The sequence below is a fragment of the Myxine glutinosa genome, chromosome 13, assembly GCF_964187855.1.
Source record: "Myxine glutinosa chromosome 13, kmMyxGlut1.1, whole genome shotgun sequence".
In the NCBI taxonomy this organism is placed as follows: domain Eukaryota; kingdom Metazoa; phylum Chordata; class Myxini; order Myxiniformes; family Myxinidae; genus Myxine; species Myxine glutinosa.
The window spans coordinates 27832992-27905080 of record NC_136273.1 but is presented as its reverse complement, the minus strand read 5'-3'; the positions used below and the strand labels follow the sequence as shown (position 1 = coordinate 27905080).

At 47.3% G+C, this 72089-nt stretch overlaps 1 protein-coding gene across 3 annotated transcripts; it reads left to right on the top strand.

The window, feature by feature from the left end:
* Positions 1 to 23569: 23569 nt before the first annotated feature.
* LOC137438746 (CDK5 and ABL1 enzyme substrate 1) lies at positions 23570 to 67957 on the top strand. 3 transcript variants are annotated; one of them, XM_068134064.2, is made up of 11 exons: positions 23570 to 23786; positions 23933 to 24144; positions 27332 to 27412; positions 28590 to 28682; positions 31199 to 31276; positions 41427 to 41535; positions 41868 to 42033; positions 54914 to 55047; positions 55316 to 55422; positions 65474 to 65681; positions 65918 to 67957. In XM_068134064.2, exons 1-11 carry the CDS (start codon positions 23583 to 23585, stop codon positions 66056 to 66058), a joined length of 1533 nt encoding a protein of 510 aa, XP_067990165.2. In that variant the 5' UTR covers positions 23570 to 23582; the 3' UTR covers positions 66059 to 67957. The 3 variants fall into 3 exon arrangements, with proteins under 3 accessions (XP_067990165.2, XP_067990164.2, XP_078623334.1); XM_068134063.2 differs by having other exon boundaries at positions 23915 to 24144; positions 65918 to 66588; XM_078767208.1 differs by lacking the exons at positions 23570 to 23786; positions 41427 to 41535; positions 41868 to 42033; ... (2 more) ...; positions 65474 to 65681; positions 65918 to 67957 and adding an exon at positions 33231 to 35772 and having other exon boundaries at positions 23915 to 24144.
* Positions 67958 to 72089: the final 4132 nt, after the last annotated feature.

Sequence of the window (72089 nt, the reverse complement as noted above, 5' to 3'; positions counted from 1 at the left end):
CAAAGGGGCGTAAGGCGGCATAAGGCAATGGAAGCGGCATAAGGCAATGGAAGTATGAAAAGGACCTACTCTCATTATTCTACTCAATGCAAAACTAACACAGGAAAAGGACTATTCTCACACATACCATGAAATAACTGAACTATCGCGAGGCTACCTGTTGTTTGTGTGACTAACTATGAGGGGGAAATTTAACCTTTATTGTACAAAACTCAAAACCACAACAATATATATATATATATATATATATATATATATATATATATATATATATATATATATACAGTATATATATACAGTATATATATATATATATACAGTATATATATACAGTATATATATATATATATATATATATATATATATATATATATATATATATATATATATATATATTGTTACAGATCTGGGACGACGGCTCTCCCGTTAGCAAGGGGGATTAACCCCTTGTCCGTTATACTGGCCGTCGCCGATCCTGGGGGTCTGTGACGTCACTGGTGGTCAGCCACGACCAGGGTAATCGGGCCAGAGACCCCAAAAAAGACCCCCTGAATACCTGCTTACCATGACCTCCCAACCAGCAAGGAGACAGCCCCGCCCGAGTCGCGACGGTAATGGACACGCCGAGCGAAGCGAGTCACGACCCAGGCCGTTAACAATTACTAACCCGATTGTAGCGGTTTTAATCGTGCCACGTAGACCAATGGAAAGAAAAGACGAAAGCAACTGGATGAAGACGAAACCAAAGCTTGGAGAAAGAGCACACATTTATTATAACAACCACCAGAGGAAAAGAAAGATTAAAGCTGTACAAAGATAGATGGATGTAAAAAGAACACAGGGCAGCTTTATCTATACAGTCTTACTTATACCCAGGACAGAACAAACAAAGACAGACTCACACGGGGATGATGACAGGAATGGCAGGAGAAGGTCCGTTCAGCTGGCAAAGGTGGCCGGTTCGGCTCGTTCAGCCGTCGAGGTTCCGTTCCGACCTCGCGCCGTTGGTTTAAAGCGAACCCGACAACCGCTGGAACAGATATTGCTGCGTCGACGCCACGACCTTCTCTCTCTCTGTGTCAGTAATAATGGGATTTCCTCTCTCAGGCAAGGCACGATCTCTCACGTCAGGCAACCCTCTTTTGCTGCACACTCTTCGCCTCTGCTGGTCTCAACGGCTCGTCTCCTCCCATCTCTTTTCGCGCGATCCTCGAACGCATATATTAAGCGGGGTCGTGACACGCCCTCGGCCGTTTGGGTCCCGCCCCATGCTCTGTTTGTAGCCTTATTTGGTAACGGAGCTGAACAGCTCCGCCCTTGTGGCGAGCCACGGTCACGCCTCTTCTCGGCGATCCCGCCTTCTTGTCCAATACAGAGCACGGAGCATATGTTCAAAATGGCGGCAAACACAGCTTTCAAACCAAGGCCAGTTGAGAGGGCGTGCACCCCACGCTTGTCGAGCTGCTTTGCAGAGAGATAGTTTGCTGGGGTATGGAGTTATTGAAGGGGAGCTATCCTTATTTGTTAATGCAACGTGGTGTCAATCTAGTGGATACAGAGCCTTAATTAAACATAGAATAGGAAATAATTAGCAAGATGATTCTAAGATTGGCTGCGTGTTGCGTGGCCTAGGGTGCGATATTTAATAATTAATAAAAGGGGATTATATTACAAAGGAGGATATTTACAAGTGAAGGGGGTGGTTCCCAAATCTGTAACAATATATATATATATATATACTGTCGGACCCAGCTATTCACGGGTTCTGCATATTCGCGGGCGATAAAATGCGACCTGTTTCTCTATTCGCGGAAAAGTGTCCCGCAAATTTGCGGGATTTTATTTTCTATTCGCTGCCGTGTTCCGTGAAATCGTCGGGTTTTTTTTTCCTATTTGCGGCCGTGTTCCGTGAAATCATGGTTTTTCAGGGGCATTGAAACAATGCAGCGGCATACCTTCGTGGGATTTGCCTCATCATTTGTGGGACTTTCATCGACCTTCACGGATATTATCGTCGACATTCATGGGATTTGCCTCACCATTCGCGGATTTTGCCTTGCCATTCGTGGATTTTCGCAACTCGGGAACCTATCCCCCCTTTTTCCATTGAAACAATGCCCTGCTATTTGCAGTTTCGCTATTCGCAGATTTTCGAGGAACGTATGCCCTGCGAATAGTGGGGTCCGAGGGTATATATATATATATATATATATATATATATATATATATATTGTTACAGACGCGGTTTTGGATGTTAGTTTACCGAGCGGTTTGGTATGACCGCGTCTGCACAGTTTACCCGATTCCACTCGAACGTTGGCCGAATCGCGCTACGCTAGATCAATGAAGGAAAGGACACAACGGCTGGGTTAAATGACACGACACCAGGGGTACAGTTCTCAAGACCTCCGGAGGAGGTTATAATATGGGTTTGCAGAACGTTTAGATTACACGCACAAGAGGTACAGCATAGAAAGGTGGGCACTTAAACACGGTCTTATCTTAGCCCCGACAGACCACAGATAAACGGGACAAGACTGACTCACACAGGGATTGATGGCAAGGAACGGCAGAATCGATGGCTCAAGGTGCACCTTGGCTCAGGGACAGGATCCACATGGTCCGGTCCAGATATGCGGGGAGGTATCGTCGCGCTGGAGGTGGCGTCTGTTTCTCCTCAAGCTGGGGGCGCATCTGACGTCACCTCCGGTAAGTGGCTGCGTATATCCAGCGGGGAGTGACACGCCCTCGGCTCGTTAGCTCCGCCCCAGATGGAATCGGTCCACCGCTTCTTATTGGGTGCGGGGGGGCTACCGGGCTCCGCCCTTGACGAGGAGCTGACAGTCAGCCCCTGTGTGGTAACCCCGTCGGAGCACATGGGCAATGGCGGCTAACGAAGCCGGAGTGAGGACGCACACTCCCCGCGCCGCCGCCGCGCCGCCCCCGCTGTTGTTGTAGTTGTTGTTGTTGTTGTTGTTTCATGAGGAAGATGGGAGGATGCGGAGATGAGATTGTGGGGAGGTATTGGGAGGTCCTAAACTTACTACTGGTGCCATACAATCACATTCTGGTGCAACGAAGAGTCAGAATTAATGGAAACGAGTCCTTAACTGACATAGACTAAGAATAACTAGCAAGATGTCCTATAGTTGTCTACGTGAGATGCGGTGAACCTGGGTACGACATTTAATGGGGGAAAAAGGGGAAGGTCGGTTCTACAGAGTGTTGTTTACAGACAATGGGACTAGGGAATGGGGGATTCGGGATAGTTGGGGAGTATTGGGGAAATAGGGGAATATTTACAAGCGGATATGGATGGAGGCCAAATCCCATATCCGCAACATTGCACCCTTCTCTACCTCGGGGCGTCCCGACCCGATAAATTTTTACCTACTTTAGTGTGGCACTCAGATGTAGTTCCCTCTACTATTAACTCTACCCTGAGTGCGACAGTTTTACAGATGTTCACAAATGAGTAAATATGTCCCCCTGCGACGTTGCACCCTTCTCCTCACAGAAACACACCCACAGGATAACCGAATCGCGGAAAGAATCCTCAAACTAAACATACAACCGGTAGGGAGCATTATTTACACAAGACTACACTGATATTTACACTACGATCCAGGACCTGTTTTTGGAGGAACACATGCAGATGTTATGCATAGAGAGAGCACGCATGCCAGCATCGATACACCAACCCACGAGTGCTCTGTGGCCTTACGGCCTTTAATAATGTGCAGAGCACCCCGTTCAAGCACCAAAAGCACCACCCCATCACACAGTCAGCACCATCCGGTGCACCAATAAAGTGTTTATAGTCACCGGTGGTGTCGCAGCCGGCCGATGTTCTGCCGCTGGTCTTGCCTTGGAGCCCACTTGGTGTTCTGGCTTCCTTCAAAAATAAAGAAAGGCGCCAACCGCGTCCATTTCTGTATTGTGGCCGTCAGGGGGCCAACTAAAAGTGGTTCACCTGTATGGCGTAGGTGCCACGTTGACCCATAGGTCCATCAACGGGTGGTGCTTGCCCGCAAGAGAACTGCGGTCCATGGTGGGCGGCCACAAAAATTGCGGTCCATATGGTGTATCGATCCAGGCAGCAAGCAGCGAAAGTGCAGGCCCACAACTGCGGAGCCAGCACCTCTCTCTCCTCTCTCTCTGCCCCAAAGCCAGATCCTCGGAGGTGGGAGACAAAAGAAAAGACAAGTGAGTAAGGTGGTAAGGGCGCAAAAGTGCACGCAATACAAGGTGATGCACACTGGGGGCACATGGGAACCAGGTGAGACAGGTACGTTCCTACCGTATGCCCCCCCCCCCCCACCAGGCAACCTACATTGCCCCTCCCTTACCCCTTACTGTATCCACAAAACACAACACTACCCATAAACATCTACTTTACAAATCAACAAACGTCCCTACTGTCTTCCCCGTTCCTCCCATAAACCAAATTCGTCTTCTCTACCTCCTAACCAATCAAATTTGCCATTTCCAACTCTCATCACAATTTGCCATCTCCAACTCAACATCAAAATTTGCCATCACCAATTCATCATCAGTCCCTCCTAGGGAGGGAGAGATGGAATCACCCCAATGTCTCATCCATGTCGTGATGCGTCTCACCAATCCACACAGCAAGTCTCATTTCCTGCACACAGAACAAAGAAAACACAGGTGTGGAGTCATCATCACCACAGGTAAGTGGCTGCATATGGTGCGACAGGTTCATCAATCCTAACTATTTCCTAAATGACTTTAACAACTTTACATTACCCGGGGTCTTTCTCCTGCCAAACCATTGGCCCTCTTACACTATGGGTTCTAAAAACCAATTCCCATTGACCAAACTGTGGTGCTTTTCAATTTGGGGTCTCACTCCCCCGATCCATCTCCCGGTGCCCTCGCACAATTTCTGGGCCGCGACGTGTAGCTCTCCCAGCAGGTCTAACCACCTGCACACCTCCACCACTGCAGTTGCCTCCGAGCTTACCTGCTCCTTACCCTAACCTATCTACCTGGGGAAGGCCCTCTGGCGCTCTCCCCACTCGGTGCCCTCTCTGGCACTGGGCTACCCGGGTCCGTCCTCCGGATCCTCGGGCCCCACTGACCTACCGGCTCCCAGAGCCCACCTGCGGCCTCACCTGGCCGACATCCTCACAGTGGTGGAGTGCCTAACCAACTACACACACTAACAGGCTACACGCCCAGCCATTTCCACAACACTAATGCACCCATCCACAATACCATTCTGCAACCGCACCACAAATGCCAATATCCAACCACAATTTACCTATACCCTCTACCTAACACTTACACTACCCGCCCCGGGTACTCGTGAAAGGGGTCCACTCTTCCCCCATCCACACCTTCGCACCATGCACACCACTCCGTACCACTTACTCCAACTCTCTCCACACCACTCATTCTCTGCTCCATATATTCCACACACCTGCACTTGCAACCTGTGCTCTCACACTTGGTGCCGACTGCACCCTTCTCTCCCCAAGCGCATTCGCGCTGATCCACACCACTCACTACTCATACACTGCTCCACACACCTGTCCAGTTCTCACACAGCATCATCTCATCTAACTACTCCCCTCTGAAACTTGCGCTTCCCAGTCGTCCCTTTAAACTATTGCGCTCCCTCGTCATTATAACCCACACTAAACTACCTGCGTCCCCACTACAGGTATCAGTCACTAACTAACCTTAACGTTGCCTAATGTCATCTTCTAGGGCCCTAACAATCTATCCTAACCCACCCGGGCTAGTTTTCACTGCCATACACCCCATAAACTATTGCGCATTTGCCCCACATGGGAAGGGTGGCAGGGATGCCACCCTTACCCACCGGGCCCATCGCTCACTACCAATTTTGCACATCAAATTTCAACAAATCAAAAATTTGCCAATCACTTCTGTTACGTGGTCCCCTCGGTGAATACCTGGTCTCGGTGACCCCCGGACCGTGAGAGGAACTTCGCCAGAAAGCTGTATTATATATGCGCTTTCGCCACGCAATCCATATGAATTTCACCCAAGAGACAACTGATGTTCAAGGATATATTTCAATGGTAATGATACCATACAATTTCAATGACACAACCACGGAGATTTTCCCCGAGCAATCAACAATACACAACCATCAACAATTCTCAATCCACAATCAATTCCCTATGATTAAGATGGCCATCTTATCTATGTGTGTCCCGGTGAGTACTCACGACCCCCTTTTGGTCTCGGTCCCGCACAATGTCTCTGGGCCCCTCCTGACCAAGATGATGGTCGGCGTCGCCGCACTCGGGCGGTTGAACGAACCCCGGGTGGACGTGTTTCCACCGGGCAGGTATCGTACCGCTACCAGGCACCCCGGCTGCAGCCCCTCGTGGCCACGCGAAGCGGGTACGGGAAAGCAAGCCAAAAGCCCCACGCCGCTTGCAAGGCGTGTTAGGCCCCAACGGGCGACCCGTACGCGTCTTTTTAGACGGTGGCGCGAACGGCGCCAAACGCTGGGTCGGTGCACGGCCACACGACAGTTTGACGTCCACCGGGCAGGTATCCGTCCCGGTAACTCCTCTCGCCAGACAGGCTCGGGAACGCCGCTTTTCCACACGGCTCAATCAATCCCCCCTTTCGTCGGAGCGGGGCGAGGAAGAAGAATACCCGTCCTTTTTCCTCGTGTCTTTTCCTCTTCCGTTTCCGGTCACTTCCGTTTCCGGCCACTATTTCAGAAGGGCTCCTGACCCTCCAACCACAACAACCCTTAATATACTACACACGGATAAGCAAAGACCTGAATGGTAATTCACATACATTCACATAAATATGTAACACTCCCCCCCTTCAAGAAAGAAAGTTTGAACCCAGCGAAAACTTTCTTTGCCGGCCAATTTGGGGAAACAAACCAGATAACTCAACCCCCCCATATTATCAGTTCCCCCCGGGCACAGTTATTACTTAAAAATAAAGCAACCAAATTTTCACCACCACCCCTCCAGATTACTCACTCTGGACTAAGCACCAGCAACGACATTGTCCCTGCCAAATCAAACTCCATCTCATGACCCTCTGACTTTGACCGTCAGTTTCTTGTGAATGAAGGTTAAGGGGTTGATCAAAGATCCAAAGTTAAGCCACTCGATAGCACTTTTTCCGGGAGGCCAAGCCGAGTATTCACTACATGGATGCCTTTAGGAACGGAGAGTTCACGGTTAGTCCGTGCAGGAAAGTTCTCTACATGGGCGCCTTGAGGAACGTGGAGTTCACGGTTAGTCCGTGCATGAAAGTTCACTACATGGACGCCTTTAGGAACGGCGTTCACGGTTAATCCGTGTAGGAATCTTGGCTCGGCGGCTCCGCCGCATTCAGTGCTTCAACTTCTCAGAACTTCCCTAATACTTAGGGTGGGACCACTTGTCCCTGTAGTCCCCTGAATAGCGGTCTCCTTCTCGGCCACTACTTTGCCAATCCTTCCTTCGGGAGCGGCCGTAACTCAGGGAGCCTCCATAATAAGATTGATTGCGGCCACCACCAAAACTACCGCCCAGTTGTCCTCTCCTGTAGACCTCTCGACGCCTACGAAATGCCTTCCCTACTGTTATGGTCCGACCCTCCAAATCCTTGCCATTCCAATTCTTCTCTGCCTCTCTGGCATCTTTTGTGCTGGCAAACGTGACAAAGCCGAACCCTCTTGACTGTTGCGTTTCCCAGTCTCTTACCAACCGCACTTCCACCAGCGGCCCATATCTGTTGAAGACAGAGGTCAGAACTTCTTCCTCTGTTTTGAAGTTCAGTCCCCCTACAAATAACTTGGCCCTTTTGTCGCCATCCCGAGCTGGTGTGGCGTTATTTTCCCTGCTGGGCTCTTTACCAACCCTCAGGTTACCATAAACTTGACCCCCGGCCAAATCATTCCCGATAACCACAGATACACCCTCTACAGGAAGCGTGGCTTGTAAACCGACGGTGACCGGTCCTGACACCAAATCGGACTCCAAATAGATGACATGAAGGGGAGCACTAACACCGCCCCCGATCCCCTGTAAACGAACACTATCCCCCGTTGCCGTCTCCTCAGACCATGGCAAAATGCCTTCAAGCATTAAAGATTGATGTGCCCCTCAATATCCTAACCGGTTTCCGGTTAGTCGAGGCTCCATCCCGTGACACAAACCCCTCTGAAATAAATGGTTGGTAACCCTTTTGATGGCGATTTCTCACAATGGCCATTGCGTTTGGAGTCGTAGTAGTCGGACTCCGCTCTGGGTCTTCGCTTTTCATGCGGTAACAACTGGACATCAAGTGTCCAGGTTTCTTGCAAAAAGCGCAAGTAGGCCCGGAGGAAAAACTCGTGGTCTGCCTCGGGCCCCCCGAACTATAAGTTTGTCTTGGGCCCGCATCCCTCTGATTTCGAACAGGTGGGGTATCATAGTTGTCCCCATAATCATCTCGAGGCCGCCGCCATGTATGGTCGTTCTCCACACCTGCTGTTCCATAACTCCCCTGCTGAAGTCTGGGCGAGGAGTTAGGTTTGTGGACCCCTATTCGGTGGGTTAAAGCATAATCATCTGCCATGGTGGCTGCGTCCCACAACTTTGGTACTTTCTTTTCCTGCAGGTACACTTTGATGTCCTCGTGGACACACTGCTGGAATTCCTCCACCAGGATCAAGTCCCGCAATGTTTCGAAGTCTTTCCCGACTCCTTTTGACTCACACCACCGATCAAACATGTTTTCTTTCACTCTGGCAAACTCCACATGGGTCTCACTCTCCCTCTTCCTGGCATTCCTGAATTTTTGCCTGTAAGCTTCCGGAACCAACTCATAGGCTTTGAGGATGTGCGTCTTCAGTACCTCATAATCTGCACATTGGTCCATTGGTAGCGCCGAATAAATTTCCTGAGCTTTCCCCACCAGCACACTTTGCACGAGTATGGTCCAGGCCTCCTCCGGCCAGTTTAATTGTCGAGCCACTTTCTCAAAGTGTGGAAAAAATTTCGCGACTTCCTTTTCACTGAACGGTGGAACCAGCCTCACATGTCTGCCCACATCCCAGGTTTTCTGGTTAGGTGTCGACCCCGTCAGCAAGGGTGGTGCCTCTCCCCGTTCTCTCATTAACTCCAGCTCCTTGAATTTGATTTCTTGCTGAAGCTCCATGTCACGTTCCTTTAATTCCCTTTCCGCTTTTCTCTCCTCTGCTTCGAGGTCCCTTGCAGCTATCCTCTCCTCTGCTTTTCTCCCTTCTAACCTTTCCTGGAGTTCTCGTTCCACTCTCCTTTCCTCTGCTTCTGCTTTCCTTTCTTCTTCTTTTAACCTTTCCTGGAGTTCTCGTTCCACTCTCCTTTCCTCTGCTTGTTTCTCTTCTCTCCTCGCTTCTGCTTTCCTTTCTTCTTCTTTTAACCTTTCCTGGAGTTCTCGTTCCACTCTCCTTTCCTCTGCTTGCTTCTCTTCTCTCCTCTCTTCTGCTTTCCTTTCTTCTTCTGCTCTTTCCTTTTCTGCTTTCCTTTCTTCTTCTTTAATCCGTTCCTGGCTCCGTAATTGCAACTCCAGTTTCCGGAGCTCAACATCTTCTGGTTCTTCGGGTAGCCACTCCCAGGCTAACTCGTCCCATGTTCCTAATCCCACCATAGATTGTATCACCGTGGCCTGCAACTCTGCCTTCCTCAAATTAGTTCGGACCTCCAAGTTAAAATGTTTGGCCAATTTCAAGAGGTCCGACTTTAGCAACGCTCGGAACTGTGCCTCACTCGGGGTTACCCCAAAGTTCTGTGCCACAAACGCCATGGTGTCTATCGTTAACACCTGTTAACCTTCACCCAAGACTTTACCCCAATTTCTCAAAAATTTTTACCAATTAATAATTAATTAATAAATTTTAATTAATAAAATATTATTATTTTATTATGTTATACAATTTTAGATCCCGGACGTAGACCCAATTGCGAAACCGCAAATCGTAATTTGGACGAGCCCCCAATTCTGTTACGTGGTCCCCTCGGTGAATACCTGGTCTCGGTGACCCCCGGACCGTGAGAGGAACTTCGCCAGAAAGCTGTATTATATATGCGCTTTCGCCACGCAATCCATATGAATTTCACCCAAGAGACAACTGATGTTCAAGGATATATTTCAATGGTAATGATACCATACAATTTCAATGACACAACCACGGAGATTTTCCCCGAGCAATCAACAATACATAACCATCAACAATTCTCAATCCACAATCAATTCCCTATGATTAAGATGGCCATCTTATCTATGTGTGTCCCGGTGAGTACTCACGACCCCCTTTTGGTCTCGGTCCCGCACAATGTCTCTGGGCCCCTCCTGACCAAGATGATGGTCGGCGTCGCCGCACTCGGGCGGTTGAACGAACCCCGGGTGGACGTGTTTCCACCGGGCAGGTATCGTACCGCTACCAGGCACCCCGGCTGCAGCCCCTCGTGGCCACGCGAAGCGGGTACGGGAAAGCAAGCCAAAAGCCCCACGCCGCTTGCAAGGCGTGTTAGGCCCCAACGGGCGACCCGTACGCGTCTTTTTAGACGGTGGCGCGAACGGCGCCAAACGCTGGGTCGGTGCACGGCCACACGACAGTTTGACATCCACCGGGCAGGTATCCGTCCCGGTAACTCCTCTCGCCAGACAGGCTCGGGAACGCCGCTTTTCCACACGGCTCAATCAATCCCCCCTTTCGTCGGAGCGGGGCGAGGAAGAAGAATACCCGTCCTTTTTCCTCGTGTCTTTTCCTCTTCCGTTTCCGGTCACTTCCGTTTCCGGCCACTATTTCAGAAGGGCTCCTGACCCTCCAACCACAACAACCCTTAATATACTACACACGGATAAGCAAAGACCTGAATGGTAAGTCACATACATTCACATAAATATGTAACACTACTCATCATCTGCCAATCATTACTGCCAATCCTTTGCCAATCATCAAATTTTGTTTTTTTCTAATTTTGGGTCCAAAACACTAACCTCATCACTCAGTCTACTCACTAATGCCTCTCGGTGCGCCAATTCCTGTCCAAAGCTCGGCTTCGTACAGCCAAGCCATGAATGCGGGTTGTTTGGTGCCAGCGGCTGGACGCGTCCGGCACTCGGTGCAGGGACGGGGGCTTACCCGGGCCGAGATCCCACGCACCACCCCGGCGTGGAGCCATCCAATGTCCCGATCTCGACCTGCCGGAATGCCTCAATAGAAAGTGGTCGCCATGACGACCCTTCCTATCGGGCTGCCCGCTCCGCCTAGTGGAGCCCGGACGCGGCCGTTCCACGCGAGGCCCAGCGTGTATCGCGCACGGCGGTCCTTTCGAACCCGCCGTGGCTCGGATCCCCGCTGGTTCTCGCGGCACGCGAAGCCCGGCACGCACCGAGGGCCCGCTTCGGCTAAAAGTCGACCTAACCTCTAACCCGGTTACCGTCGATGCCTCACCTGGATGCTTACAAGCATACGCTACCCCTTTCGTGCTCATACATGCAGCCGTTTCCATGCTCCTCGTCGTACCTCTTCTTACACACCTCGGTACACTCATTCCGCTCACCGACTTGGTCACACACCTGACCACCGAACACCTTGGCACACATTTGTCGCTCGCACACCTCACCAACACACCTCTTCGCGCCCCCTCCTCGGTCACCTCCTCTGTGACAATCACAGGTGTGCTCTCACTCGCACACCCATCCACGTGCCTCACTACCAATTCCAGCGTGCATTCCCACTCACGCTCTACCATTCCAGGTGTGCATCCTTCCATTCCAGGTGTACATCCTCGCTCACCTGTCACAACCAACTCACGCTCCTTGTCACTCTCACTACTCTCACCTCCACTCTTGACAGCGCACTCTTTCCTCATGCACCCGTCCGTTACACACCTCTCTCGCGCACACTCTTGCGCACACTCTCCCGTCACACCCTCTGTAACACTCACCACAGGCGTGCATTCTTCCTTGCCTTTGACAGCGCACTCTTTCCCCATGCACCTGTCCGTCACACACCTTTCTCATGCACACTCTTGCGCACACTCTCCCGTCACACCCTCTGTAACACTTACCACACCGCGCTTCCATGTGCTCCCTCGCACACGCGCTACGACCGACTCACTCTCGCCAGCACCCTCACTCCTTGGCACGCACTTTTTCCTCACACACCCCAGAGTCGGACTTTCTCGCACACCTCCTTTTTCGCACACCAGACCTGTCGCACACTTCACCAACGGCCTCTCACGAACACCCGGGTCCATCTCGACCCCCAAGCTTCTTAAATCACCTGGCGCATCATACGCACGACCATATTGGTCACCACTTACACCGGGTCCTCTTCCTCTTCGCTTTTCCTCCATCACCTGCGAATCCCTCATCCGTTTAATGAGCACATCATCACGATCCAAACACAGACTTTGGACCAATTCTTTTATTTCCTCTTTTATCTCTTTCTTATCCCCTCTCCGTCGCTTCTTAATTTCGCTCACCCCTTCTTCCACTTCTTCTAATTTCTGCTTCACCTCTTTTATTTCCCAGTACGTCTCCTCAAGCTCGTCCTCTAAGGCTACCTTGACCGTTTCCTTGTGCGTCCTCACCTGCCGGTCCTTCGTCTCCATTACCTCTGTCACCTCGTCCAACCTCGTTGTCAGTCCCTCACGTACCATCTGACATTCCCTCTTCGTCGCTACCAAGTCATTTTTTAGGTCATTTTGTGTCGCTTTTAACCCTCCTATTACCGCTGTGTTCTTCTTTACCTGGTCCGTTAGTTCTTTTTGTCCCTCTGTCAGTTGTTCTACTTCCTGCGTCAGGTCCTCTATGCCCCCTTGTAACTTTACAGTCCCCTTTCTCACCTCCTTCTCCATGTGCTCCTTACAGTGCCTCACCTCCTCGCGCACTCCTCCGACCTCCTCACTCACCCCTCTTCTGATCTCTTCTCCCATCACTTGCATCTCCTGCCCAGATGCCACCCTCATCTGCTCCATTTCCTCCCTGTGAGCATCCAGTTTGGTTTCTACCCCCATTCTGACCCCCTCTATCTGCTGCCCCATTTGTTTAACTTCCCTTTCCGCTTGGTCCCTCATGTCCCTCAATTTGCCTTCCATTCTGTTTTCTAACCCCTCTAACACATTTCTCACTCCCTCTATCTGATTCTCCTGGGCAGCCATTCTATTTTCTACCCCCGTTAACCCCTCCTGTATTTCCCCTAATCTATCGTCTAATTTCCCAAATTTCTTGTCTAATCCCTTAAAATTACTGTCTAATCCCTTAAAATTATTGTCTAATCCCTCACCGGTACCCCTCGCTTCGTCCCTCATTACCCCCATTTGGCCCTCCAATCGCTCACCCTGAGCATCCATCCGCTTCCCCATTACCCCTAATTGCTCACTCTTCTTTTCCATAAGGGCCGTCATTTGCATCATAAATTGCTCCATGAGGGCCTGCATTTGGGCCATCCCTCCCACTTGTGCAGCGGGTGCGGCCGCCGTAGCTATGTGCGAGGCGCCATTTTGCGCGCCCGCAACCTCGTGCGCGACGACGCCATTTTGCGACCCTGCTACCCTCACTGCTTCGCTCTCCTCATGTCCCTCAATTTGGTCCTGGATCGACCCTGCCTCACTCTCCTCTACCGGAACCCAGCCGTCTTGATCTGCCATAGCGCGACTTTCAAAATTCGGGTTTTTATTTTTTTTTGTAAAACACAATCAAATTTCGCCGTTATAATTTCGAGCGCGTGAAACGCGCTCCGGATCGAATCCCACTTCCCGACACCAAATGTTACAGACGCGGTTTTGGATGTTAGTTTACCGAGTGGTTTGGTATGACCGCGTCTGCACAGTTTACCCGATTCCACTCGAACGTTGGCCGAATCGCGCTACGCTAGATCAATGAAGGAAAGGACACAACGGCTGGGTTAAATGACACGACACCAGGGGTACAGTTCTCAAGACCTCCGGAGGAGGTTATAATATGGGTTTGCAGAACGTTTAGATTACACGCACAAGAGGTACAGCATAGAAAGGTGGGCACTTAAACACGGTCTTATCTTAGCCCCGACAGACCACAGATAAACGGGACAAGACTGACTCACACAGGGATTGATGGCAAGGAAGGGCAGAATCGATGGCTCAAGGTGCACCTTGGCTCAGGGACAGGATCCATACGGTCCGGTCCAGATATGCGGGGAGGTATCGTCGCGCTGGAGGTGGCGTCTGTTTCTCCTCAAGCTGGGGGCGCATCTGACGTCACCTCCGGTAAGTGGCTGCGTATATCCAGCGGGGAGTGACACGCCCTCGGCTCGTTAGCTCCGCCCCAGATGGAATCGGTCCGCCGCTTCTTATTGGGTGCGGGGGGGGTTACCGGGCTCCGCCCTTGACGAGGAGCTGACAGTCAGCCCCTGTGTGGTAACCCCGTCGGAGCACATGGGCAATGGCGGCTAACCAAGCCGGAGTGAGGACGCACACTCCCCGCGCCGCCGCCGCGCCGCCCCCGCTGTTGTTGTAGTTGTTGTTGTTGTTGTAGTTTCATGAGGAAGATGGGAGGATGCGGAGATGAGATTGTGGGGAGGTATTGGGAGGTCCTAAACTTACTACTGGTGCCATACAATCACATTCTGGTGCAACGAAGAGTCAGAATTAATGGAAACGAGTCCTTAACTGACATAGACTAAGAATAACTAGCAAGATGTCCTATAGTTGTCTACGTGAGATGCGGTGAACCTGGGTACGACATTTAATGGGGGAAAAAGGGGAAGGTCGGTTCTACAGAGTGTTGTTTACAGACAATGGGACTAGGGAATGGGGGATTGGGGATAGTTGGGGAGTATTGGGGAAATAGGGGAATATTTACAAGCGGATATGGATGGAGGCCAAATCCCATATCCGCAACAATATATATATATATATATAAAATAAACAGGAAGTAAATTTCTGTGTGGGGCTCGTGTGAAAAAATTCTTACTCAACCAGGGACTTGAACCCTAATTCATAAATTAACCCCATGTTCTTCCAGCAAAAGAAAGATGCATAAAGGAACCAAGAAAAGCTTCACAAGTTAAGCCCTATCACCTACACAAGGTAATCCCTAACAGCTACACTAGGTTAGCCCTAACAGCTGATTGGTCAAAGCCTAACAGGTCAGCTATCCCTAACCAATAATTAATTTTAAAAATAAACAGGTAAGTTCCCTTACAAGGAACTTCAAAGTAGGAGGCCATTAAGCCAGCGGCATAGAGCATATTTGCAGCATAGAGCATATTGCCAACCTATGGTTGTTTGTCCGTTTTGTCTTCTGTGGTTCAAACCACCACCTTTTGAAACTCCGAGCAGACTCTTAACTATTACGTCACTGAGTCTACTCAATTTTAAAATGTTGAAGAATCAATTTTTCTAATTGCTTTACAGTGAATTTTCTTCCAAAAAAATCTAAGTGTATTATAATTATTTAACTAGTAATAGGCGACCACAACCATCCTTGACAATGTGGTGGAATGTCGGCCGAGTCCATCACTTTTTCACTTTTATTCGCTTTCAAATTTAGTTTTCTCCGCAACCGCTGGAGCGATTGCCATGAAACTTTCAATACAAGGTCACCTAGCCATGGAATCTTTTTTTAACAAACTGATTATACAAACTAAATATGATGATTTGATGGAAAATGCAGCCACAAAGTCTGTTTTCTGTAGGCATGGGTTGCAAGGTGTTTCGTATCAGGAATAAACTGCCTCGACCTCGTTTCGCTTAGCCTAGGACGAATTACTTTGCAATGGTCAGTACTAGTGAATCTGATGTTGGATCATGTGGTCTTGGGGTCAATCTAAGGAAGAGCTGAATCTGGTGATAACCTTCCAATATGGTGCCACCATTTTGCCATCTGTTGGAGGTTATGTTGCTACCATAGCGCCATCTTTTGGAGGTTGTGGTGCCAGCATAGAGCATATCTATTTGAGGTTATGTTGCTACCATAGCACCATCTGTTGGAGGTAATGTTGCTGCCATAGCGCCATCTTTTGGAGGTTGGGGTGCCAGCATAGAGCATATCTATTTGAGGTTATGTTGCTACCATAGCACCATCTGTTGGAGGTAATGTTGCTGCCATAGCGCCATCTTTTGGAGGTTGGGGTGCCAGCATAGAGCATATCTGTTTGAGGTTATGATGCTACCATAGCATCATCTTTTGGAGGTTGTGGTGCGATCATTATGCCATCTGTTGGAGGTTGTGGTGCCAGTATAGAGCATATCTGTTGGAGGTTATGTTGCTGCCATAGCACCATCTTTTGGAGGTTGTGGTGCCAGTATAGAGCATATCTGTTTGAGGTTATGTTGCTACCATAGCACCATCTTTTGGAGGTTGTGGTGCAATCATTATGCCATCTGTTGGAAGTTGTGGTGCGACCATTAAGCCATCTGTTGGAAGTTGTGGTGCCACTATTATGCCATCTGTTGGAGGTTGTGGTGCCAGCATAGAGCATATCTGTTGGAAGTTGTGGACTTGTGGTGCCACTATTATGCCATCTGTTGCCTTGGCAGGGTTCATTCAAGGATTCCCTCAACATTTGCTAGTTAAGATGAGGCAATAATAACGTGGCACCACCAATAATGCTACTACTACTACTACTACTCTGACTACAACTACTTCAACGGCCCCAATTGTGTCGTCCCGTAGGTTGCTATCTCCATCTGTGGGTTTTAGAAGGTGGGAGGAAGTTCTCCCAGAACTCAAAATCTTCGCCTCCTTTTTCGGTAAAGTATCATTATTCATGAACCAGATTGTGAAACTTCGTTGTCATAGCTTCGTTCCAATTGACGAATGGAACTCTTTCGGCCTTGGCTGCAAGCTTTGTTTGCTTAACTGTTGGTTCATGAATCTTTCTCCTTTACCGTTAGTCCCCCATGCTTCATGCACAGAATATGCTTTGCAGTGGAGGATGACTTCCTCCTCTTCTAAGCTCCAGCTCTGTTCATTTAATCTTCTCTGATTCATCGGTGGGACCTTTATATAGAAAGGTGTGTTTATTTATAAATCATGGCCGACCAATTGAATTGAACACAGGTGGACTCCATTCAAGTTGTAGAGACATCTCAAGGATGATCAAAGGAAATTGCATGCTTTTTCTTTATACCTGAGCTCAATTTGGAGTGTCATAGCAAAGGGGTTGAACACTTATTGAGTCAAGACATTTCAGCTTTTCATTATTAATTTGTAAAAAAATTCTAAAAAAAACAATTTCCGCTTTGATATTATGGTAATATTTGATATTTAATATTTGATATTATGGCTTTGATATTTGATATTATGTAGATAAGTGACAAAAAAATCTCAATTTAATCCATTTTAAATTCAGTCGAACACAACAAAATGTGAAAAGGTCAAGGGGTGTGAATACCCCCTGAAGGTACTGTACATTTGCTATGTTATCAGGTGTGCAGTAAGGCAGGTATAGATTGGAATGAGGACCAAATAGCCTGAAAACGACTCCAACGGCATGCTGTTCCATTGTGGAGGCATGAGAGAGCACTTAATGAAATTGTAATAATGAGGCATCCTTTTAGAAATACATTATTTAATTGCCCTCGTGAAATGGAGCGCATTAGTTACAGTTAGGGTACACGAAGGCACAAAGGGAACGACTACCGTTTAGGAAAGAAACCTCAATGCAGGGAATGATTTAAAAGGTGTGAAGGTTTTTGTGAAACCTTTAAGGGTGTATAATGCAAACACAACACTGATAACAGATAGTAATATGGCATGAACCATACACTGCCGTCTTATGTTTTGGAAAGTTGGAATCTCTGAAAGGACTCCCTTATGAGGAAAGACTTCAAAACTGAATCTTTCAACTCTAATCTATCGACGTACACACAGTGACATGATCGAGACCTTCAATTATTGAGAGTAATCTCAATGACTATGACAATAAAGTCATCCCTCATCTCCAGTGCAATGCTTCCATAACCAGAGAACACTCTTTCAAAATACAAAAGCTGTGAGAGCCAATAAAGATGTGCAGAAGAACTTAGTTACGCTGAGAGTTATAAAACTGTGGAATAATATCCCAGGACCAGGATGGTGGAGTAGATCAAGCAGGTAATGTGCTGCAATTTCCACAAAAAAAAACTACAATTGCACTCGGTCGAGAGCATACCTCCACCAGGCTGAACAGTTTATGGTTTGTATACCACTGAGAGGCCGGATCTGGATTCGGACCTGAACCAAAATCGAATCAGCTTGTTTTGCAGATCTAAATCAATCTAAACCAACTCATCCACAAAGTTTTGTCATAACTTGTCCATAACGTTTTGAGATATCGTGCTGCTCGTACATATCGTTTTTGGCCCTATCACTCGATGGTGCGAAGAATCACTTAATTTTTTTGTACCTCTGCCACCAAAGGAGGATGGAATTCTGATGGCATGATTATGGCATGATTGGCATGATGGCATATGGCATGATTATTATTATTTTTTTAACAAGTATGTTTATCATTCCGGTTTGCGTGTGTGTTTGTCTGTCTGTCCGCTCACTTATACTTGCCTACAGGTCACAATTTTAAAACTGATCTTCACGAAACTTCACCAAATGGTAGAGTTGGGGGTCCGACAAAATCTTATACATTTGAGGTCAAAAGGTCAACCACTTTTTTTCAAATTTCTACAATCCTCAATTTTCATCTGACTTGAAATTTCAATAGGATTTACATATCAGCGAACTGAATTCAACTACCAACAATTTTTGAGGTCAACATAGGCCAAAAGGTCAACATATGCCAAAAGGTCAACAACCTTTTCAAATTTCTAAAATCCTTAATTTTCATCCAATTGGCTTAAAATTTAAATAGGATTTACATATCAGCGAACTGAATTAAACCGCCAACTATTTTGCAGATCAACATAGACCAAAAGGTCAACACAGGCAAAAAGGTCAACATAGGCCAAAAGGTCAACAACCTTTTAAAATTTCTAAAATCCTCAATTTTCATCCGATTGACTTGAAATTTGAATAGGATTTTCATATCAGCAAACTGAATTTAACCACCAACTATTTTTGAGATCAACATCGGCCAAAAGGTCAACATAGGCCTAAGGTCAACCACCTTTCACATATTTCTAAAATCCTCAATTTTCATCCGATTGACCTAGAAATCTGAAGAGGATTTGCATGTCAGCTTACTGAAACCAACCACAAACTATTTTTGAGGTCAACATAGGCCAAAATGTCAACATCGGCCAAATTTCTAAAATTGTCAATTTTCATCTGACTAACTTAAAATTTGAAGGCGATTTGCATATCAGGTCAAATAATTTAACCACCAATTATTTCTGAGGTCAAAATGATGCTCTACTGAGTGTCATTCTACTTTGTTCTCTTTTGCCAAGTGTCGCTCTATGAGCGATTTTTCATTTGTTTGTTTGTGAACAAGATATCTCAAAGTTGTGAATGGATTCGGTCAAAATTTGGCAGAGAAGTAGCGTATGTGACATGGACAAAATGAGTATATTTCGGTGAAGATCCAGATTCGGATCCAGCTAGTAGAATTTTTAAGTGATTCTTCACCATTGGGAGGTAGGGCCAAAAACGATACATAGCAGGATATCTCAAAAAGTTGTGGACGGATGATTTTGATTAAATGTGATCCTGTATTGTGATTTTCTGGTCTATCCTGGGATACAAAACGTAAACTGTTCACCTGGCGGTGGTATGCTCTCTACTGAGTGCCGTTCTAGTTTTGATCTGGATTGGGTTTGAATAGTGACCAAAGTTGAACCAATTCTTCCTTGTCACCCATCAACCTATCCACCAACTTTCGTCCGAATCCGTCCACAACTTTTTGAGATATCCTGCACACAGATAAACAAAACAGACAGACTGGGGTGAAAACATACTGGACCTGAGTTGGCACAATGCAAAGTTCAAGCTCCAGTGTAGACCTTCTCCCCCTGAAGAGGCCCACGTTGGGGGAAAATGTATCACTCCACTAGTAGTGACGCAGCAGGGTCCACCTCTGGAGGGGGATACGTAAACAAGCAGTAGGCTGACTACATTTTGCCATGTGGCTATAAATCATGTTTATAATGTTCACAGTATGAATATGTATGACAACTCAAAAATCATGGCATTTTGAGAAAATTACATTTAATACGAGCATGGGTACCCTTTTATGCGCTAATGTGATATTGATGGAAAATTGACTGAAATTGAACGATGAATGACAGGTCAAAATGGATGGTCAAAGTTCAGGTTAAATCTTTTCTGTAAACAACAGTTCCGATTATGTCTGTAGTGGGAGAAGATCAAACAAAACAATTAGAAAACATATCCGAAATTATTTCTCGAAATCAGTGTGGTCTTTGAAAGATGACTCTGCAGAAAGGTTAAATGGATCAATGTATGACACATATCGAGCATGTGTGTTATTGGGTCATCTTCATCCTGATATTGAAGAGATGAACTTATAAAATGGGCCGTGATGTCCGAATGTCCGTCCGTCAACTTTTTGCTATTTCCCCCTTATCATCCGCCTAATTGTTCTGAAACTTGACACATGTAAACAAAACAGCAGCCGGTACATGGGGTTGGTGTTCCTGGGGGAGAGGGTGGGGATTACCCCCTGGAACTTGAGACATGTACACAAAAAACAGCAGCCAGTACATGGAGTTGGGGGTTCCCGGGGGAGGGGGTGAGATATAGAGGTGCAAAGTTTTTTGTGTTTTGCAAGATGGCGCCCATACCACGTGCTGGTAGTGACGTCTGGGGGCGTGGCTTTGGTGGTTGCTTGCTGCTCGTCATGTGGCGGTGTGTTTTGTGAGAGCTTGGTATCGTCTTTAATAAACAACTTGATTGAAGGAGAGTCCTGAACTTACTACAGTGACCTATAACGTCATCTATCTATAATTCCAGTAATCTCTGTACGTTTGTACGTTTGTACGTTTGTCTGTCTGTGACCGCTGTTTCTCGACAACCACGGGTCCGATATACTTTTAACTTGCCAGGTATATTGCTGGGGACCCGAGGATGTGCCTTTTCAAGGTTTCATATTAATCGGACAATTACTTACCGAGCTATGTACAAAAAACGATTCAACCAATCAGAGAGCAGCGAACGATCGCGTGTGCCGGCGTTGCGAATGGACCAAACCATTCCATGTAAATAGAGGGGGGGGTTCTGTGGTCGTTGCGAATGGACGAAACCATTTCATGTAAATAGAGGGGGGGGATTGTCACTGTACTCGCAAGCCGTTCGCCGTTCGCTTTGGCGTTGCGAATGGACCAAACCATTTCATGTAAATAGAGGGGGGGGATATAATTTTAGATAGATATATAGTACGGGCATATATATAGTACGGGCATGCCCTAGTAAATATAATTTCGAAATTCTGCAGGAGGCGCTCCTGTGGTGAAAATTTCGTGTCAATCGGACCAACGGTTGCAGAAAAAAAAACATACTCACGTTTTGTGTGGACAAACAGACAAACAAATGGAATCAAATGCAATTGCCTCTCCTCTGGCCAGTCGGCCATCTTTGATCGCATCGCGAAACAAAATGATGTGCATATGTATACCGTTGTGGCGGACACAAAAGCCCACTGGCGTGGTGACATCATTCCGCGCACCAAGTGGGCGGTGGCCACGCCCGAGGGGTAGGCGTGGCCTCATGATATACACCGGGCGCGCAGCCCAGAGCGCGCCAGTGTTACAGTGAGCTCCTGAAATAAAGACGCTTATAAGTTACCGCTTGTCCGCTTCCTCCTTGCTCGCAAGCAGCGCGCGTAACGCCGCGCTTTACTGGTGACCCCCTTGACGTTGGATCTGCCGGAGCGATCCTTCCACACGCGACGCCATTGCCATGGCCAACTTCATCAAACTTCCCAAAGGCTGATCGCCGACAAGTTCGTCTGGCATGGCCTCCGGAAGGCCGTCCGCGGCTGGGCCAGGACGTGCCTCGCATGCCAGCGTGCCAAGGTGCACCGGCACACCCAGGCCCCGTTGGCCCCGTTCACGGTGCCGGAACGCCGGTTTGACTACGTCCACGTGGACCTGGTGGGACCTCTGCCCCCCTCGCGGGGTTTCACCTACGTCCTCACCATGGTGGACTGCACCACCCGGTGGCCGGAGGCCGTGCCCTTGGCGTCGACAACGGCGGCCGATGTCGCGCAGGCTTTCATCGCCACCTGGGTCGCCCGGTTCGGCGCCCCCTCAGACATCTCGTCCGACCGCGGCCCCCAGTTCACCTCGGAGCTCTGGGGGGCGGTCGCGCAGGGGCTCGGGGTCCGGCTGCACCGAACCACGGCCTACCACCCCCAGGCTAACGGCCTGTGTGAGCGATTTCACCGCTCATTGAAGGCCGCGCTCCGGGCCACCCTCCATGACGGCGGCTGGGTCGACAGGCTCCCCTGGGTCCTGCTGGGCCTCCGGACGGCGCCCAAGGAGGACCTGCGCGCATCCGCGGTGGAGTTGGTCTTTGGGCAACCGCTGCGGGTGCCGGGCGAGTTCCTCCCCGACTCCACGGCACCATGGTCCGCGGCACAGCAGCGCTCCGCTCTGCAAGAGACCGCCCAGAGGTTCGCCCCGGTGCCAACGGCATGCCACGGGCACCCACCGACGCACGTCGCCCCGGAGCTTCGCACGGCGGAGTACGTCTTCGTCCGCCACGATGCCCACCGGACACCACTGCGGCCCCCGTACGACGGGCCTTTCCGCGTGCTGGAGACCGGGGCGAAGCACTTCACCCTAGACATCGGCGGTACTCCTGACCGCGTTTCGGTAGACCGCCTCAAGCCGGCCCACCTCGACGTGGACCATCCACCGCCAGTGGCCCGACCCCCACGTCGGGGCCGCCCCCCTGCGGGCGGACCCCCGGCACCGCCCAGCCCCGCCGCCACGCCGCCCCCCGGTCCTGCACCCATCCCAGGGGCATCCCACCTGGCATCCCTGCACCCCGGATGCCGCCGATCGCCAGGGGGCGCTTCGGCCGGGTCATTCGTCTGCCCCGCAAACTGGCCCTCCAGGTGCGCGGCAATTCTGGGGGGGCGCGTGTGGCGGACACAAAAGCCCACTGGCGTGGTGACATCATTCCGCGCACCAAGTGGGCGGTGGCCACGCCCGAGGGGTAGGCGTGGCCTCATGATATACACCGGGCGCGCAGCCGGGAGCGCGCCAGTGTTACAGTGAGCTCCTGAAATAAAGACGCTTATAAGTTACCGCTTGTCCGCTTCCTCCTTGCTCGCAAGCAGCGCGCGTAACGCCGCGCTTTACCGTCATGTATTATCTTTGTTCCAAGTATGAACAAAATCGGTTCATGATACATCTCCGATATGTGGTTGCGCATGCACTGACGGATGGATGGACGGACAGAAGAGACCCAATCCATAATACCCCGTTTCGGACTATGTCCAACGGCGGCTAATAATGGTTTCCAATTACTGGCTCCTCCACAACAGTCAACACTCAAACAGCCAAGAGAAAAAGCTGCAAAAGCAATTGTTTTGGCGTTTGCTAAAATTTGTTTTATTCTCTGTTTGTTCGCCACGGCGGTGTAATGCGCAGCGGCGCGGTGTTTCGCGCGGTGTAATGCGTCGTAGCCCCTCCTCGAAAGGGAGTTGCATGTCTTGCTGCTGTTTAGCGTTCGTAGACACCTCAGAACTCGCAAACGCAGTTACAAACAACCATCGTAGGCCCATGGGAAGTGAGCTTTTGTCGTCCAGGGCACCGGGCTCCCGAAAACGGCGTCAAGCCGCATTGCGCTTCCTCACAAGCATTTCCCTGGATGGTAAACCGCCGCCCTTGCCCGCAGCGCAAACACCGCAGGTACGTTCCGAGGAGGTGTTTCAGCTTGTGCAAGTTGCAATGCGGGATTCACCTGAGCCTGACGTTTTGTTTTTAAAACTATCCCCACATACCGAGGTTTAAATTATTATTATTATTTTTTATTGTAGCGGTTATTTTTACCACAGACGTTACCTCGGAGCGCCGAGGCTCGGGATTCGCACCTTGAGTGGAAGGGAGACGTCCAAGGGGAAAGAGGGGATGCAGAAGCCGTGCCGGACGTGGACCGAACGCTCCTCTTTCCATTACAATGGACCCGGACCACCCTGCCCCACTCCCCAAGCCGTGCCTCAGCGCCCAAGGGGAGCCCCTCGGAGGCCTTTGATTTCCCTCGGCTCAGGTGTGATTTATTCTGGGCCGTACATTTATTACGTACGCACCGAAATTTGTGAACATTTGTCTGTAGCTGCTTACGTAATAAATACATGGCCCCAAATAATTTGCGATGTGCTTTTCTATTGCTGTCTTTAAAAAGAATCGTCATTTTGGGCAACATTGTCTTTTTCTAGATGACATTTTGTGCCAAATTGTTGATCGATTATAAGATGGGATGATTTCACAACAGGTGCAGCAGAGCAGTCTGATCCGTGTTCGATTACCCGACCTGACATATGTCCCGACTGCAAAGACGCAATGAGCCGGCAAAGCAAAGCCTCTTGCCACTATTTTACCCATCACTATGGCATCAGTAGGTTAGGTAGTTGGTAATAGGTAGGTGTAGTAGGTACCGTACCTCCTTCAAAATGACACCATTTGCATTCTGGATGAGATTAAAATTGATAAAATTTACTGCTTGATTAATTCGGTGAATTCCGTCTCAACTTCGGATATTTCCGGCCGTGAAAGACTATCCCCGACGGCCGCGAGATTTCTAAAAAATAATTCTTCGTCAATTTTAGAATATTTGACGCCGTTTTCAGCCTCCGAAACGCGTAATAAGCTTTTTTGAAATATTTTTTCAAATGCTCGAATCTCATTGGTTCCGGTGTTTGGTGAAGATTTTCGTTGAAGATAACCAGGGCCTGTGCGGGCCCGGGGAACGAGGTTGGTCTTAAAGTATTTTAATTACAAATTAGAGGTGCATAAGATTGTGAATCAAACAAAGACGGGTGAAACAAACTCCTATTGAACTTTTTCGCAATTTTTTATGCATACTTCCGCATCCGCAAGATGGCGGCCTCCATGGAGCGATTTGGTGCGTCAAAGCTTCGAAATTCTCAAAGGATCCAGCAAAATCTGGCTTTTCAACATAATACGTACGCGTTCATTCACAACACCGGCTTCGCCGGCTGCTAGTACCCGACTGCAAAGCCGCAATGAGCCGGCGAAGCCAAAGCCTCTTGCCACTATTTTACCCATCACGATGGCATCAGTAGGTTAGGTCGTTGATAGTAGGTCGGTGTAGGTACCGTACCTGGTAAGACTTGGTAAAAGAGAAGAGCAGACAGTCCTCCCCAATACCTACATACAATAAATGTCACAATAAGCTTAAGGAAGTAACTATACGATGTGCTAGCTTAGGGCCTATTTTAAGAAATTTTAACTGGGCTTAACATACGTTTTCACAGTATGTGTGTCATCTTCTAACTTCAGTCGCTGTCTGGGCTGGTTCTCTCCGGGCACGGCAGCTTCCTCCACCAGAAGAAGTTAGCTTGCAGTAAGATCAGTGCCGACAGATCAGACGATAGCGCCGTTTCAACGGCAATGTGTGACTGTCGTTAATCAAACCGAGCTTTCTTTCTTTATGTAAACTGCTTATACCGTATTTCTGGCCGTGAAAAACTATCCCCTACGGCCGCGAGATTTCTAAAAAATAATTCTTCGTCAATTTTAGAATATTTGACGCCGTTTTCAGCGTCCGAAACGCGGAATAAGCTTTAAAAAAATATTTTTCAAATGCTCGAATCTCATTGGTTCCGGTGTTTGGTGACGATTTTCGTTGAAGATAACGAGGTTGGTCTTAACGTATTTTAATTACAAATTAGAGGTGCATTAGATTGTAAATCAAAGAAAGTTGGGCGAAACAAACTCCTATTGAACTTTTTCGTAATTGTTTTATGCAAACTTCCGCATCCGGTCGATGGCGGCCTCCATTGCGTGATTTGGTTTTTGAAATATTTTTTCAAATGCTCGAATCTCATTGGTTCTGGTGTTTGGTGCCGCTTTTCGTTGAAGATAACCAGGCCCGTGCGGGCCGAGGTTGGTCTTAAAGTATTTTAATAATAAATTGGAGGTGCATAAGATTGTGAATCAAACAAAGACGGGTGAAAGAAACTCCTATTGAACGTTTTTCAATTTGTTATGCATACTTCCGCATCCGCAAGATGGCGGCCTCCATTGAGCTTCGGAATTCTCAAGCCAAGGCATAATCTGGTTTTCGACATAATACGTACGCGTTTATTGACAACACCGGCTTCGCCGGCTATAAACTGGGGCTTCGCAGGTAAGGGTTGCATCACAATATGAGCCGTCACTCGGATGGACTTTAAACCGGAATGGATGGATCTGCTCGTCTTAGGTGGTGAATGATAAATATCCCAAGGTGTATTTTGCGAAGAATAGGTGAGTTAGCATCGGCACCCTCAACAAACTACAAATTCCTTCCAAAATTGCTTTCGATCAACGTCAGACCCAACCAACCGGTTTGTCGAAGACTTTTTGTATAGAGGGTCGAGGCTCGTGGAGGAGCTAGAATTGGACCAACAACTTTCCCTGGCCCAAGCACACTTTCCATGTCTCCATTTTCATCCTCTGTAAAAACAGCAACAAAATAAGGGTCATGAGAATGTGTAAAACTGGTTGATGAGAATGTGTAAAAGAGCGGGCGCATCACACCAAGCCAGATAGCAATCAAGAATGACAGGTGAGATTTTGAGGATCGAGCTCCGCTCGCCCACAACACACCTTCAACTGTCTCTTCCGCACACACCGTGTTCCCAAAGAAAGTCTTCACTGATGATTTTACTTTGGTGTATTTTTCCTGATTTATATCGGACCAGAGGGGTTTTTAGATTTGATCCAGAAATCTATGCAGGTGTGGGCAGTGCTGCCCTGGATGAAAAGGAACAAGATCTAGTAAACAGTACATCGAAAGAAAACAAACGTGCGGAGTGGTGTAATACATGGCCAACATTACACCTTTTTATGGGTACCTGTAACTGTATATTGTCGTGAGGAATCATGCTGGAATTGCAGCTGTCTGCCTGTCCGCCTACCCATGTATATTTGACAGCTCGCAAACGTGCCGAGCTCGCCCACACCTGAACTAACAACCTGGCGCTTGTGCGTATGTCTTTGGTAATACAAACATGACCCGATTTAATAATGAATTGGAGCAGGTGAGCACGCTGAGCACCGGCCTGGCCAAGCAGTCGATGAGGATGAGGATGAGGAGGTGGTGAAGGGGACACTCCCCTTCGGGCTCTTCTTCTGCACCTAATCCGCTCGACCGTCCCGTCCCCCATCCATGTCACATGCAGCGTGGTCGTGTGGGGAGGTGTAAAATGATTCCATTTTTATCCTTGCAGCCTTTCCAGCAGGAGGCGCCTGTTGTCCCGGTCTTCAGTGGATACGCTTGAGGGGATAGAAGAGAATGCACCACTCAGGAGGTCAGTACATTTTCCTGTTGCTTTATCCAATAAGACGAGCTTGGTGCTTTTATTGAATTTTGGGGGTTTTTTATTTTAAAGTCGATGGTTCGAGCTCAGTGGTGTAATGGTGAGATTGTCCACTATGAGTCTGACAGTCGGTGGTTCAAACCCCGGACGAGTCACACCACAGACTTTAAAAATGGTATGTGATGCTTCCTTGCTTGACGCTCAACATTTAAACGGATAGAGCACGGATAAATAACGATGGGAAGGCAATGGCAAACCACCCAGTATAACCCTTGCCAAGAAACTGCTTCGGCAGCATCAATGCTCTGCAATGATTATGGTATTTGTACATCATCATTTTGAAGTATGTATGTGCAAAGCTCACAACTGATAATTATAACGGTTTAGCCTCCCCTGTTCCCGAATGGACAGAGTAAGCCATTGTCATTGGTCTGTGTGAGTCTGCATGCAGATCTACTCTAACATGGATCATTTGTTATCAGATATTAGATATGTTTTTGAGATATTTTGTTCACAAACGGGCAAACAGACAGACAAACAAACAGACAGACAGAGGTGAAAACCTAACCTCCATCCACCTTTGGGGGTGGAGGTAAATATGGAATCTTTCACAAAATGATAAATACATGCCTTTAAATTTGATTTGGGTGGGCAGGTTTTCCTCTGAAAGACAGTAAACAGTAAACAGTAGTAAGACAGTAGCATGTGAGGAGGATGTTAGGATGAGAGCTAGGTGCGGATGAAAATGAGGGATTTGCTAGCCTTGAGCACGAGTAGCACCCAGGACCTCTTTTTGATCTCCATTCCCTTTGTGTAAAGTGAAAATGAACATGCGTTGCAATAACTCTGAAGAGCACCTGTTCATCTCCCCTGTTCTCATCATTCCCAACAAGTATACGGATGAGGTCGGTCGCAGCTCGAAGTACGTTCAGCTCTAAATACGTTCAGCTCTAAATTATTGTTCTTTATTGGGGTAGGTTTTGTTTCTTTAACGGTCTCACACAGATAACTTACTCGAGGTTTTCCTTTTGTTTCGTCGATTTCTTGACAATTAAATTCGGGAAAACATCGTGGTCTCGTCACCTGTGGAGCAGAACAAGATGCAGGCAGAATACACTGTGATCTCATGATTGATAATTGTGCTGTGGTTTGTTTGCTTGTCCAATAGGTGTCGTACACTGTCCTGCACTCCACGTCCGAAAACATTCAAGAAAGTTCACTTCATCAACAACATCCGGCAGCATGACGTGAGGAATGGCAGGTGCGTAGACCCTCCTACTCCTGTGTGTTGATAGATGGAACTGAAAGGGCATAACAGTACAAAAGGAACAGCAGAAAGAGAGGGAGGAACCAACAGCAGGGTCGAGGGACAAAATAGACAGAGACGGACAAACAAGGTCCAAGGGTAAAAATGGGTGGTCGGGGAGGACAAAGGGGGTGGACAAGATGGATACAGGAACTCTCAGGAAGGAAAAACTGCAAATTTGGAAGGGGGTGGAGGGAGGGGTGGGTTAACGGGGATAGAAAAGATCATGGTTTTAGATGGGGGATGATCTGAGATGGTGGACCTGGAGGAAAGAATACGATTGAAGAGAATGTGGAAGTTGTTTCCACAGGTGGGAAAAAAGGAACTGAGTGGAGGTGAGCAGTTATCCTCGATTTAGGTACTTTCACCAGAAGGGGGTTGCTGGTGGACCGTGTGCAGCCTGCAGACACCATGTGGAGGACAAAGGACAGAAAGAGCAGAAAGTGCAAGACAAGAAAGGAGGTGGTAGAAGACTGGGAGAACACCGACCTGTCTGCGATGGGAAAGTGATAGGCCCATCGACTCATTTTCATTGTGGGAGATTCCAACTGTCTTGAAGGCCTTGGTTTCCACGGCGTCCAGTTGAACAAGGTGTGAAGCAGGGGTGCCAGCCCAGAGGGGAGAGCAGTACTCCATCAAGCTGTGGATGAAGGCCTTTTAGGTGAATAGGAGTTCAGGTGTGCCAAGGAAGGACTTTTCCTGATGGAGGATGCCCAGTCGGCGGCAGGCTTTGGAAGCCAACATTGAAATGTGGTTTACCCAAGAAAGATTGTGGCTGATAGTGAGACCCAGGATTTAAGTGACTAAACTTCTTCAAGAGGATTGTTAAGAAAGTGGATAGGAGGGTTTGCCAGATGGTAGAGACAGATGGAGAGAGATGTCAGGATTGAAAGTCATATTCGAGATGTTTGACCAGCTTGTGATTTCTAAAGAAGTTCTAAAGAGAGTGAAGAGGCTGCAACCTGCCCTGAAGGTTGTGATAAAGGCTGTGATACCAGTACACCTGTCTGAAGGATGTCATGGCAGAGGGTGGAGTCATCAGCAAATAGATAAAGGGGATTTTTCAGAGTCAGAGAGATCATTGATGAATATCAGGAATAGGACTGGGCCCAGAACACTGCCTTGGGGCACTCCAGTCTTGACAGGGAGAGGAGATGAAGGGACTCCGTTGAGTGCCACACGTTGGCTACGAGAGTAGAGGAAGTCAGGAAGCCATGTGCGGAGTTGGCCTTGGATGCCACAGGCGGAGAGTGAGGCAGGATGCCAGACTGCATCAAAAACATGATATTTATCCAGAAAGGCAGCCCTGATCTCATGGCTGACATTGAAGGCCTTCATCCATTCCTGGGTGAGTAGAAGCAGCATGTCCAAGGTGGAGTGACATGGTCTGAAACCAAATTGGTGATCTGAGATGAGGCCATTGGAGAAAAGGAAGGATTTCATATCAACTATGATGACAGATTTCATGACCTTGCTGATGATTGGAAGTAAGCTGATATGTCTGTAGTTAAGGGGATCCGTTTTTACACCTTTTTATATAATTCAGGCTGACCTCCAAGCAGATGGAAGATAACCTCGTGCAAATGACAGGGTAAAAAGGGCAGTGAGAGGATGTGCCAGGGCAGGTTTTTAGGGCATGTGAGCTGATGCTGTCCGGTTCAGTTGCAGAGTCAGAGTTTAGGGTTGACAGAAACTTCTCTACCTTCTCAGGTGCAAAAGGCACAAATCCAGGAGCATTTGGGTTTAGAGGGGTTGGAGACAGATGCTGGAGACTACCTGGGACTTGATTGTTTATGCGAGTAGAGATTAGTTGATTTTGGTTGTACCAAGACTTGTGTGATATTGGTGTGGAAATTGAGCTCGACGTTGCTTGTGTTGTTTTTTCGTTGCAGCTGCATAGGGGTTGATTTGGAGTCAATCTTGTACGGATGTTGTTTTTTTCGTTTCTTTTTTGTTCCTGATTGTAAGTAATAAATTTCTTGACGATCGAGTAACGTTGTGTGAAGCATGCTGGATGTCTCCGCTACCATTTATTTCCCGAAAGAATGTTGAATTAGACAGCATTGGATTATTGCAAATGAAATGCTGACCACAACACACGCTGCAGCTAAAGCTTCAACCACATATTCAACAGCTTGAGTTGAACATGTACTACTAGGTTGTCAATTGACTTTATTTATTTATTTTCATCTCATGACAGTCCTGAAAAGTTTTGATGTCTTAAAATGTAAACTGCTTGCAAGTTTGGTCGCTTGACGCCAAATTGGTTCGAGTGGATGAATCAAAAAAGAAAATGGAGGAAGAGCAGCTTGTCGATTTGCAAGGTTTGAAACATCGTCCAAATATACATCTGATTTTGGGATCTGCTGAGCACGGCCTTTTTGTGTGACTCAAGTCTGTTGGGTAATTAATGCTACATTGTTGTTGTTGTTGATGTTGTTGTTATTTTTTGACCTGTCTGTCTATCACAGGATTGTGTTGGTGAGTAACAAGCACTCGCTTTGTACCATCTTCTCCATCCTGCCTTACCGTGCTACTTCCCACGTGGGGTAAATTATGAATCGATGGTTTTGTTTTTGATCGCTATAATTTCACCCTCATACCCAGACATCGCGTCCATTTTAATTATTGTCATTGTACATTTGCTAAATTCTGCTGCAGAAATCAAAGGCTCATGAAAGACCTGGATGACTGAGTGGAAGTTCAACAATGAGATTTTGGGGAATGGGGACGAGCGTTGTGTGGGTGAATAAGACCAGGCCATAGAACTCTGACATCCTTGGCGTTTGACCAACATACCATTTGCTTGTATTGAATGAACTAGGGCATGCCCGTACTATATATAAGCTAGGACGTGCCCGTACGTGGGTGCCCGTTCCTTGCCAAAAAAAAAAAAAAAAAAAAATTTGTGTAGGGGTGTGTGTGTGTAAACATCCTAGGGCGTGCCCGTACGTGGGTGCAAAAAAACATGCGTGCAAACAACAACAACAAAAAAAAACTTTGAAACCACGTGGCAGTAACGACCACAGAACCCCCCCCCCCCCTCTATTTACATGAATGGTTTGGTCCATTCGCAACGACCACAGAACCCCCCCCTCTATTTACATGCAATGGTTTGGTCCATTCGCAACGCCAAAGCGAACGGCGAACGGCTAAATCGCCATAGCTCGGTAAGTACTTGTCCGATTAATTTCAAACCTTGAAAAGGCACATCCTCGGGTCCCCAGCAATATACCTGGCAAGTTTAAAGTATATCGGACCCGTGGTTGTCGAGAAACAGCGGTCACAGACAAACGTACAAACGTACAAACAAACACACAGAGATTACTGGAATTATAGATAGATGAATGAATGATCGTTTTAAGGCCATTTTGCCTGCCAGAGCGGGGGTTAGCCCTGTGGGCCCCATGACAATCATGGTTCCCTGTTTGAGGCAATGTTTTTTTGGCCGGGTGCCCTTCCTGGCACCAACCCTTAGTCGCCTCTTACGATGCGCAGGGATACGGTGTACCTATTCTAAACCCGGGTACACACCGGGATCATTCATCCCAGCAAGCTGGTACTCAATTTGCCGACCTCGGAAGGATGACAGGCTGAGTCAACCCCCCTGGTGTTAATTCAGCGATCGACCGGGATTCGAACCCAGGATCCTAGGATCCCAAGCTGGCACCCTAACCGCTAAGCCAACACCAGGCTTGCTTGCTTGTATTGTAAACAACATTTCCAGGACATTAGACTGGCATCCTAGAGGTTGTTGGTTCAACTTTGGCAGAAAGCAGCAACATGAAGGATTTTGATTCTCCAAATCTGAACACCAAGTCGTAAGAGAACCATGAGGCCGAGTAGTTATCGTTATCGTTGGAAAATAAAACTCGAGTGGTAGTGATTCGGGTTGGGAAGTTCGATGACTTGCAATGACCGTGTGCTAGGGTGCATCAAACGCCCAACTATTTTAAAAAAGATGTTGGATTGATCTGTCCCAAATTTTATTTTGTTCCAATCATAAAATAAAGTTGCTATGCAAAATTTGGTAAGGTTTGGACATCGTCTTCTGGGTCCACCTCACCATTTCATATTTTGAGTCGGTGGTATCAGAGTTGGAAATTTGACACGCAGCTGTTTTGAGGCCCATAAATAAAAATGAAAGGATTGACTGATTGCTACATATAATAACTCTTTGTAAAGGTATTATTGTGCTCTGTAGCAATATATCATCATCATAGGGATAGGGATACAATTCATTTATATACAAATAGTCAAAATAATGATTTTTTTCAAAATATGGATATAAAGCTAAATGAAGAGTATTTTTAAAATATAATATATAAATTAAAGAATATCCTGAATGTTGTAGTCATCTTGTCTTTACAGAGATCTTTTAACTAGACAAGATGATTAAAACAATTATTAGGCTATACTCTAATAAAATTGGATAATTGATTTATTTGTTGTACATAATTATGAAATGACATTATTGTTACTAATACTACCTTTTTCTTTCAGATAAAACAATGGATGGCACAGTAAAGAAAGCATCTGTTGCAACAAGAGAGTCCACCAAGGTGTTTGGTCTTGGAAGTGCCATAACTGAACAAGATTCCCAGATCAATGGCACCAGACTTCCAACTTGTTTACAAGTACTACGTTGTTTCATGTGGCACACGGAAGATGGCAAACTTGAACGACGCTCTCGGTGGGAATCAGCAAAGCTTGTACTGCAGAAAGTGACACCATTTTATGGCAAGGCTAATATTCCTATCATCTCTGAACGCAAGGCTATTGAGAAAATTATCAAACTTGCAGATGATAATTCCAAGCTTAGATCAATCCCTATCAACCGAAGAACAACTCCAGCAAGCATCACAAAGGTGAATCAAATGGAGATGAAATTTATGGAGACATTTCCCTTGTGGCCCAATGATGCTAGTTCTCACATCAAGAATCCTGAAGACTTAGCATTCCTGGAATCTATGAAGACAGATCGCTGTGCAACATTTGGCTGCCAAGATAAACTGTTGGCAGATAAGATGCAGCGTAAAGTGAACCGCGAGGAAAAAGAATCAGAGAGGCGAGCAAGTATGGAGCTGGAGTTCAACATAAATACTACAACCACTGTGTATAATATTAGTGACAGTGATGAAGAAGTAACTCTTGGACCTTCAACAAGCACACCAACAACCTCAAGAAGTCATCATCGTTTAGTTAGACCTGGCACATCAGTTTTCATTCCACATGACATCCTGAAGAGGCCCAGTCTTGTTTCACTGGCAAAAAGGATGAAGATGACACCAACCCAACAGGCTGCTTTCACAGAAGCTCTTATTGAAGAAACAGGAGGGGATGTAGCGAAGGTGTCAACATCATATGCTACAGCAGATAAATCAAGACGCAAAATTGGACAGCATATTGCTACTACCTGTAAGGACAAATGGATACCTCCGAAGCTTGCTACGTTGCACTGGGACTCAAAGCTGCTTCCATGCTTAACTAACCAAAACACTTTTGAAGAACGCCTGGCTGTGCTTTTGGGTTCTCAAACTGATATGAAGCTGCTGGGTGTTCCATCCTACAAGCCTGGAACAGACCGTAAATCTGGAGATATAATTGCTCAGCTGACTAATAACCTACTTGAATCATGGAACTGCCAAGAGAATGTTGTCAACTTGACATTTGACACAACTGCATCTAACACCGGCCACATCAGTGCAGCTTGTGTAACAATTCAACAACGGCTTAACAAAGCTCTTCTGTGGTCAGGCTGCAGACACCACATTGGTGAAGTCATTCTTACGCACATTTTTACTGATCTTAAAGTTGAAGCATCTAAGTCACCAGATATCTTCCTCTTCTCAAGGTTTCGCAAGAACTTTGAAATGTTTCCACACACATTCAATGAACCACTTTCACGATTTGATCCATCTCAACTAAATGAAGCAGCAACAAGTTTGACAAGTGACTGGCAAAATAATGTTCTCAGACTCTGTCACACCGAGCAATCTCTAAGACGTGATGATTATTTGGAATTTGTTGATCTGTGTACTGTATTCCTTGATGGTGAAGTAGCTGAACATCAAATAACCTTCAAGCGTCCTGGTGCACTGCATAAAGCCAGATGGATGGCGAAGCTCCTCTACTCAATCAAATTATGTCTCTTCGAAAAACAAATCGCTGATCTTCCAGCAGGTACAATTACCACAGAAAAACAAGTGCCAAAGATCAGAGAATTTGTCACGTTTGTCACTCTAGTATACAGCTCCTGGTGGATGACATGTACCTCTGTCACCGATGCCCCATGGAATGACCTGCAGCTCATCTCCAAACTGAAACAGTATGAAGCTGTCAATGCTGGAATCTCAAGAAGTGCCCTGAAAGCCTTCAAACGACATCTCTGGTACCTCACAGAAGAGATGGTTCCACTTGCCCTCTTCAGCTCAGTTGTTCCTCATGACCATCGCCGTGCTCTGGCAGACAGACTTTTCCAGTAACCAACCCACAAGGACGGTTTGGTACTGGGTTTGGAAAGCCCAGATTTCCTGATGACTTGACTGAGAAGACCACTCTGGCTGATTTTGTTGGACCAGATTCATGGTACCTATTTCATCATCTGAAGCTTGACTGGGCATTTCTAGTTACCGATGTTCAAGAATGGACTAACTCTGCAGCCTACCAGACATCATGGACTAATGTTGAAGCCTTGAATGTGGTGAATGACTCTGCAGAAAGGGGAGTTAAGCTTAGCTCTGACTTCCTTTCAGCAGCCAGAAGTGAAGACCACTACCAAAATGTGCTACAAGTTGTTGAGCACAACCGCAAGGAGAAACCGAATCTTCGAAAGTGAGCAGCTCAAGACTAAACTGTCAGAAATATCCATGAAAACTACAGTATCTTTGTTTTGTTTCTATTTTCATGTTCATCCATAGTCAGATGTACTCGTATTAAGATGATAAATGCTAAGATTGTGTATATATGATTCTACTGTAATAAAAATTATATCATTCTGGTATCTATAATACATATGATTATACCAATAAAATCATGATTTTGACTATTTGTGTATAAGTGAATTATATCCCTATCCCTATGATGATTATATATTGCTACAGTGCACAATAATACCTTTCCAAAGAGCTATTGTATGTAGCAATCGGTCAATCCTTTCATTTTTATTTATGGGCCTCAAAACAGCTGCGTGTCAAATTTCTGACTCTGATACTACCGACTCAAAATCTAATTTGCTGAGGTGGACCCAGAAGATGATATCAAAACCTTACCAAATTTTACATAGGAACTTTATTTTATGACTGGAACAAAATAAAATTGGGGACAGATTGTTTTCTTGACATAGGGGCGTTTGATGCACCCTACCGTGTGCTCACAATGCAAAAATACTTGCTTCCATTCTGACATGACAAAGAGATTATTAAAACTAGAAAGGCACTCGGTAGAGCGCATCCCTCCGCCAGGCTCACCAGATTATGTTTTGTATCCCACTGATCGGCCTGATCTGGATTCGGACCTGAACCAAAATCTAATCGACTCGTTCTTGTCACCAAACCAACTCATCCAACAAGTTTAGTCATAGCTCGTCCACAACTTTTTTAAATAACATGTTATATATCGCTTTTCGCCCGATCTCTCAATGGTGAAGAATCACAAAGAAAATTAAATAATTCTCGTATCCGAATCCATATTCAGATCTTCACCAGAATCAAATCGATTCGTCCTCATCATACAATCAAGTTTCGTCCGTCATACAATCAAGTTTCTCCACCAAGTTTCGTCCAAATCCGTCCATAACCTTTTGAGATATCCTGCTATATATTGTTTTTGGCCCTAACTCCCAATGGTGAAGAATCACTTAAAAAATTGCACTAGCCGGATCCGAATCCGGATATTCGCCAAAATCGAATCATTTTGTCCTTGTCACATACTCTGCCAAATTTCGACAGGATCTGTCCACAACTTTTTGAGATATCTTGTTCACAGACAAACAAACATAAACAGACAGACAGACAGAGGTGAAAACATAACCTCCATCCACCTTCGGTGGTAGAGGTAATCAACTCTGGTAACCACAAACACGATCCGAGGTTGTCCGTCCATCCGTGATAGGTTCTCGTTACCGCGATAACTTGAGAACGGCTGAAGTGATCTAATTCAAAGTTGGTGCAGTTATGTATAATGACGTAAAGATGAACTGATTAGATTTTGGGGTCACAAGGCCAAAGGTCAGAGCACAACATAAATTATTAGCACAACGTAACATTTATGTTGCAATGCCAACTTGTGAACAAGTGATGGGATTATGAACAAATTTGGTATAGGTATATGATATACAGTGCATTCAGAAAGTATTCAGACCCCTTCACTTTTTTCACATTTTGTTATGTTGCAGCCTTATTCTGAAATCGTTTAAATTCATTTTTTCCCTCATCAATCTACATTCAATACCCCATAATGACAAAGAGAAAACAGTATTTTAGAAAGTTTTGCAAATTTATTAAAAAGAAAAAACTGAAATATCACATTGACATAAGTATTCATACCCTTTGCTATGACACTTGAAATTTAGCTCAGGTGCCTCCCATTTCTCTTGATCATCTTTGACATGTTTCTACACCTTGAATGGAGTCCATCTGTGGTAAATTCAATTGATTGGACATGATTTGGAAAGGCACACACCTGTCTATATAAGGTCTCACAGCTGACGATGCATATCAGAGCAAAAACCATGAGGTCGAAGGAACTGCCTGCAGAGCTCAGAGACAGGATTGTGTCGAGGCACAGATTTGGGGAAGCCTACAAAAACATTTCTGCTGCATTGACGGTTCGCAAGAGCACAGTGGCCTCCATAATTCTTAAATGGAAGAAGTTTGGAACAACCAGGACTCTTCCTAGAGCTGGCCGCCTGGCCAAACTGAGCATTCGGGGGAGAAGGGCCTTGGTAATAGAGGTGACCAAGAACCCGATGGTCACTCTGGCTGAGCTCCGGAGATCCTGTGTGGAGATGGGAGAAACTTCCAGAAGGCCAACCATCACTGCAACACTCCACCGATCTGGGCTTTATGGCAGAGTGGCCAGACGGAAGCCAAACAGTTCAATCTTGGTTTCATCAGACCACAGAATCTTGTTTCTCACAGTCTGAGAGTGCTTTTTTTGCAAACTCCAAGCGGGCTTTCATGTGTCTTTCACTGAGGAGAGGCCTCCGGAATTTGTTTCATCTAATTGTTTCATCGAATGCCATCTGACCTTGATGTCCAACATTTAGAGATAGAGTGCAAATTAAGAAAACTAGCAACGGTACCCGCCCTATGGGCGGGGCTTCAATTGGGAGGCCCAAATGAAAAGGCAAAATATCAGAAATTGAAGGCTTTTTAAATTTTAAACAAATTCATATAAACATCCGTTGTATTATATCACACGCAAATCATCAAAATCTAAACAGTACATGGCGCCCATTTTGAAAAAAGATGGAATTCTGCAAAACGGAAGCGGCCGCTACACGTCTTTCTCAGTCGCATGTTTATGTGTGAAGAGTGCGTGCCGAATCTGTAACACGGAAGCGGCCGCTACACCTGTTTCTCAGTCGCTTTGCACACGCTGCCATGTTACTTCGGAGCCGCATGTTTATATGGGAAGAGTTCGCCAGAAGTCGATCTACTCTCTCCTGGTACGTAGAATAAACAGTATTTGTAGAATTTCAACAAAAGCCACATCACTGTTCATATCGGTAAATATTATTCCATCGTGTTTGGAAAAACTGGAAAATTGGAAAACTTGGAAAAACAATATAGCCTATTTTACTCCCAGGGGTCCCAGGAATACCCACCCAAAATATCGTTGCGATCTGTTGTCGTTTTGCGGAACCTTCGAACGGACGGACGGACATTTGGTGAATTATAGTAAGATGTGTCCCCATACACTATCTATCCATACAACACAACATCATGAAAATCGGAGGAAAGTTATTTCAGTTATGATCAAAAAAGTGTTTTTAGTTCATTAGGCCGCAATTTGAAAAAAGTAGGTCAAGGACACAAAACAAGTACCAGGTGCACAACTTCAGTGCAGTCCATAGAGTATATTTCAACCACAAGAGGGCGTAGTTAGATTAAATCGTGTCCAGATTAGAAAGCTTGTCCGCCATCATCGTTCTGGGAAAAATTGCATTTGAAGTACTTGAAAGATACCGGAAAGCTTGTACCAACCGAAGGAGGAGAAACAGTGGAATTTCCTTTCATAAGAGAGTAGTATAGTATAGTGCATAACATCATAAAGTACATGATGCCAAACGATAAAGTACATAATGCCACAGAATCTTGTTTCTCACAGTCTGAGAGTCCTTTAGGTGCTTTTTTGCAAACTCCAATCAGGCTTTCATGTGTCTTTCACCGAGTTCTACCGTCTGGCCACTCTGCCATAAAGCCCAGATCGGTGGAGTGTTGCAGTGATGGTTGGCCTTCTGGAAGATAGCATTTGGAGATAGCATTTACAAACGCGAGTGGCTACACGTAAATGATGCCCCGCCCTTCTCCCCACATGCAGAGTACCTAATTGCAACTTTTTATTGTGACTACGTCTAAATAATGAAACATTCCGACTATATAAAGAATACAGCTCAAATGGAAAAGTTCCTGGGAAAAAAGTCTTTCGGGCGGTGTAGAAGAACATTACATTACACCTGTCTTGCTAAAACCAAAGTTACTCTTTTCGTTACAACATACAAAAGAGAGTCTGTGGAGGGAATAAAGTCTATGAAGGGAATAGAGCCTGTGATGGATGCTGTGAAGAGAAACAGGTTGAGATGGTTTGGTCATGTGTTGAGGAAGGATGGAAGTGACTGGTTGCGAAGAGTAATGGAAATGAATGTAGAAGGAAGTAGAGGACGGGGAAGACCGGGAAAGACTTGGCTAAAGGTGGTGGAAGAAGAAATGAGGGCAAGGGGGTTAACAAGGGGAGATGTAGAAAATAGGGCAAAATGGAGAAGATTGTCATGGGGCCCGCAAGGCTAACCTCTGCTCTAGCAGGGAAAATGGCCTTAAAATGCCTGTTGTTGTTGTATACAAAATGACATTTTTTAAATTAAAGATTTCAAATAAACTTCTTGAAAGTGTACGTGCACATAGCTTATAAAATAAGAACGAAAAAATATCTCTCGGCAATTTCCCGTCTGTGTTTATTTATTTATTTTACATATGTGAATTACATATCCATGCACACGTGAAATGGAGTTTGTTTATTAATCCTGGATGTGAACACGATTCAGCCTTGAAAACTCGTGCCAAAAAAAACAAAAAACATCGATGGAATGAATGGAAGTTTAAACAGGATTACCTTTACTGCCATATAATAATGATGAATGAAATTCGAATGAATTGGAGCAATTTCCCGTCTATGGCGATACGTGAACGAAGCTCCGCCCCTCTCCTCACATTGTTGACTTTTTATTGTGACTACGTCTAAATTAAACATTTCATCGTGACGACTGTCATCAAATGGAAAAGTCCGCCGCGAATTTTCAATACATCTCGGCCTTTTCCCTTCTGTTATTTTAGGCGATGTACGATATACCGTGCCGCAAATTTCTAAAAAGTCTCAGCAATTTCCTGTGTGTGCATGAATTTTCTCAATTATTGCTGAAACCGAGTGTAAACCCATCGATAGAAATTAAATCAGATGGTGAATTAGAGTCGCGATAAAGCAGTGAGAGAGTCTCAATGGTCTTTATGTTACAGGCCTTCGAAAATGCATTTTGTTCTGTAAACGGTAACGTTCATCGAATTTTATTCCCGTTTTTTTCAACCGAGTCTAAAATCATGTTAGCGACTTTGAAAAATGAAATGATATATCGAATTAGAGTTGAAATAAAACTGAGAGAGAGAGCAAGACAAAGGCCTAACAAAAGAGGCCCCAAAGCGATGTGAGCAAACAAAATGGTGGTGATTTGTTTTTGAACCCCCTCCCAGACCGGGTGTAGCCACATCCCCGGACAGACTCACAGACAGACAGAATCACCTACGGAGAATATTATATAGATATTTATAAAAGTTGTGGACGAGTTGGGTATGTGACAAGAACAAGCCGATTCGATTTTGGTTCAGGTTTGAATCCAGATCCGGCCTATCAGTGAGATACAAAACCAAATGTTCAAACAATTGGTCCGATTGCCAGGAAATTTTCACTATAGGTGCACCTCCTCCCATGGAATTTTTTTTAATGATAATGACATTATAGGTCACGTGGTATGGGTGCCATCTTGGAAAAACCGAAAATTTTTTGCACCTCCATATCTCTGAAAGTGTTGCATATAAAAAAAAGAGACATGGCTCATTGTAAAGAACTCTCCATGGGGAATAATATATGTTAATGATGATGTCATGGGTTCCTCCATTATGACGTCATAATTCGACAACTACAAAACTTCATCCAGTCAAGATGAAATTTCTTGAGCATCATCTAGGGATAAATTGGTGGAGAAAAAAAAAATGATGACGTCATCGGTCATGCGGTTCGGCCGTCATATTTGTTTTAACACAAAAGCCTTAAAAACCACTAAAAACACATCCAGGCGAGGGTCTGCAATCTCTGATTGCTCTTTCTTGTTTTTTGCTTGTAATTGAACTTATAATGATTGTTGAATTGTAAAGCCGAGTTTGGCAAATTTACTTACATGTTTGTCTTTTTGGATATTATGAGCAGGGAGCTGAAGTTGGACAGTGTGAGGCAAAGACATCACTCTGGTGGACACTCCATGTCCACAGACATGGTGGTCGGACTCGAGGGAGTGGAACTTGGAGCAGATGGCAAAGTAAGCTTGCTTGAGTCTTATCCATGTCATCTTGTGGTTCTTCAAATTATAGCAAGGAACAAAGCATTCTCATAACGACAATTAAGTGTCATGAAACATTCATTATTGTATTTTTTTTTTTTTTTTAACCTTTTCTGCCATCTTTTAGAATACATGCTACGATGCCTTAAAGATGTCATTTGTGCCAAAGATTGTTCTACTCACTGTCATCGACATAAAATAAGAATTCTGACATAATATCCTGCGTAGGTAACTCCGTACACAAAACGTCATTTTATTCCAAATTGCAAATCACTATTGTGCTGCTCCCCTTCTTGCCGCTCTGTACTCAGTCAATCTCCTATGCGAAGCTCCTGTACCCAACACATGCCCTGCTGAGAGTTGGACTGCTGGCTAGGGAGGACAGCGTTTTTGAACAGTCCCCCACTGTGGTCTGGCCAGCGAGCCTTGATACCTTTGCAGGAAAATCCATACCAGCTTCACTCTGCATTAATACAGGTACCTTGATTTGTTTGTGTAAGCATTTGTACCTCGTATATTAAGATGTCTGTGCTTCCTAACACATCTGTGGAAGCTCAAAGCCACACATTAGTTTGATGGTTACAAATAGTAGCCCTTAAGGCAATGCCGTCTGGTTCAGCGTTTGACTGTCCGTCCGGTGTATGTATGTATGTCGCTCACAAACGTCCACCAATCAGAGCTGAGGATTTGGTCACATGACAGGGGGACAACGTTTAGTGTTACGGATTCATCACTTCCATTGTTGTGATTTTCATCCACTTGAAACATTTCTGGTTCCATGTATTATTATTACTGTGGTTTGAGGGAAATGACGGTTATTGTTGTCAAAAGGTATAAAGGTTAATGTTTTAAATGAAACCGGAACCGGACGATGACGAAGCGGAAGGAGAAAAAAAAAAGGCGGAGCGAGAGAGTCGGAGAAGAAGCTGGTTGCTTTGCGGTCTGCAACGAACGTTGTCGAGCAAGAGTCACGCACTTTGGGTTTCCTGGGAAAAAGGATTCCTGCGATAAAGTTGTTATCGCTGTGACTGATCATCCTGCGTGTCAGGTTTGGCGTTAGATTCCGAAGAATCATCGCCGGGTCGTTGCGACTCGAGGGCGAGCCGTCGGCTATTTTGACTCGCGCGCTTTGCGCATCGAGCAAACTTTCCTTGCTTCGTCAGCCGTTTCCACCGCTTTCAGACGTATCTGTGGTGTGTGTGCGCACCGAGGCTTCTGACAATTACTTTGCGGCTCGCCGACTGTGAACAGTGAAAGTTCATACCTGGAGAGCGCCTTTGGATTTCCCAGTCGCCGTGAGTGCGCCTTTGTGCCGCTTTAACCGCGTGACCCTTTTCTCTGCTTTGGCTGCGTGCGCCTTTGTGCCGTTTTGGGTGGCGTGACTGTGCCTGTCATCTGAACGAGATTCTGGCTTTGATTCGACATCGTTCCGATGATCACTGGAGGGGATCGGCTCTGAGCTCGAAGTCGGGAATATAGAGACATTGGGGAATGTACTTTTTGCACTCACTTGGAGCACAGTGAGTTACCTTGTACTAGCTGATGGTACCATCATAGGAGATATATTGATTGTACTCTTGATTACTATTATTATTGTACTGTTATTCTTGTGTGATTTTTAATACAATATTTGTTTGTATTTATTGGTGTTTGTATTATTTGCAATTGGTGTGGTTTCACCATTGATTTTTGACACAGGATAACATATTTTTCTGCCGTGACTCATTTCGGGGCTCAGAGGTACACCGTGACCAGGGGGTCGGGGAGGAGCACGTAAGATTAGTAACCATTATAGTTGCATATTTTACAAAAGGAAATATAATAACCTTTTGTGGAACGTTTTTGGGTCCCAGTAGGTGTCATAAGGTCGGGCGGGAGGAGTGGGATTAAAAGAGTGTGGGAGTTTGTTCCAGAGATGGGAAAAAAGAGGAATGAGAGTGAAGTTGAGCAGAGAGTCTCGATTTTGGAAGTTTCACCAGGAAAGGGTTGCTGGCAGATCTTGTGCGTCCTGAAGGGATATTTGGGTGACAGAGTACAGATAGAGCTGGGGGAGCTCAGCTGGAGAAAGACCACCAACCTGCCTGCGGTGAGAGAGTGAAAGGCCTTCAGAATCAGCTTCATCATGGGAGATTCCAATGATTCTGAAAGCTTTGGTTTCTACAGCGTGAAGCCGAGCTAGATGTGAGGCAGGAGCACCAGCCCAGAGGGGGGAGCAGAACTCCATCAAACTGCGGATGAAAGCCTTGTATGTGGTGAGGAGCTCAGGTGTGGCAAGGAAGGACTTCGCACGACGGAGGATGCTCAGTCGGCGACTGGCTTTGGAGGCCAGCTTGGAAATGTGGTTTTCCCAGGAAAGATTATGGCAGATAGTGAGACCCAAAAGCTTGAGTGACAGAACGCCTTTGAGAGGATTGTTGAGAAATTAGATGGGAGGGTTGTCCAGTCGGTCTTTTCTTAGAGACATAGTGAGAGTGTGAGATTTGTCAGGATTGAAAGACATGTTCCACTTGTTTGACCAGTCTGTGATTTTGTCCAGGTCTGCAGAGAGTGAGGAGGCTGCAGACTGCCGATCTGAGGGATGAGGTATGGAGCGGCAGAGAGTGGAGTCATCAGCAAAGAGATAGAGAGGATTTTCCAGAGAGTCGGAGAGATCATTGATGAAGACCAGAAAAAGCACAAGGCCCAGAACACTGCCTTGGGGAACTCCAGCCTGAACAGGAAGGGGATATGAGAGAAATCCATTCAGGGCCACACGTTGATTACGATCAGAGAGGAAATCCGCAAGCCATGTGTGGAGATCTGTATTAAGAAACCTGGGTTTAATTTGTCCAAAGCGGATGGTGAGTCATAGCGCCTAAGGCCTATACTTACCATATTGTTGGAAGAGACATATTGTTGAAAGAGACGTAACGCCGATGCTTTCGATATTTGATGGTCATTTTAACAATCGGTTTGTTTGTGTTTCACACTGAATGAAAAACGTAAAGGTAGATCATGGCGATTGTGATATATGACAGGTTCGACGATATGTTCGACCTGAACGACATTCAAATTAAAATGGCAGTGCTTGGAGAGTCAGCCGCAGCACCGCCGTAATGACATCAGACGTAATCACATCACCCTGTCATGTGACCAGATTATCAGCTCTGATTTGTATACGTTTAAGGGGACATACATACATACATACATACATACATATATATATATATATATATATATATATATATATATATATATTGTTGCAGACGCGGTTTTAGATGTTATTTTACCGAGCGGTTGGTATTACCGCGTCCGAACAGTTACTCCCCGATTAGAACCCGATCCCGCCCAAACGTTGGCCGGATCGCACCGCAGCTGCTCAATGAGGGAAAAGACTAAAACGACGAATGCTAAGAGGAAAAGGAATAAAACGAGAAGACGTACAGACGAGTAATGGGATTTATTATTTACACAAGCAAAAAAAAAAAGGAGCAATCAAGGTTTATTTACAACACATAAGACGCAGGTGACACAGTGCAAATACTAGCTTACCTACAGACTTAACTTATTCCCAGGACAGAACAAACAAAGACACTGACTCACGCGGGGAATTGCAGAGTGGATTGCTGGAAGGAGGTGTGTGGCTGGAGGGGGGGGGGGGACGGCACGGAGCTGGCTGGAGCTTGATCCCGCACGGGACGTCGGGCTGGACCTCGACGGCCGCTGATGCCACCGGGCCTGTCGTGTGCGCGGGATCACGGGTCGGAGCTGCTTGGTGGAGCCGATGCGCTGGTGGGGGGGTCTGGCGTGACGGGTTCTCTCCTCCTTACGCGCTCTTGCTCTGATGACCCAGCTCTTTTTCGTCCCTCCTTGTCTCAACTCAAAGTGCATCTCCCCTGGGAACACCCCCGCCGTGGGTTATATAGGCCCCGCCCCTCAACCTTTGCGAACCTCCCCCAAACGTTCTCTCCCCGCCCTCTCAAGCCAAACCCCTTGTTCATGGTTGGTCGAGTGGGGCTGGCTCACTCCTCCCCTCTCTGACGAGGTGGGGACCCGCCTTTCTTCCCCAACCCTGCCTCGTGGTCAATGGCGGATGAAGGGAAAACCGCCCAACATGCAGTTGGCAATGCGAATTGCAATTGATGAAAAGGGGGGAATGGAAGTGTTGGGAGTGGGAATGAAGGGAATCTATCTCTTTCACTGGTGCAATGGAGTATTTCAATTAATGGGAGACACAGCCTTACTCTAAAAACACATAATAAGAGATAACTATCAAACAGAGGTATTCTATTATTTGGCTGACGTGTATGCTTGTGGACTAATTATGGGATGCCCTTTCACCTTTACACAGCTCCGGAGGCAGGGGGGCGCAGAATAAACAATAATAACAATTCACACAATAAAAAAAAATACACAGTTCTCATACCTGCAACAATATATATATATATATATATATATATATATATATATATATATATATATATATATATATATATTGTTACGGTACGCAGTTAAGGATGTTGTTTGCCGAGCGAAGGCTCCGCGACCGAACAGTTGTTCCCCGACTCTTCCCCAACTCACCCGATTCACCCCAAACTTTGGCCGTATCGCACCGCAGCTGCCCAATCTGGAAAAGACTAAAACGACGAATGCAAAGAAAAAGGAATAAGAAGACGAGAAAAGGGTTGAAAATACTACTAAATTTATTTACTATTTACAGGCTCAAAATAACCAAGGAGAAGGAAAGATAAGAAAATAATATACAGAAGCTTTTAGAGACACAGGGAAAATACTAGCTTATACAGACTTAATTACCTACCCAGGACAGAACAAACAAAGACGACTCACACGGGGAATGATGATAGGAATTGGCTGGAAGGAGAGGATGGCTTGGAGCTGTATTGTGCAGCACGATCGGCGCGTTTAGCAGCCGCCGTTCCTTCGCAGCCCTGCTCAAAACCGCCGTCCAGGCCCCAAGCGGCTGTTGGGTGTTGTTGCTGCTGTGGCCACCGCTGCTTTTCCAGGATTACAACAGGCTTTGTGGTTTCTGGGATGTCCTCTCCTTGGATGTTCTCTATGTTCTCTTGGTCCAATCACTCCTCACCACCGACAACTCAACGCAACCAACGTAACCACTGACCACCACAACGCAACCACTGACGACCAAAACCACACAACTCAGCTCTGCTTCTTGGACCCTCTCTCTTCTCAACGGCTTGGGCTCCCTTTTGTCTGCCGGTAAAAGCTCATCTCTAAAAGCTTGTCTCAGCTTCTCTTTTGGGAGCGTCGCGCTGCGGATTTTAGCTGCGGTCACGCCTGCTCATTCCCTCCTCTCAGCGCCTCTCTTTCTTCTTCAAAGCTCGACTCGACTGCTTGGGGAGCGTCGCGCTGTGGGTTATATAGGCCCCGCCCCTCAACCTTTGCGAACCTTCCCGATCGCTCTTCCTCCGCCCTCTCTAGCCAAACCCCTGGCTCATGGTTGGTCGAGTGGGGCTGGCTCACTCCTCCCCTCTATGACGAGGTGGAGACACGCCTTTCTTCTCCGACCCTGCCTCGTGGTCAATGGCGGTTATTGGAGGGGAGGTAATTGCCAAACGACGAAAAGGGGGAATGGGAATGAAGGGAATCTATCTCTTTCACTGGTGCAATGGAGTACTTCAATTAATGGGAGACACAGCCTTACCCTAAAACACAGAATAAGATATAACTATCGAACAGGGGTATTCTATTATTTGGCTGACGTGTATGCTTGTGGACTAATTATGGGACGCCCTTTGACCTTTACACAGCTCCGGAGGCAGGGGGCGCAGAATAACAATAATAATAATAATAAGGCACACAATCAAAAAAAAATACAGTCCTCATATCCGCAACACTGCACCCTCCTCCTCTTAGGCACGTCCCGGGCCTACAACTTTTATTTAGTGTGACACGTAGGTGTAGTTCCCTCTACTTTTAACCTGACCCTGAGTGCGACAGTTTTAAAACATAAATAAATGTGTCCCGCTGCTCCATTGCACCCTGCCTAACAGACTTACGCCCACAGTTAACCGAATTGCGGAATTGTCTTCAAACTACACACTGACGGTGGGGAGCATTATTTACAATGACGCTATTTTTATTTACAAGACTAACCCAGGACCTGTGATTGTTCTTTCTGGGGGGGAGACAGTCTGCTCTGCATCGATGCACCATTAAAGCACCCAAAAACGCACCAATACACACCCAAGCACCAATCGGTGCAGTCATCACTGTTCAAGAATAAAAAAATAAATCAACAACCCCTAACCCTGCAGGTGATCTCTTGCTCTTCGGCTCCCTCTGCTGGTTATTATTATTGTCTTCCAGTTGTTGTCTTTCTTTCATTTTCTTACTGGCGGCCTATTTGCAATAAAGCTTGCCCAAACGTGTCCATTTTATTTATTTTATTTATGGCCCACAGGGCCGACTACGCGTGGTTCACCTGTGGGGCATCGGTGCCCTGTGGCCAAGGTCCGCCAGCAAGATTTCGGGCCCTCATGGCTGGTTCCAGCAGAGGGGCCATGCCCCAACCCATGGGGTCCATAAGTGGTGCTCGGCCACAGACATGTGGCCCATAATGTGGTGCATCGATGCAGACAGCTGGTTCTGAGAGTTCCGGGCGCACAATGGCCGACTCACGCACGCTCCCCTCGGCGCCCCATGGCGCACAGGTCATGTGGGAGACAAAAGGGGGACAAGAGAAATGAGCGAGGGGTAAGGTCACAAGGGTACACGTCAATAAGGCAATGCAAGGCGAAATGCGTACGGAGAGCGAAATGAGAAAGCTCGTCCCTACCGTACGTCACCCCCCTGTCACCTACACTACCCTTGCCCTTACCCCATATGTACAAAAATCTACACATTACCAATCCGTCGCTACTGTCACGTCTTCCCCTTATTTCCCTTATACCAAATTCGTCTTCACTCCCCCACTATCCAAAATTTGCTATCACCCAATTCGTCATCAATCCTCATAAGGAGGAAGAGATGGAACAACAAAGCACAATGTCACACCCACGTCATGATGCGTCTCACAATCCAAAACATTTGCATTAATGAAAAATAATAAAACATGGCATGGTGTGGAGTTACCTCATCTCAGGTGAGTGGATGCAGATGGTGCGAGGAGACTCCAATCCTAACTATCCTCTAAATGACCTTAACACACTTTACACTACCCGGGGTCTCTCCCTGCGAATCCATTGGCCAACTTACACTATGGGTTCTAAAAACCAATTCCCATTGACCAAACTGTGGTGCTTCTCAATTTGGGGTCTCACTCCCCCGATTCATCTCCCGGTGCCCTCGCACAATTTCTGGGTTGCGACGTGTAGCTCTCCCAGCAGGTCTACCCACCTGCACACCTCCACCACTGTAGTTGCCACCCGAGCTTACCTGCTCCTTAACCTAACCTATCTACTGGGGAAGGCCCCTCCTGGCTCTGTCACCCCACTCGGTGCCCTCTGGCACTGGGCTACCCGGGTCCGTCCTCCGGATCCTCGGGCCCCATCCACAACAACGCTACCGGCTCCCAGAGCCCACCTGCGGCCTCACCTGGCCGACATCCTCACAGTGGTGGAGCGCCCTAACCAACTACACACACTAACAGGCTACACGCCCAGCCATTTCCACAACACTAATGCACCCATCCAAATACCATTCTGTCACCGGCACCACAGATGCCAATATCCAACCACAATTTACCTATACCCTATACCTAACACTTACACTACCCGCCCCGGGTATTCGTGATGGGGGTCCACTCTTCCCCCATTCACACCTTCGCACCACCCACTCCACTCCATCGTTTCCACCATACTCACTCCACGACCATCCATTCCAATACTCCACTTATTCCACACTACCATTTATTCCACATAGCGACATACACCTGTTGTTGCACACCTGTACAATCACCTGGTGCCACCTGCACCCTCCTTTCTTCCTGGACCATTTGGTCATCACAATACACATCACCATCACTCACTCATACACTGCTCCATCCACCTGTTCAGTTGCACACCTGTGCAATCACACCTGTTCAATCCCCAAACACACGGCATCATCTCAGCTAACTACTCCCCTCTGAAACTTGCGCTTCCCAGTCGTCCCTTTAAACTATTGCGCTCCCTCGTCATTATAATCCACACTAATCTACCTGCGTCCCCACTACAGGTATCAGTCACTATCTAAACTTAACGTTACCTAATGTCATCTTCTAGGGCCCTACACACAATATCCTAACCCACCCGGGCTAATTTTCACTGCCATCAACCCCATAAACTAGTGCTCCTTTGCCCCCCCCCCCTGTGAGGGATGGTGGATTTGCCATCCCACCACATCGGGGAGGTCCTACTGTCAATTTCGCTCGTCCAAATCCAACAATTCAAAAATTTGTCATTTACTGCTAATCACCGTACCATCATCAAATTTTGCTTTTTTCTAATTTCGGGGCTAAAACACTATCCTCATCACCCGTCTACTTATTAGATCCTCTCGGTGCGCCAATTCCCTTCCAAAGCTCGGCTTCGTACAGCCGAGCAATGAACGCGGGTTCTTTTGTGCCAGCGGCTGGATACGGTCCGCATTCGGGGCAGGGACGGGGGCTTACCCGGGCCGAGATCCCACGCACCACCTCGGCGCGGAGCCATCCAATTGCCCGATCTCGACCTGCCGGAACGTCTCAATAAAAAGTGGTCGCCATGACGACCCTTCCTATCGGGCTGCCCGCTCCGCCTAGTGGAGCCCGGACGCGGCCGTTCCAAGCGAGGCACAGCGTGGATCGCGTACGGCGGTCCTTTCGAACCCGCTGTGGCTCGGATCCCCGCTGGTTCTCGCGGCACGCGAAGCCCGGCACGCACCGAGGGCCCGATTCGGCTATAAGTCGCTCTAACCGCAAACCCGGTTACCGTCGATGTCTCACCTGCATGCTTACACGCATACGCTACCCCTTTCTTGCTACTACCTCCAGCTGTTCCCATGCTCCTCGTACCTTTTCCTTACACACCTCGGTACACTCATTCCGCTCACCGACTTGGTCACACACCTGACCACCGAACACCTTGGCACACATTCGTCGCTCGCACACCTCACCAACACACCTCTTCGCGCCCCTTCCTCGGTCACCTCCTCTGTGACAATCACAGGTGTGCTTTCACTCGCACACCCAACCACGTGCCTCACGACCAACTCAAGTGTGCATTCCCACACACGCTCTACCATTCCAGGTGTGCATCCTTCCATTCCAGCTGTACATCCTCGCTCACCTGTCACAACCAACTCACGCTCCGTGTCACTCTCACTACTCTCACCTCCATTCTTGACAGCGCACTCACCCTTACTCTCGACAGCACACTCTTTCCTCATGCACCCGTCCGTTACACACCTTTCTCGCGCACACTCTTGCGCACACTCTCCCGTTACATCCTCTGTAACACTCACGACAGGCGTACACTTTCTCGTTACATCCTCTGTAACACTCACCGCAGGCGTGCATTCCCCCTTACTCTTGACAGTGCACTCTTTCCCCATGCACCTGTCCGTTACACACCGTTCTCGCGCATCCTCTTGCGCACACTCTTTCGTTACTTCCTCCGTAACACTTACCACACCGCGCTTCCATGTACCCCCTCGCACACGCGCTACGACCGACTCACTCTCGACAGCACACTCACTGGTCGGCGCGCACTTTTTCCTCACACACCCCATGGTCGGACATTCTCGCACACCTCTTTTTTCGCACACCTGACCTGTCACACACTTCACCAACTGTCTTTCACGAACACCCGGATCCAAACCAATCCCCAAGCCGACTGAAGCTTTCCTCACATCATGTACATTTCCGATTATATCGCCACTCACCTTGGCACCTCGTCTCCGCACCTCTTTTTCCACCTGCAAACTCTTTATTTGGTTAGTGAGCAGCACATCATGAGTTGAGCACCGACCTTGTACCAATTCCATTACCTCCTCCTTTATTTCCCTCTTAGTTTCTGTCCGTCTCTTCTTAATTTCACTCACCTCTTCTTCCACTTCCTCTAATTTTTGCTTCACCTCTTTTATTCCCCAGTGCGTCTCCTCAAGTTCTCTTCCTCTAACGCCACCTTAACCGTTTCTATGTGCGTCCTCACCTCTCGGTCCTTCGTCTCCATTATCTCTGTCACCTCGTCCACCCTCATTGTCAGTCCCTCACGTACCATCTGACATTGCCTCTGTGTCGCTATCAAGTCATTTTTAATTTCTTTTTGTGTCGCCTTTAACCCTCCGAGTACTGCAGTGTTCCTTTGAACCTGCTCCACTAACTCCGTCTGTCCCTCTGTCAGCTGTTCCACCTCCTCCGTCAGATCTTCTATGCCCCCTTGTAACTTTGCCGCCCCATTTCTCTGGCTCTTTTTTCGTTGTCGCACTTCGACTCTGCCATGTATTCGCTAAACCGTGCCATGAACTGCTGCATGTCAAACGGCTGCATGTTAAAGCCCGCTGATACAGCGGGCTCGGCTACCGCGCGCTCGTGCGAGGCGCCTTTTTGCGCGCCTGAAACCCCCTCAACCACATTGCCAATGTTCTCCTCCTCTCTTTCATCGACATACATTTCCCCGAGGTCCTGGGTCGATTCTACCCCGTCTATCTCTCCCACCGGCATCCCGTCGCCTTGACCAGCCATGGCGCGATTTCAAAATTCGGGTTTTGTAAAACAAAAGCAATTTCGGTACTTTGTAATTTTGAGCGCGTTAAGCGCGCTTCGGGTCCAATCTCACTTCCTGACACCAATTTGTTACGGTACGCGGTTAAGGATGTTGTTTGCCGAGCGAAGGCTCCGCGACCGAACAGTTGTTCCCCGACTCTTCCCCAACTCACCCGATTCACCCCAAACTTTGGCCGTATCGCACCGCAGCTGCCCAATCTGGAAAAGACTAAAACGACGAATGCAAAGAAAAAGGAATAAGAAGACGAGAAAAGGGTTGAAAATACTACTAAATTTATTTACTATTTACAGGCTCAACATAACCAAGGAGAAGGAAAGATAAGAAAATAATATACAGAAGCTTTTAGAGACACAGGGAAAATACTAGCTTATACAGACTTAATTACCTACCCAGGACAGAACAAACAAAGACGACTCACACGGGGAATGATGATAGGAATTGGCTGGAAGGAGAGGATGGCTTGGAGCTGTATTGTGCAGCACGATCGGCGCGTTTAGCAGCCGCCGTTCCTTCGCAGCCCTGCTCAAAACCGCCGTCCAGGCCCCAAGCGGCTGTTGGGTGTTGTTGCTGCTGTGGCCGCCGCTGCTTTTCCAGGATTACAACAGGCTTTGTGCTTTCTGGGATGTCCTCTCCTTGGATGTTCTCTATGTTCTCTTGATCCAATCACTCCTCACCACCGACAACTCAACGCAACCAACGCAACCACTGACCACCACAACGCAACCACTGACGACCAAAACCACACAACTCAGCTCTGCTTCTTGGACCCTCTCTCTTCTCAACGGCTTGGGCTCCCTTTTGTCTGCCGGTAAAAGCTCATCTCTCAAAGCTTGTCTCAGCTTCTCTTTTGGGAGCGTCGCACTGCGGATTTTAGCTGCGGTCACGCCTGCTCATTCCCTCCTCTCAGCGCCTCTCTTTCTTCTTCAAAGCTCGACTCGACTGCTTGGGGAGCGTCGCGCTGTGGGTTATATAGGCCCCGCCCCTCAACCTTTGCGAACCTCCCCGATCGCTCTTCCTCCGCCCTCTCTAGCCAAACCCCTGGCTCATGGTTGGTCGAGTGGGGCTGGCTCACTCCTCCCCTCTATGACAAGGTGGAGACACGCCTTTCTTCTCCGACCCTGCCTCGTGGTCAATGGCGTTATTGGAGGGGAGGTAATTGCCAAACGACGAAAAGGGGGAATGGGAATGAAGGGAATCTATCTCTTTCACTGGTGCAATGGAGTACTTCAATTAATGGGAGACACAGCCTTACCCTAAAACACAGAATAAGATATAACTATCGAACAGGGGTATTCTTTTATTTGGCTGACGTGTATGCTTGTGGACTAATTATGGGACGCCCTTTGACCTTTACACAGCTCCGGAGGCAGGGGGCGCAGAATAACAATAATAATAATAATAAGGCACACAATCAAAAAAAAATACAGTCCTCATATCCGCAACAATATATATATATATACATACATACATACATACATACATACATACATACATACATACATACATACATACAGACGGACAAACACTGTTCTAGACAGCTCTGCCCAATGGGCGACGTTGTAAAAACTCCAAGTAACAGTGATGATCTATATGGAGAGATGTGTTTTTGGAATGCAGACTTCAAATGTTGTTACACACTATTAGGGAAGGTGGTGGGAGTGGGGGAGAACAGAAGCTGAGGAGCAGTGGGAGGATGCTGGCAGGGAGAGGAAACACACAGGCATGGTGTAAAAATGTGTGAGGGACTGGCACGGAGGGGTGAACGGCTCTGAGGCCACGTTCATTGTTAATCGGGTTTCATGAAAATATCAGGAATACACAACATGTGGAGAGAAGAGCAGCTGAAAGGCCAAAGAAAACTGTGCTGTAGCCTGCAAGACAGCAACGGGACATGTTGGTTTGCAAGCCTATGACATGTTGGTGCGAGTGGGATGATTGTGGTAAATGGAGGAAGTTGTGGAGTTTTTTTTTTTCAGTGTCGGTGTGTAGGTTGGTGAAAGAAAGGGGAAATTGGGAGCATGACTGATGTAGAGCAACAGAATGAGTTTTATGGATAAGGCCCACAAACACCCATGAGACCTGGGGATGCAACACTTGATGCAAAAGCACATATGAAATGCACAAGAAGACATGCGAACGGGCAGACTGAATTAATAACGGTGCAGGCAACATGTAACATTAGTGATATGACGGAAATCCAGAATGGTATCCTCAGCTTTGGTAGTGGGTCTCTTGGAGCAGCAGTTTCTTTCTTTCCAAACTGCCTGGATCCCCTCTGCGATTCATCATTAAGGCCTTGATGTTTGTCAGTGACTCCTATCTGTAGACCGGGGAGGCTTGAAGCGCAACGTCTACCATAAAAAAGTTTTATGCATATCTGGAACCAATCGTGTTTTGATGAACCTCCCCCCCTCTTCCCCCCCACACACACATGGGTCAAAATGGGAAAAAATAAACTAAAAATTTGAGATTGGGTCATTCCTGGTGGAATGTTTTGCCATCAATAAACTTTGCTTTAGGTGGGAAGTGTGGGGATTTGCGATGGTATGCCATCAACTTCGCTCAAGTTTGGTGTTTTTAAGATTGTTCATCACAATTATGATGAATCATGATCAATTATGCTGATGTGAGGCTCTGTGCTTGTGAAACAGAATGTTCTGGAGCTGTACGGCCCTTCTCGACCTCGGATTCGATGGAAGTCTTCGACTATAACCCTGAGCTGTTGGACGACCCACAGTGGCCATGTGGCAAGCATAAGCGTGTTCACCTGTTCCCTTCCTTCATGGTCAGCTGTAAAACAGCTCGCACAGACGAATGCTTTTACGAATTTAGGAAGGCGGTTCCATTATTTTTCACGATTGGCTGAAACACATCACATAATAAGTGCTTGCCAATCATAGACCCACCAAAATGAGCAATGCCAAATGTTTCTTAACCACAGACTTTAAGTCAAGTCAAGTTATCAAGAGACTTTTAAGTTATTTTGTACATCTTGTCACAAACCTAATTAGTTTGTGAATGCTGTTTAACTGATTCCGTGCTGACTCCCCCAGACGACCATTATAGCGTATGTGAAGCCATCAGACCTGAAGAAAGACATGAATGGAACGTTTAAGGAAAAGTTTCCACACATAAAGCTGACTCTGAGCAAGATCAGAAGGTACTACACATTGTTGTGGAAGCGCAACAGGGTTGTGCATCTGCAACCACGATTAATTGATCTTTTCTGATTTGTTCTTTCTTTACGTAATTCAAACTGTTGTGTAATTTCTCCATCACCAATATATTAGGCCAAAAAATATATTGTTGCGAATATGGAATTTGGCCTCCATATCCGCTTGTAAATATTCCCCTATTTTCTCCGATACTCCCCAACTCTCCCTTACCCCATTCCCTAGTCCCATTGTCTGTAAACAACACCCATTAGAGCCGATCTTCCCCTTCATCCCCCCATTAAATGTCGTGCCCAGGTCCCCCGCACCACACGTAGACAATTATAGGACATCTTGCTAGTTATTCTTAATCTATGTCAGTTAAGGACTTGTTTCCATTAATTATGACTCTTCGTTGCACCAGAATGTGATTATATGGCACCTGTTAGGAAGTTTAGGACCTCCCCATACCTCCTCCCATCTTCTTCCCCAAACAACAACAACAACAACAAAAGAGGGGGGCGGCGCGGTGACGGCATGGGGAGTGGGCGTCCTCCTTCCGGCTCGGTTAGCCACCATTGACCACGCGCTCCACGGGGTTACCACGAAGGGGCTCCCTGTCGGCCCCTCGTCAAGGGCGGAGCCGGTAACCCCCGCACCCAATGAGAAGCCATGGGCCGATGCCATCTGGGGCGGCGCTAACGAGCCGAGGGCGTGCCACTCCCCGCCGGATATACGCGGCCCCGCGCCGGATGTGACGTGAGATGCGCCCCGAGCTTGGAAGGAAAAGACGCCACCCTCCCGAGCGCTGAGCGACCTCCCCAGCTTGAGACCAAAGTCGCGACCCACAAGCGCTGTGATACCTTCACGCATCTCTGGACACCACCGTACGTGATTCTGTCCCTGAGCCAGGTGCACCTTGAGCCATCGCGACCTGCCTTTCCTTTTCATCAACCCCCGTGTGAGTCAGCCTTGTCCCGTTTGTCTGTAGTCTGTCCGGGGTTAATATAAGAGTGTGTCTAAGTGCCTGTCTTCCTGTAATATACCTCTAGCCCCTGTAATCTAACCTTTTTCCGTACGAATATACTTGAGAACTGAACCCCTGGTGTCGTATTGTGTCATTATAACCCAGCCGGGTGTCTTCTCTTTCCTATTGAGCCAGCATAGCGCGGCTCGTCAACGTCGAGTATAGTCGGGTAATTTGTGGTAATTTGTGCGGACACGACGGCCATTCCGCTCGGCCCACTTTAACATCAAAGTCGTGTCTGTAACAATTGGTGTCGGGAGTGAGATTCGAGGCCCGACCAAATTTTGAAGGAAAAAAAAAAAAAAAAAACGAATAGAGGAAAAAAAAAAAAATTTGGTCAAAATTTGGAGCGGCCGAAATTTGTTTTGTTTTACGAAACTCGAATTTTGCAAGTCGCGCTATGGCGGATCAAGACGGCTGGGGTCCGGTAGGGGAGAGTGAAGCAGGGTCGGTCCAGGACCAAATTGAGGGACATGAGGGACATGAGGAGAGCGAAGCAGCGAGGGTAGCAAACGCACAAAATGGCGCCTCGCTGGTCACCGCGCCCGCGACCGTAGCAGCGCCGCCGATGGATTGGGGCCTATTTATGGAACAAATAAAGGCGCTCATGGTCCAGACAAGTGAAGACCTGAGGAATGACTTGGGAAACCAAATGGGGGTAATGAGGGACGAAGCGAGGGCTCGGAGTGAGCAATTGGGGGTAATGAGGGACGAAGCGAGGGCTCGGAGTGAGCAATTGGGGGTAATGAGGGACGAAGCGAGGGGTACCGGTGAGAAGTTAGACAATAATTTTGAGGAGTTAGACAAGAAAATTGGGAAGTTAGACAATAATTTTGAGGAGTTAGACAAGAAAATTGGGAAGTTAGACAAAAATTTTGAGGGGTTAGACAATGGGATAAAAGAGGTGAGAAATGGGTTAGAGGGGGTAGAAAATAGAATGGCTGCCCAGGAGAATCAGATAGAGGGAGTGAAAACTGGGTTAACGGGGGTAGAAAACAGAATGGCCGCTCAAGAGAATCAAATGGAAGGGATGCAAAAAGGGTTAGAGGGGTTAGAAAACACCATGGAAGGCAAATTGAGGGACATGAGGGACCAAGCGGAAAGGGAAGTTAACCAAATGGGGCAGCAGATAGAGGGGGTCAGAATGGGGGTAGAAACCAAACTGGATGCTCACAGGGAGGAAATGGAGCAGATGAGGGTGGCATCTGGGCAGGAGATGCAAGTGATGGGAGAGCAGATCAGAAGAGGAGTGAGTGAGGAGGTCGGAGGAGTGCGCGAGGAGGTGAGGCACTGTAGGGAGCACATGGAGAAGGAGGTGAGAAAGGGGACTGTAAAGTTACAGGGGGGCATAGAGGTCCTGACGCAGGAGGTGGAACAGCTGACGGAGGGACAAAAAGAACTAACGGAGCAGGTTCAAAGGAACACTGCGGTATTAGGAGGGTTAAAAGTGACACAGAAAGAACTAAAAGACGACTTAATAGCGACAAAGAGGGAATGTCAGATGGTACGTGAGGGACTGACAACAAGGCTGGACGAGGTGATAGAGGTAATGGAGACGAAGGACCGACAGGTAAGGACGCACATGGAAACGGTCAAGGTAGCCTTGGAGGACGAGCTTGAGGAGACAAACCAGGGAATAAAAGAAGTGAAGCACAAATTAGAAGAAGTGGAAGAAGGGATGAGCGAAATTAAGAAGCGACGGAGAGGGGATAAGAAAGAGATAAAAGAGGAGATAAAAGAATTGGTCCAAAGTCTGTGTTTGGATCGTGATGATGTGCTCATTAACCGGATGAGGGATTCGCAGGTGATGGAGGAGAAGCGAAGAGGAAGAGGACCCGGTGTAAGTGGTGACCAATATGGTCGTGCGTATGATGCGCCAGGGGATTTAAAAAGCTTGGGGGTCGAGATAGACCCGGGTGTTCGTGAGAGGCCGTTGGTGAAGTGTGCGACAGGTCTGGTGTGCGAAAGAGGAGGTGTGCGAGAAAGTCCGACTCTGGGGTGTGTGAGGAAAAAGTGTGTGCCAAGGAGTGAGGGTGCTGGCGAGAGTGAGTCGGTCGTAGCGCGTGTGCGAGGGGGCACATGGAAGCGCGGGGTGGTGAGTGTTACAGAGGGTGTGACGGGAGAGTGTGCGCAGGAGTGTGCGCGAGAAAGGTGTGTGACGGACAGGTGCATGAGGAAAGAGTGCGCTGTCAGAAGTAAGGAAGAGTGTCCACCTGTGGTGAGTGTTACAGAGGGTGTAACGGGAGAGTGTGCGCGAGAAAGGTGTGTGACGGACAGGTGCATGAGGAAAGAGTGTGCTGTCAAGAGTAAGGGTGAGTGCGTTGTCACGAGTGGAGGTGAAAGTAGTGAGAGTGACATGGAGCGTGAGTTAGTTGTGACAGGTGAGCGAGGATGTACACCTGGGATGGAAGGATGCACACCTGGAATGGTAGAGCGTGAGTGGGAATGCACGCTGGAGTTGGTGGTGAGGCACGTGGTTGGGTGTGCGAATGAGGGCACACCTGTGATTGTCACAGAGGAGGTGACCGAGGAGGGGGCGCGAAGCGGTGTATTGGTGAGGTGTGCGACCAACGAATGTGTGCCAAAGTGTTCGGTGGTCAGGTGTGTGACCAAGGCTGTGAGTGGAATGGGTGTACCTGGGTGTGTAAGGAAGGGTACGAGGAGCATGGGCACAGCTGGATGTGTGAGCAAGGAACGGGCTGCGGGGTGTAAGCAAGCAGGTGAAGCATCGACGGTGACCGGGTTAAAGGTTAGGTCGACTTTTAGCCGAAGCAGGCCCTCGGTGCGTGCCGGGCCTCGCTTTGAACGGCCGCGTCCAGGCTCCACTAGGCGGAGCTGGCAGCCCGATAGAAAGGGTCGTTATGGCGACCACGTTTTGTTGAGACGTGCCGGCAGGTCGAGATCGGGACATTGGATGGCTCCACGCCGAGGTGATGCGTGGGATCTCGGCCCGGGTAAGCCCCCGTCCCTGCCCCGAATGCCGGACGCATCCACCCGCTGGCACAAAACAACCAGCACCCATTGCTTGGCTTTACGAAGCCGGGCTTTGGACAGGGATTGGCGCACCGAGAGGTATTAGTGAGTCGACTGGGTGATGAGGTTAGTGTTTTGGACCCAAAATTAGAGAAAAGCAAAATTTGATGATTGGCAAAGGATTGGCAGAGTGATGATTGGTAATGGTACAGTGATTGGCAGATGATTGGCAAATTTTTAATTTGTTGCAATTTGATGTGCAAAATTGGTAGTGAGAGACCCCCGATGTGGTGGGATGGCAAATCCACCATCCTTCCCATGTTGGGGCAAAGGAGCACTAGCTATGGGGGTGTATGGCAGTGAAAACTAGCCCGGGTGGGTTAGGATATGGTGTGTAGGGATCTAGCGAAGATGACAGTAGGTAACGTTAAGGTTTAGTTAGTGACTGATACCTGTAGTGGGGACGCAGGTAGATTAGTGTGGATTATAATGACGAGGGAGCGCAATAGTTAAAGGGACGACTGGGAAGCGCAAGTTTCAGAAGGGAGTAGTTAGCTGAGATGATGCCGTGTGTGTGAGAATTGAACAGGTGTGATTGCACAGGTGTGCAACTGGACAGGTGTGTGGAGCCGTGTATGAGTAGTGAGTGTGTGGATCAGCGCGAATGCGCTTGGGGAGAGAAGGGTGCAGGTGGCACCAGGTGTGAGAGCACAGGGTGCAAGTACAGGTGTGTGGAGAGAGTTGGAGTAAGTGGTATGGAGTGGTGTGCGTGGTGCGAAGGTGTGGATGGGGGAAGAGTGGACCCCTTTCACGAGTACCCGGGGCGGGTAGTGTAAGTGTTAGGTAGAGGGTACAGGTAAATTGTGGTTGGATATTGGCATTTGTGGTGCGGTTGCAGAATGGTGTTGTGGATGGGTGCATTAGTGTTGTGGAAATGGCTGGGCGTGTAGCCTGTTAGTGTGTGTAGTTGGTTGGGCACTCCACCACTGTGAGGATGTCGGCCAGGTGAGGCCGCAGGTGGGCTCTGGGAGCCGGTAGTTGTGAGTGGGTGCCTGAGGATCCCGGGTGTGGATCGGGCAGCCCAGTGCCAGAGAGGGCACGGAGTGGGGAGAGAGCCAGAGGGCCTTCCCCTGGTAGTTAGGTTAGGGTAAGGAGCAGGTAAGCTCGGAGGCAACTGCAGTGGTGGAGGTGTGCAGGTGGGTAGACCCACTGGGAGAGGTACACGTCGCAGCCCAGAAATTGTACGAGGGCACCGGGAGATGAATCGGGGGAGTGAGACCCCAAATTGAAGAGCACCACAGTTTGGCCAATGGGAATTGGTTTTTAGAACCCATAGTGTAAGAGGGCCAATGGTTTGGCCGGAGAAAGACCCCGGGTAGTGTAAAGTTGTTAAAGTCATTTAGGAAATAGTTAGGATTGAAGAACCTGTCGCACCATACGCAGCCACTTACCTGTGGTGATGATGATGACTCCACACCTGTGTTTTCTTTGTTTTGTTGCAGGAGATGAATCGCTGTGTGGATTTGTGAGACGCATCACGACGTGGATGAGACATTGGGGTGATTCCATCTCTCCCTCCCTAGGAGGGACTGATGATGAATTGGTAATGGCAAATTTTGATGAGAGTTGAAAATGGCAAATTTGATTGGTTAGGAGGGAGAGAAGACGAATTTGGTATATGGGAGGAACGGGGAAGACAGTAGGGATGTTGTCGATTCGTAAAGTAGATGTTTATGGGTAGTGTTGTGTTTTGTGGATACAGTAAGGGGTAAGGGAGGGGCCATGTAGGTTACCTGGTGGGGGGGGGCGTACGATAGGAACGTACCTGTCTCACCTGGTTCCCATGTGCCCCCAGTGTGCATTACCTTATATTGCGTGCACTTTTGCGCCCTTACCACCTTACTCACTTGTTTCTTCTTTTGTCTCCCACCTCCGAGGATCTGGCTTTGGGGTAGAGAGAGAGGAGAGAGAGGTGCTGGCTACGCAGTTGTGGGCCTGCACTTTCGCTGTTGGCTGCCTGGGTCGATACACCATATGGACCGCAATGTTTGTGGCCACCCACAATGGACCGCAGCTCTTTTGCGGCCAAGCACCACCCGTGGAAGGACCTATGGGTCAACGTGGCACCTATGCCATAAAGGTGAACCACTGTTAATTAACGCCAAGTGCACCACAAGAAGAGCAAGAGACACCTGCAGGGTTAGGGGTTGTCGAATTTATTTTTATTCCAATGAACAATGGTGACTGCACCGATTGGTGGTGGGGTGGTGCTTTTGATGCTCGGGAAGGGTGCTCTGCACGTTATTAAAGGCCGTCGGCCACAGAGCACTCGTGGGTTGGTGTATCGATGTTGGCAAGCGCGCTCTCTCTATGCATAACATCTGCATGTGTTCCTCCAAAGACAGGTCCTGGATCGTAGTGTAGATATCAGCGTAATCTTGTAAATAATGCTCCCTACCGGCTGTATGTTTAGTTTGAGAATTCTTTCCGGATTCGGTTATCCTGTGGGTGTGTTTCTGTGAGGAGAAGGGTGCAACGTCGCAGGGGGACATATTTACTCATTTGTGAATATCTGTAAAACTGTCGCACTCAGGGTAGAGTTAATAGTAGAGGGAACTACATTGCGTGCCACACTAAAGTAGGTAAAAATTTATCGGGTCGGGACGCCCCGAGGGTAGAGAAGGGTGCAATGTTGCGAATATGGAATTTGGCCTCCATATCCGCTTGTAAATATTCCCCTATTTTCTCCGATACTCCCCAACTCTCCCTTACCCCATTCCCTAGTCCCATTGTCTGTAAACAACACCCATTAGAGCCGATCTTCCCCTTCATCCCCCCATTAAATGTCGTGCCCAGGTCCCCCGCACCACACGTAGACAATTATAGGACATCTTGCTAGTTATTCTTAATCTATGTCAGTTAAGGACTTGTTTCCATTAATTATGACTCTTCGTTGCACCAGAATGTGATTATATGGCACCTGTTAGGAAGTTTAGGACCTCCCCATACCTCTCCGCATCTCTTCCCCATGAAGAAGCGCCAACTACAACAACAACAACAAAAGAGGGGGGCGGCGCGGTGACGGCATGGGGAGTGGGCGTCCTCCTTCCGGCTCGGTTAGCCACCATTGACCACGCGCTCCACGGGGTTACCACGAAGGGGCTCCCTGTCGGCCCCTCGTCAAGGGCGGAGCCGGTAACCCCCGCACCCAATGAGAAGCCATGGGCCGATGCCATCTGGGGCGGCGCTAACGAGCCGAGGGCGTGCCACTCCCCGCCGGATATACGCGGCCCCGCGCCGGATGTGACGTGAGATGCGCCCCGAGCTTGGAAGGAAAAGACGCCACCCTCCCGAGCGCTGAGCGACCTCCCCAGCTTGAGACCAAAGTCGCGACCCACAAGCGCTGTGATACCTTCACGCATCTCTGGACACCACCGTACGTGATTCTGTCCCTGAGCCAGGTGCACCTTGAGCCATCGCGACCTGCCTTTCCTTTTCATCAACCCCCGTGTGAGTCAGCCTTGTCCCGTTTGTCTGTAGTCTGTCCGGGGTTAATATAAGAGTGTGTCTAAGTGCCTGTCTTCCTGTAATATACCTCTAGCCCCTGTAATCTAACCTTTTTCCGTACGAATATACTTGAGAACTGAACCCCTGGTGTCGTATTGTGTCATTATAACCCAGCCGGGTGTCTTCTCTTTCCTATTGAGCCAGCATAGCGCGGCTCGTCAACGTCGAGTATAGTCGGGTAATTTGTGGTAATTTGTGCGGACACGACGGCCATTCCGCTCGGCCCACTTTAACATCAAAGTCGTGTCTGTAACAATATATTGCTGGTCTCTGGTCAGACCAAAGTTCCAGAATTGATGCGGCGATGGTTTTTTTTTTCCTGGTTTTTTTTGAAAAGCATGGATATAGAGGTGTTTTTTGTGTCCTCATGCCTTGCAGTCCTCATCTGCTGTGGAGCCGTCCAGAGAGAAATTAAAGACAGCCAATGGGACTTGTAGGCCTTTTTTTTGTAAATAATGAACACAAGCTTAAGTTATTTTAAAATGTATTTATTCTGAAAATCATTAAGTTCTTCAAGCATATTATAGACTGCCATTTCGTTCTCGAGATCACCTCGCCGTACCGTTAAACATTCCACTGTGTCGATCGCGTCAACACTGCGCATGCGCAAGTGGTCTAACAGACCGATGGTCTCCCACGATCTCTTCTCCCAGTCCATCAGATTATCACAGACACTTACAACTTCATGACAAACGAGATAGGATACAGGCCTAACTAACGAGACCACCCGCAGCTCTCTAGGCCTTCGGGTTGCTTCACAGGACCCCGACAAAGAACGTCTTCGTTTCAATAAATGACAATATCCAGCCGATAGAGGCCTTGCATCGCGTGAGCGTCGTCCATGGCAACCGGTCCCGGCCACCATCTTGGGTGGCATAAACAACATGGCGGGAAAGCTGTCGTTTGATCAGACGGACCTGTCGGTTTACGCCCGTAGCTTGCCCGTTGAGGCGTTTTCGCAGTATTGCGAGAAACTGAGGCTGTGTCATCTGCCTGTGGACCCGTGTGGACCCACAAGTACGCCACACACACTCCACAAGTACGCCACACACACTCCACACGTACGCCACAAGTACGCCACACACACTCCACAAGTACGCCACACGTATCTGTTACGGATTCGTCACTTCCGTTGTGGTGGTTTGCATCCACTGTAAATATTTCTGATTCCATGTATTATTATTGTTGTAATTTAAAGGGAACAGACACTCCACACGTATACCACACGTACGCCACACACACTCCACACGTACACCACAAGTACGCCACACGTACGCCATATGCACTCCACATGTACACCACATGTACACCACACGTACGCCACACACACTCCACACGTACACCACAAGTATGCCACACGTACACCACAAGTACGCCACACGTACACCACACACACTCCACACGTACACCACACGTACGCCACACACACTCCACACGTACACCACAAGTATGCCACACACACTCCACAACCACAAGTACGCCACACGTATGCCACACACTCCACAAGTACGCCATACGGACTCCACATGTACGTAACCAAATGCCTAATCCCGCTTTTCGCTTCGCGAGCGAAGGTAACAACCTCATGAGCTATATCCTCACCTGAGAGCTGCAGTCAAGGCAGCCATGAATCGGTTTTAGCGTTGTGTCGTCCGGAATATGGTAGAATGACAAGCCTGATCCCTTATGAAATCGGGCTGTACATCCGACAGCACAACAACTCTACCATCGTGTAGGGGGCAATTTATATGTGAGACGAGTTTCAAATTGCCGCCATGACGTATGGTGGCAGAAGCAGTTTTGCCACCCAAGCAGTCACGTGACTAAGACGATGACGTCACATGCAACTTCCCCATTGGATTCATGACGTCACGGCACACAAAACTACTCATATCTTTGGAACGGCTGGTTGGATTTGGACAAACTAAACGCAGTTTCGTAGGAGAGAACCGTGCGCGAACGTCGATACCAAATTAAAAAAAAAAATTGTTGACGCGCAGGGTCAAAATCGATGCGGGCGCTGACCAGAACCCGGAAATATATTTTTCTCGGCCTAATAGTGCCGTTGTGCATTTTCAGGTATTTCGTAGGTTCTATTCTTATCATGCTATGTCAGCATGGCACAAACGATAGCGTGTTTTTCAATGATTTATTTAACAGTGATACAAGGCTCACGGTGGAGCTTGAACATACTGTATATTGCACACAGGACAAGGACGTTAACAGACAATGGACAGATCACCACTGTTTGGGATTGGAGCCTGGGATCCATTAGAAGCTATGCACTGAAAAGGGAATGCTGAGCAGGTTAACCCAGCCATCTCTTTTCCTACATGTTGGAAAGAGGGATGCCTATAAAAGTGAATGGTTAGCATTTGATGGCTTCAGTCACATTATAATTGAAGCGTCCCAAAACTCATTCAACACTTAATGCAGCCTTCCACCTGTCCCTCCCCTCTTGCCTCCACTTCAAATTCAACTGTTTCTCCCAGTCTGAAGCAGGACATGTGCAAGCTCGCACAGGGAGAGGACAGCCTTGGCGAAGCCCCGTTGGCTATGGCACTCGTCTATTTTGAAAAGCTCGTGCTGCAGGGCAAGCTCAACAAGTACAACCGCAAGCTGTGTGCTGGTGCGTGCCTGCTGCTTGCCGCCAAGCTTGCCAGTGATCTTCGGCGCCATGAAGTGAAATTGCTCATTGATGTAAGAATTGCCCCTTGTGTCATAAAGTCTGCCTCTTGGCCCACTTGCTACAACCTTTTCCACTTGTGGTACTATGATCTCCCTCTCCCTCCTTTTCAATCTTCCATTACTTGTGTAAATGAGGAGAGTTTTCACCATTTTGCATCCAGTAAGGCCTCAGCCTAGCATTACTGTGCCTGTTGACCAATTCCACAAAGGGACCTGCACCGCTTAGCTTGTGCTCTTCCATGGTGTAGAAAGTCGAAGAGCGGTTGAAGCTGAACCGTCGTCACCTTATTGCATACGAGTTCCCCGTGCTTGTGGCGCTCGAGTTCACACTACACCTTCCCGCCAACGAAGTGCTACCCCACTACCGCCGCTTGTTCAGCCGGTCATAGCTGTTCGAAGCTTGGCGATTTCTACTGCAAGCACATCTGCCGTGCCCTCCTGGGCCTTTCGATTCGACGTGGATACTGCTATGTTCCTGTGCCAAATCTTACGTTTTAAGAAAATATCACCATAAAGTGATTCGGGGTTTCTTTGGGTGATTTCTGACATTTTTAGTTTTATCATTGTGAACTCCCCTCCTCCTTACATGTAATGGGGTTACATGTACGGGGTTGTCCAAAAGTTTGGTTACTGATATACACAGGGAGTTCAAAAGACTGTATGAGCGAGATGTTTGCAATCCTCCCAAGACGCGCCACAGACATAGATCAACGATGTAGAATTATATAAACATAAATATATTTACACATTTTTATATATTCTTACTAATGCACCATTATATTGAAGAATCTTTCAAAAGGATGGGTGTGTTTGTTTTTAAATGATGTATGTTTTTCAAGCAATTACCACATCCGTGGCACAATAGTACTAAATGGCACGATCGTAGTTCCTGAAAGAAATTAAATAATACGAGTCACTTTATAGTTGCCAGACGTCAATTAATAATGAGAATGCACATGAAATTCTAAAATCACCTCAACCTTTCACATCTTCTTCTTCATTTTCTCTGCACCTTCATCCGAACAGTTAGGGGTCGGCCATTCCATTCCGCTCTGTCCTCTGCATATTCCTCTCTCAATCCCACGACCTCCCTCCAACTTAATCTCCGTTGTCCTCTTGATATTTTCCCACTAAATTGCTCATTCCATGCTTTCTTCATTGCTTCTTTATCTCTCTTCCTTATCACTCGTCCAAATCCCCGCAACCTAGACTCTAATCCTTTCTGTGATGCTTCCAACTCGAGCTCTCTTGCATATCTCCTCATTCCAAGAATCCACAGAAGCATTCTCATCTCTGTCTTCTCCAGGAACTCCTCTTCCCTTTTTCTCAAAGCCACTGCACCATACATTATAACTGGTCTAATCACGGGCCTGTGTACTTTAGCCTTCAATCACTGACGACTCCACCAACCCCCTTCCTTTTTGCTCATGCAGCCTTCACTGTATCCTGGATTTCTGATTCACAACCTCCCCCTTCCTTTAGTACTGAGCAAAGGTATTTGAATTTGTCCACTTGTATCAGCTCTTCACCGCTTATCTACAATCTTGACCCTCTCTACATCGGTCTCACCACACACTATTACTTCTGTCATTCCAGCATTAACCTTCACCCCCTGCCCCTCTAAGCTCTCTTGCCATTCCAGCACTCTTCTCTGCAGCTGTTCATTTGAGTCTGTTGTTATGACGACGTCGTCTGCGAACAGGTGTCACTCAGCATGTCCATCACTGGTACACAGGAAGAGACTTGGTGAAGATGAACCTTCACTCTATAATATTGTGAGTCCCCATTCGTTGCCTTAGACCTTTCACATGAAATGTTGCACAAATGGGGTGAAATGTGCATATGATTTTGAAAATCAGCTATGGGGCACAGCAGATCACATGGAAGTCGGTGGAAATGAATTTGCAATTGGTCATGGCTTTGAAACCAATACAAATTTTTATTACGGACCATAGGTGTCATTAAGTTACATATATCGAACATACGGTTTCAAAGGGAGCACCTCACAGCCATTAGAGCATTTAAATTGCATCAGATGTGGCAATAAATGTGAATCATTCCCAGCTTGCCGGCTCGATGACAGAAGACGCCATTTGCATTTTTGCAGACTGCATCCCCAGCCCGTTTACAATCCCGTGCGGCTAGTTACTCACAACTTGCTAGTTTTAATAACAGTTCAATTCATTGGTAGCAAAATGGACATGTGGGTAATGTATGTATAATGTGGAAAGCAAGGTTTTATGTGTTCATTGGTAATGTGTGAAAATATATGCATTATCCTATCATGACTATGCGATGAGCATTATTAATATATGATAATACATTAAACCCTCCAGTAAGGAAGGCAAACATGCACAGGTAAATCTACAAGCTAAGGGTAGAAAGAGAGGTTTCGTTGCTGGATTGATTAATTGACTGATGGCACCAACACTGCTGAGGTCTGCTGATCCACTGATGTGGAACCACGACCGAGGTTGTGGACCCCTGTTTGAGGAGGTTATGGGCTGAAAGGTTTGAAACCTTTGAAGAACAGAATCCAGCCGATGATACAAGTATATACGTGGAAGGAATGTATGGAGACAAAAGGTCTGAAGGTGAATATCGGAAAGACGAAGGTGATGGCAAGTGGTAAAGCATGTGGTGAGGTGGAAAGAACTGGGAAGTGGCCCTGTGCTGTGTGTAGGAAGGGTGTCGGAGTGAACTCCATTCAATGTACAATGTGCGCTGAGTGGGTTCATCAAAAATGTAGTGGTCTGAGAGGGTCATTAACCAGTGTGGTAGCTACATTCAAGTGTAAGGTGTGCACAGAGGGAGCTGCAGATGGAGGAAATGTTGAGTTGGATCTTGGAGACGGCGTGAAGCTGGAAGGTGTGAAAACATTTTGCTACCTCGGAGACATGCTGAATGGAGAAGGTGGATCAGACTCGGCAACGGTTGCTCGAGTGAGATGTGCATGGAAGAAGTTTCGGGAACTGAGTGGCGTGCTGATGGTGAGGGGAGTGTCGTTGAAGCTGAAGGGAAAGGTGTATGCTGCATGTGTGAGAAGTGTTATGATTTATGGGAGCGAGACATGGGTAATGAACGTAGAGCAGCAACGATGGTTGGAAAGGGTGGAAATGCGAATGGTTCGACGGATGTGCGGAGTATCGTTGAGAGAGAGGAAGACAAATGATGAATTGCGAAAGATGATGGGAATAGAGCCTGTGATTGATGCTGTGAAGAGGAACAGGTTGAGATGGTTTGGTCATGTGTTGAGGAAGGATGAAAGTGACTGGTTGAGAAGAGTGATGGAAATGAATGTAGAAGGAAGCAGAGGACGGGGAAGACCGAGAAAGACTTGGCTAAAGATGGTGGAAGAAGAAATGCGGGCAAGGGGGTTAACAAGGAGAGATGCAGAAAATAGGGGAAAATGGAAAAGATTGTCATGGGGACCGCAAGGCTAACCCCCGCTCTAGCAGGGAAAATGGCCTTTAAAATGCATGTTGTTGTATGATGTTGATACAAGTAGCCAAAAACTCAGTCGATCGCTTATAAGTTACTACGGTGTTTACCTTTAGGTTTAGGTGAACAGCTACCTGTGTTTTAAGGTTTGTGATTATAATATTTAAGTTCAGGGTGTTGTAGTTTAGGAATAGCCATGACTGTTCAAGAAATGATTATAATGGTGCGGAGCAGCTTTATGAAAAATCTTTATTGTTTTTTTTAGATTATAGACATTACATTAAGGTGGTTGAGATGATCCACTGTAAGAACAAAAAAAAATCGCAACCAACCAAAAAGTTATTGGTTGGCTGTGCTTTTTTTTCCATTCTGGAACTCCATTGCCACATCTTGAGAAGTTATTTCTTTTCTTTGCGAGTTCCAAATGTAATCGTCAAGGAATGTTGACGAGTCTGTCAGACCTGCCCCGTGATTTGTTCACTTGCCCAAAACAATCCACTCGGGGCCTTTTTCTACCTTTTCCAGCGGCTCCGGTGCAGTGGGAGTGTTTTCACAAAGGATTCCCTTTCTCCCTTGCACCTGCGTATTCCTTCGCACTGCCAGGTTGCCTACCTCATCTCTCAAGGTCTTTGTTTACTGAACCTTGTCGGGATTAGTTCACCTCTGCCATATCTTTTCCCCTGTTAATATGGAAGGCTGACATTACCATTTTATCTTGAACGGAAAGCTCTCATGATGTCGCGATTCCCCATCGGTCATTTTGTATAATATGTTTCTACCTCGTATTTTCTACCAACGTGGCAGTGTCTGGTTGAGTCTAACTCCGATGTGTTGTTTTGATTATCAATCCTCAAGGAAAACAAAGCCCATTTGTGATGGGGTGAGGGCTTGAGCTTTGCCTTGGCTTCCCTCATTAGATTGAGAGATTGTCACCTGAAAAGGTGAAAAAGTCTTCTTTGTGTACCTTGTATGAAACTCGGCGTTGCGAGACATCTTATAGATATGAAAACGTTTTATTTATGGCCTCATATATGGTGTCCACTTTATCAGAGGGACGGATGACAAATGCGTCATCCACGCAACGGACGGAACCAAACACGTGGCTGCACTAGTGGGGATGGAATGGTGCATTCCTCCAAATCCTCCATCACCATGTTAGCAATCACGGCCGATAACGGGGAACCCATAGCGGTGCCAAAACCTGTTTGTAGTATACCTCATTAAACACAAAGTAGGTGGAAGAGAGGCAAGTAGAAAGCATGTCACGTACGTCCTATAGGACTTAGGGCTCCCGCAGTCCTTTTCCACCGATCATCTTCCATCAAACGCCGATTCGCCACCTCGATCGCCGGGGCTATGGGGGCACGTTGGTAAATAGCGAGACAACGTCAAACGATACCATGGCTACGATGGTCTCGTGCGATTCGATTGTGAGATGTTTCACTCTTTCAGCAAAGGCGGTGCTATTGTGTAAGGATTGCTCTGTTTTCCCTACCAAATATTTCAGAATGTTGGTCAAAAATTTGGATAAAGTTTATGATGGTCCATTAATACAAAAGACGATTAATCGTAATGGGACTCCTTCTTTGTGCACCTTTTTTTTCTTCTTTTTTTTTTTTTGGGGGTACACAAGATCGAGGCTCTTGAAAGAGCTAACATTAATCGCACAAAAAGTCAAACCGACACATAAAACATATAATAGGGGGAGCGGTAGACAAGATGGGGAGAGATGGGGAAGCACACAAACAAAACATTTGAGAGCAGGGACATCGAGAGATCTGTGGGAGGGAGAGGGCTTGGGGGGAGCTGGGAGAGGAATAAAACATATGAACACTGCAAAGACTTCCAGGAAAGAAGTTGGAATTTCAAAAAAGTGGATTTGGAGTGAATTAGCGGGGGTAGAAAAGATCAAGGCGTTGGATGGGGGAAGATAAGAGATGGTGGTGAACAGCTGTTTTAAAGACCTGGAGGGAGGAGTGGGATTGAAGGGAGTGGGGGAGTTTGTTCCAGAGGTGGGAGAAAAGAGGATTGAAAGAGTGAAGGTTTGGTAGCCCGTACGCCCTGGGGGCCACTCCATTGCTGCTGTGTAGCCGTCTGTATACCACAGCTGACAGTCTTCCAGTCGCTTTAATTCTGGCAAGCAATGAGCACCTTCGTCCCTCCTTAGTTGGACCTGAGATTAACCGCTCAAGTAGTTGGATCCGCCAACATATCTCGCATTTTATTCGTGTATACGAGCCGATCCATGAGCACCGTTGCACGTCCTTTGTCCAAGCACCATGTCATCCATACTGCGCAGCTCTGGTAGTGGTAAAGCTTTTTGTTGTTGCTGGTCCAGATTGAAATTATTAGATATTAAATCACCAATTGTGACTGCTTGTATCATTGTACCCACCTCTTTACCGCATACCGCCTCGTGTTGACATTGATACCATTACAGGTTTATTTTGTGCTTTCATCTCACTAACAGCTTTGCCCACCCCCACCTTTGAGTATATAAGGGGATTTTGAGATTATTTTATCACTCTTGAGGAAGGTTAACGGATGCATGTGGTTTCTCACATTTTGTTAACCGAAACGTTGTCATTGTTGGTTCAATTAAAGGTTGGAGATGTTACCATGGAGTCGTTTGAATTTACTCCCAACCGCAAGTCTTTGCTTGTTATATACATATATATACATATATAAGTAAAATCTGTTCTGTATATTGAAAACAAGAACAAAATGTTTAAATTAGAACAAATTACTAAGTGGAGTGGTTAAAGACTTGTTTCTTTCTCCACTGACTGCTGTCGGTTCCATTCTGCTGGCGGTCTTAGTGTGGTGAGAATTCCAAACCTGTCTCAACACGAGCTGGGGGTAGAGGAGGTCATCGTCTGACAGTGGATCGAACGTGGCAGGTGTATCGTACCTATAGTATTTATGGTACGGCATTTGACTTGCGAGTATCTCGTTGCGATAACTTTTGGATCGCTCCTC

Coding starts and splice junctions, on each gene's coding strand:
- LOC137438746 (XM_078767208.1), top strand. CDS start 33,239: ATGGATGGCACAGTAAAGAAAGCATCTGTTGCAACAAGAGAGTCCACC.